We start from the raw sequence: 72089 nt of genomic DNA, 5'->3' as shown, positions 1-72089 counted from the left end.
GTTCTTTCTTCTTTTTTCTGAAAATAAGTTTCTCCTCTCTCCCTTTAAGTTTCTCCTCTCTCCCTTTAATATTAAAATAACAATATGAGTTAATGATTATTTACATATATTCGTATTTAAAATTACATTTTAATGTGTGAACTACACTAATTTATGTGTCTTTTGAACCTTAATTATTTAAAGTTAAGCAATAAAAATTATCACCCTGCTGAAAATAACTCTTCATGTATTTATTATTTTTCTTTCATCATCAGTCTACTGGTACTCACGGGTAAATATATAAATCGAAAAAGTTACAAAGTGTTACAATTGATCAAAAAGTTGTTGATATAAAGTTTTGAAAATTTTTTGGAATATCGATATTAGATATTTATAACAAGGACATAGACGACACAAATATCTTTGCAAGTAATCCGTTTTAGACAACTTTCTCTTGAAGGAAGTAATCAATTCAACCAAATTGGTTTAATTAATTATTTTCTAAACAAACATCAAGATCGAACAATACGACTTTCCTCGAACTAGCAGCTTCCCAAAAATGTCTAAATCATGTTTTTATAAGCATCCCCTCATCTGGCATTTCCTCAAAAAACTTTATGCCGATGTCATCGGCGTAGGCTAGTAACATGTGTTGTTTGGTGTACAAAGTACCATTTTTGTTCACTTTTGCCTCTCAGATGACCTTTTCCAGCAGGATGTTAAAAAGGTCACACGACAAACTATCACCTTGTCTGAATCCTCGTTCGGTATTAAAGGGCTCCGAGAGGTCCTTTCCGACATTAACTGCTGATCTTGTGCCAGTTGAAGTTATAGTCGGCGAATATGTGGAATGTGTCGATGTGTTTTTCGTGTGTTTTTTCCAGGATTTGGCGCAGAGTGAAAATCTGGTAAATGGTGGATTTGCCAGGTCTGAAGCCGCATTATCCATTGGCTTCAGTCGTTCATTGACCATTGGCTTCAGTCCTTCACACAGCGCGCTACTATTTGATACCAGAAGTTTTTCAAAATGCTCCTTCCAGATCCTCAGCACGCTGTCTGTATCTGTCACCAGGTTCGGTTTGGTGTTTTACCCGTTGGTAGAATTTTCGGACTTCATTGTGAATCCTTTACATCTCCTGTACACGCTCACGTTCTTTCTTCTTTTTTCTGAAAATAAGTTTCTCCTCTCTCCCTTTAGTTCTCCATCGCATTACGTGTTGCTACTGTCCGCAGGGTTGCCCTATACGCTGCGTTTTTCATATCAGTAGCATTACGACACTCCTGGTCGTATCATTGGTTTCTTGATGGTGGTATTTGGTACCCAAGTGTTGCTTTTGCTGCAGTTTGTAGGGAGTGGACAATTCTTTGACATTGTGCTTCTATATTATTATCTGGGTAAGTTGAGCGGAGTAGGCTTCTGTTATCTGTTGTTTGCAGCTTTTCGACGTCAAATTTCCGTGTTAGATCGCACCTTTGCTGCTACATTAAGACGGGTGCGTACCTTGGCTGCCACAAGGTGATGGTCCGAATCGATATTGCTCCCCGGATCGATCGGACGTCTAAAACACTGGATGAATTCCTTCCGTCTATCACAACATGATCGATTTGATTTCTCGTTGTTCGATCGGGAGAAATCCAAGTGGCCTTGTAAATATCGAGATGCTTGAATCTGGGGCCGCTAACTACAATATTTTTTTGCTGCCGCGAAATCAATCAACCTCATGCCGTTGTCTGATGTTTCTTCATGGAGGCTGAATTTTCCGACGGTGGAGCCAAAGATATTTTCCCTTCCGATTTTGCATTAAAATCTCCTAGCAGAATTTTAATGTCATGGCCAGCGCAACGGTCATATGTCATATAGGCGCTCGTAAAATATGTCTTTGGTCTGTTCATCTTTATCTTCGGTCGGAGCATCGGCGCAAATGAGACTGATGTAGAAGAACTTCGCTTTTATACGGATTATAACAATTCGCTCGTCTACTGGAGTGTATTTGGAGACGAGGTATTTTATTCTACTGTTTGGATTTCTTTTTCTTTGCTTTTTCATAGTAGGTTGGGTTTTCCGAGAGTGGGCAACTAACCCGAAGCCTCAACCTATTTTTTACAGTTCTTATGGGTGAACTCGCGGCACATATTAGCTCACTATTTCATCGGGTGATGAAAATAGCTACCACAGGTGGCACCGCGGGGAAGTCAGTGTCCACAATTGAGATAATAGCCTGGACTTCGCCATGTTAAAGCCAATCAGAGCCGTTGCTTGGTATCTATCATACCCTACGCCGCCCGACCGATTGATCAGTTTCCTTGCAAAACTTGCAAAAATAACGCCCACAATTCATTTCGTTTCGTTCATATGTTTATTTAATTTCATTTATTTCATATGAATTTAATACATTGGAAAACATAAACAAATACATTTGTTGAGTGTGCAATTCAAAAGTATAAACATTTGTAAGAACTAAAACTAAAATTCAGAGTTGCGAGGACATTTCGGTCGACTATGTCCTTCCTGCCGACATAACCCACATTTACGACCTTTTGTACTCGTTTCTGGTTTCATTACTTTCTTTTTAGCTTTAAATTAGAAGTAAATATTTTATTCGTATTACAATTTAATTGTATACCACTTACCTTTTGTTGATGTCGATGATCCACTACCCCATGCAAAATTATCTGAGAGAAATTTTTAAATCAGCATAATCAGTATGACATACTTTAATAAAGCATTACCTTGATGTGCGTCATCATCAATCCACTGAAAGAAACCACAAGAGCTGTCGCGATTCGAACAAGCATAGAAACCCCTCCCTTTATTTGGACCCTCCTTGCGAACTGTCAAGCTTTTGGCTGGCTGATTGCAATTGCAATTTACGTTTGTTTGTTCAGTATATGTCGAAGAATTATTATTTTCAGTTCCAGTTCCATAATCCCATTCAGATGTATTTGTCACCAAATCGTTTCGATTTACGTTGACCTCATCAGCCCATTGGAAAAACTTGCAGGGATTAGTCTTCGAACAGACGTAAAACATACGCCCCTTATTTGGGCCATCTTTTTTTACACATAATCTAATATGGATTGAGATTTATTTTGCTATTGTAAAATATTTATTAAAATATTATTATCACTTACTCTTTTGCGGCTAAATGACAACCACTGCATTTAATAGTATTTTCGTCTGCTTGGCTATATGTAGATCTGGTGGCATTAGATCCCCAGTCATCTGATTCTAGACTCTGAATTTTTGCTTTTTTTGTAATCTGTCCCGTAACATTTGTGGTTTTCGAAATGTTTGCATTCCTTGCCGAACTGCCCCAAACATAGTCATCACCAAAATCATTATCATCGTTAAAGACAGCCGATAAACTATCATCAAAAATATCATTCGATTGAACTAACGCACTTGTGCTTTGACGTCTGCTTAGAGAATTTTCATTTATTTTTGGATCGTCATCAACATCCATGGGAATGTTGGCCAACAACTCGTCATCATCATCGTTAAACATTTCTGCAATATCAGCAGGGAGCCGAGATTCTTGTACGGTTATTTGATTGGAATTTGTGGTTTCTGGGATGGCTGCTAATAGAAGTTCATCATCATCACCATCGTTGCTATCAAAAAATCCATTATAGTCAGAATCTGCGACAGTATTTGTAGGGGCTGGAATGAAAACCAATTAGCATTGCCATAATTAAAAAAAAAATAGCTCAATCCACCTGATGTAAAATATGATCTAATTGTGGTGGTCTCCGTTGCTACTTTTTTATCTTTTTTCGCTGCTTTCTCAGACGTTTTTCTAGGTTTTGATGCGGCAGTCGACGTTGCAGGTTTTTCTTTAGTTTTAGTAGAGGTTTTCTTTGATTTGGTGGCTGTCGTGGCGGCAGGCATGGGGCTGACGGAACCATAATTAATTGGTGTATCGCTAACTATCGGACCCGTGCGTTTCACACATTCAATATTTATATTGAAAGTATTTCGGAATTGAGCATCACATTGTAAACAAGTTTTATACCAACCACTTGGACTATTGAATAATGTCCTATGATAGGGAAGAGAAAATCGCATTTTTATTAGTTTGTACTCGGATCCACACCTTGGACAATATTCATCCAAAACTGAAGGATCTTTACATTCATCTGGCCACCAAATGCAATTTTTGCAATTCGGAAAATTGAGACAGCCAATAAAATGTCCTGGTTTGTTATTTTTTTGCTTCAATGCTAGAGGCGCAATAGAACACTTTGGACACGTAAACATCTCTTGTATTCGTTTCGGATTGTTTTGTGCGCTATCCATTCCTTGCGTACTATTGTCGTCTCTCTGTTTTGGAGCTTCATCGATTCTTTGCGCCATTTTCTCATCCATGGCTGTTATTTTATCCATTATCTGCTTATAGGCTTGCTTATACTTGGCAATTTGCTCTCTCAAAACAGTTTTTGGATCTTTTTCGCCCAAGCATATCTTTTTTAGGTCAGATTCAAATTCAGCCCTCAACATTGGCTTTGCTAGCGCCAATTCCATAGCATCATATCCTTCATATAGGCCCATCCCTATGACGCCAGGTACTAGTGATCCATTGTCTACAACACCTATATATCCTCTCTCTTTAATAGTGTTGATATGTTCGGCATGCGTCGCATCGGTGCCTATTCCATGTTTTTCCATTAAGGCAATAAGATCTGCTTCCGTTAAAAGAGGCGGTGCTGTGGTATGGCCCTCGGGCATTGTTATTTCTGTTGGTTCGAAAACTTGGCCTTCTTCGTATTTATGTATTTGCTTCGCATTCCACTTCTCATATATGTACACGTCCAGATAATTTCTCTCGAATATTACCAAGCCATTTGCCGAAAACTTTTCCCCTTCGATTGTTATATTTACAATAGTTTCGGAGCCAACAGCATCTTTACTGACGCAAGCCAAAAAATGGCGACATATTAATTCATAGACTCTGCCTTCATTTCCATTTAGATCTGCAAACGAATAAAATTTAAACTGCGAAGAACGTAGATTTAGGGGGCTTTTTAGTTGCTATTACCTACCATTTACCATTTTTGTTGGATGGATCGGTGGATGCGCTTGATCGGATTTTGAGCCATTTCGAGGATTTGGTCCCCATTCTAAAACACGTTCTGCAAATGAACCCCAAACTCCATGTTGGGTTTGTTGTTGTACGAGAGATCGTAAATCAATTTCTTTGGAAAACATATTGGTCTCAGTACGAGGATAACTGATTATACCTTTGGTATATAGTTTCTCTGCAATTGTCATAATTTCTTTCGCAGAAAGTTTTAATTTCCGTGATCCTAACTTTTCTAATTCCACTGTGTCCATAGGTGTTGGCCTCCACTTACTTTTCGGTTTTACCGTAACACTTTCGACAGTGGCCTTTGGATTCGCAATACAAAGCAAATAATAATCTTCACATGCTTGCTTGTCAAAAAGGCGATTTCGAGCCCAAACAAATTCCACCGTTAAATCATCGATCGTATGAGTTACTGGAAAAACAACAAATGTTAAGTCAACAAATCATTTTTTTAAAACATTTCAATGCATTATAATAACAATTATAGAAAATGTTCGCTTTTTGCGTGACGCTTACTTCGTCATTTTCGACGTTGCAGTACATTAATAAAAACTGTGGTAAATATCGAAATCGCTGAATGTCAGTAGTAGTGTTGGCGGGTTATTTGGGATACCATTTATATTTTGTTTTTGCAAAATAGTCAGGCTGAATACCAGTTTATTGTTTTTATAAAAAATGTTTCACGGTGTGTTATCAATTACCTTTTATTTTCCAAAATGGTTCGGACACAAATGCTTCTATTTCCTTGTACCGCTCGGCAACAAATCCTAAAGTTGGAATTTGACAGCTACCATAAGAAATTAATTTATCTGAAATTTTTTCAGGAAACAATCTCTGTAATCGCATCGTTTGAAATCGTGTTATTGCGGCTCCAGTTCTCAAATCTAACTCGGTTCGAACATCGACAGCATCACTTTGTCTCTTGTCAGGAATAGTAAGATTTTGTAGTGCCCTTTTTACAGCTGTTCCTGTGATCTCAGAAAAGATTGCTCGGTATACAACGATATTGGGTTTAACAGCGCGACAAACATCAATTATTTCAAAACCAATATTTTCACCCTCACGATCACAATCCGTCCATATTATTAATCCCTGACATCCTCGTACCTCTCTTTCTAATGTCCTCTTAATCGGCTGATATTGTTCATTGCAACCTTTTCGGATAGGAGCATCAAATAAACTTTCGGGATCAACATTTTGCCAGTTACGATATGAATTCAGAAATTCTAGCTGCAACAGATGACCGGATACAGATGTCATAACCTTGGAAAGGAGAAAAGTACAACATTTACAGAGTATGAAAATCGAATTATCGAGACAAGCATTTTAGTCACCTCCAACAAATGTTCAGAAGTCAAAAGGTAACTGTAATATATTTACATTTATATATTCATAATTTATACTACCATTGCCAACAGTAATATATATAATATATAAATTGCGGATGTTCTTCGAAAATTGCACTCGCAAAGGAATTCTCTTTAATTTTCATAATTACAGAAATGTTTAAATTTTTATAGTTATTAAGTAATGGCCCGTGTTTCATAGGCCTCTCTTATATTTGAGTAATGCAAACGTTGAACAAACCCTTTATAAATGAACCTATAAGTGGAAAAGTATGGAACAATTTTTCAGTTCTAAGTTTAAGTGTAATTAAATCCTTAAATTCCTTTAAATTCGATATGAAATGATATTATTACAAAAAAAAATAGTTCCTTGAACTTTTGAAAGGGGTAAATTTGTATCGTATATTATCCTTCTTGTGCAGATTATAGTGATGGAGGACGTCTATAATATAAGGATATAATTTTGTATTCTTTGGACTGCACATATTAAATACACATTGGCCCATTCATTGTTAATGCCACATATCCATTATGGACTTGTTATTTACTCTGGTACAAACTCTCAATATTTTGCCAAAAAATCCACATGTTTTCAGGATATTGAGATTTGTCTATTGCAATTCAAACGGCATTTACCTTAGGGGTTAACATACTTTATGAGGGCTTATATGATACACTAGCAAACTGCCCGCTACCTCGTATGCGGAAAGGGAATACAAAACATAATAATAATAATTTATAATTTGTTTTACTATAGTTTTGAATTCCACATCTAATATCATGTGAGTACTCTTCATACTCATAAGCACTTTCCGAAATATCTTTCATATTTCCATTACACTGATTACAAATAGACCAGAATTCCAATTTTCTATTTACGTACAGGTTCCACATTTAGTTCCACATTTCGAACACATAAGTACACATTTTCAAGACTACCTCCATACCACTACCACTAAATTTAGTACAAAAACCCCTTTGGCACTTCTTTCTAACTCTCCGTCAATGACCCACAATTCTAATATTAGGTTTCCAGCTCTCTCCGTTACCCAAATCCAAATTTAGTTCATTTTCTATTCTATTTACTATTCGTACACATAAATTCGAATTTCCAAAGTTGTCTCCATAGCTCAATACAACACTTCAAGAGTCATCTAAATTCCAAATCTCAGGATTCAACTAAATCGAAATTTTTCGAAATTTAGCACCATTTAGTAATTTTTATACTTATATATAATAATTTCTAAAACTACATCAATCCCACACTCTAACAAAAATCTTAATTCCACCAAAGTTCAAATTGTACCAAATTTAGTACTTTTTTACTCATAAGTACAAATTTCCAAAGTACTTCAATCCTGTTTTTAAATAGTAATCGTAAGTCAAAATTTAAAAATTCCATCTCTGTATGTTCATTAAAAAACCAAATTGTACAAGATTTGGTACCATTTTGCACATTTCGTACCCATATTCCAAACCTGCTTTTAAACAGTAATTGTAAGTCCAAATTTAAACTTTTCAGATCTGTCTGTTTACCTAAAGCCAAATTGTACCAGATTTGGTACCATTCTGTACCTTTTCGTATTTATATTCCAAACCTATATCAATCTTACCATAAGTACGAATTTCCAAAACTACATCAGTCCAGCTCTATCCGTTCACTAACTTTTCGTAGACGTAAGAACGAGTTTCTAAAACTTCCTCAATTCCACATATTTGGTGCCATTTAGTACTTTTCGCCAACTGGGAAAGTTTGAAACACTACATCAATTTTCATAAAATAGTTTCCTATTTCTAGCATTTTCATACAACTGGCAATGGCCCAATTACAGGAAATGAGGATATCTTTGGTTCCAGCACTTTTTTTCATAGTAAAACTAGTGAAAGAAAAAAATGTCAAAATCGCTATCAGAGTTCAAAATCATACGAAATGTTCTGGAATTGAAAACTTGTTAAAATGTCAAAATTAGATGGCAATACTTCAATATTTATTTATTTTTATTTTATTTATTAATATTGTATAACAAAGCCTTCAAAGCCAAACATAATATATTTCATTGCAAAACATAACCTGAATTTTAATTCTAAAATCTTAATTCTAAGTGAATTATAAGTGTTACTAAAATAAGTATATATATATAAGTCCCATTAGCAATAACATATCCCAAAGCATCAATTACTTCATATTATAATATGTACATAAGTATAAAAATGTTATACTTGTACTGTCGAACAACAGAAGAGAAACTTGAATTTAGTCGGTGTGGTTTGATAAATACATTCTAAGCTTCAAACGAAAAGCATTATTTGAATGAGAAAATATGAGTAAATCAACCAGCAAATAGTTTCAGACCCTGACTACTCCAACCACAAAATATTTTTCAAGACAAGAGTTACGTATTTAAAGTATATTAATTTAAGTATTCCTAGTAGAACCGGAAAAAGGTAAAAAGATTAAGCAAGAGCTTTGGGTATCCGCTTTTAACAGTTTTAAAAAAGTGCAACGTATTGCGCATATCAACAAACTCCCGAAAAGAACATCCAAGGAACTTGGTTACAAACACAGAAATATTTTCACGTATACGAACATCAAAGACGAACCTTACAATGGTATTAACAATACGTTGCAATTTTAAAAAGTTGTATTCAGAAGTCCCTGTTAAAACTTCCAGAGCATAGAAGATCCGTGGCATCAAAATTGCATTAGCTATTCTCATTTTAACCCAAGTAGGCAAAAAAATGCTAGTTGAATACAACTTACACAAAACAAAATAAATTTTAGAGTGAATAGTGTCTATGTGGAACCCAAAGTTAAGTTTATTATCTAGTACCAATCCTAGACATTTATGTATATTCAATATTTCAACACGAGTCTGTCCTATTGATATATTAGGGCTTAGAATCGGATATCCAAAAACAAGAGCTTTACATCTATGTTCTCAGTTAAATCGTTCATGTAAATAATAAAGAGCAATGGACCCAACACAAATTCTTGAGGTACTCCTGATGTTATTGGAATAATAGTAGCCAGAGCGTATGAAATGCTTTTCGCTCATTAATCAGCTTAGTTCTCACATTTGCAATAATTTGGCTTTTCATTAGATGCTCGCAAAGTTTGGATAATTTGGCATTTCATTAGATGCTCGCAAAGTTTGGATAAAACCGGAATATCAACACAAGAGGCAATCAGAAGTAAACATTACTCTTTACCATTTTTACTCGGTCAAATTTCTCGAGTGAAAAGTTTACAAAGAGAAAGCCATTTGGTTTTATTTTCTCTTATATTTGGTTGAACATTTTACTAGTTTTGTGGGTTCAGGAACGGTTTTCGGGTAAAAATTTGGAAAACTTGTAAAATTAGTAGAATCTTTTAGGTTCTGGAACGGAACTATAATTATATATTTCATAGATTTTAATTCATTATTTTCAATTTTATTCTGAGAATGTGAAAATTTTAGCATTTTGAAAATTAATATAATATATTTATTTTTCGTATGTTTTGTTTAGATTTTTCGACATAACAAATTGACACTAGTGTTACATACAATAACAATTTTCAATGTGGCTGTTGTTGAATTATATTTGTTGTAGTTTTGGAGTTACCTTGTAATAATATAAAAGACTTAAAATTATATATTTTCACAAGGATCTCTTCGTAATTGTAAAGAGCATTCAGAAGTACACTTTAGAATTCAAATCTACTAAAAAAATATTTGTAAATATCATATTTTTATCGATGCCGTCCTTAGGAACAACAATGCACCTTTTTGATCATTTTGGCTCAAAATTGGAAAAAATGTTAAATAAGTGCTCAAAATTCCGATAAATTTATAAAAAAAAAATATTTTAGAGTGGCTTTACATAATAGAAGACATAATTTTTATCTTAAATTCCTTTAACCTCTGAAATGCGTAAATTAGTCATGCCGAGAATTGAATAAAAAGTTCCAAAAATGTGCAATATTTTAAGAAATACAATTATTTTATATAACTTTTTTCAATACAACACTGATGGAAACGTGCGATAGCACTAATTTATTATTGCAAATAGCAGAAAAATCTATTAAATATATAATTTGTCATTAACTAAAATGCGACATGCTGGCTATTGGAACATGACATGCCGACAATTGGAAAAAAGTGCCGACTATTGGCAAAAAGGCACTATTTTACCTTATTATAAATTTACTCTACTTTAATACAAATTAATTTAACAATTTTTTATTGCATCGGGGAGTAAACAAATTTGGGAAACATATGAACCTACATACAATATAGGAAAAAAAAGCACTTGGAATGGTGAAATGCGAAAATCCTTAAAGTGCCGATTATTGGTGCACTTACCCTATACACATGTTTTCACGCAATCTTCGGAAATATCTTGATGGTTTATAACGCTAAGTAGTCTGGCAATATTTGCGATAGATTTAATTTATGAGGCTCCGACATTGCCAGTACATCGAGGATGTTTGGTATTACAAAAATGAGTCCACGTTTGGTATAACCCTCTCTAAAAATTTGGTAGATTTCAGACATATTATTCAACCGCCATGCGTCCTTTTCGGTTTATTCAGACTGAGTGATGGTATTTTGTATGTCCACGTGAAGTCGGGCCGAACTTAAGTAAAATATTCCCCGAAGTTCCAAGCTTCATATTCCGGAAGTATGAATTCCACCTACAAAATGTACATTACACTATTTTTCGTTTCATTGCACATCAAAATTTGCACAATTTTTTGTTCAATTAACCGAGGAACCAAATATCCGAAATTAATTTCTAATGTTATTGTCAAATACAAATACTTAAGCTTTCTCGCAGCTTTTCTTTCTTTGTTTTCAATTAGTAGAAATATACCATAGTGTTTTTTATAAATGATGTCAAATATGTATGTAAAGAAAGTAATGAAGTCCGACTGGGCTATCTATATTTATGTGAGCCGACTAACATCAATCCATACATTTGCCATTCGAAAGAAATTTAGTGTATTGCAATCATCACCAGGAGAATTACCTACAGTATAAATTGCAATCCGGGTAGAGCCATAAACTTGACATTTGGACTAATTCGAGTACAGCCCTCCCATTTAATACAAATTATTGTAAAAACTATATTGAATGCATTCTTTACCATTTTAGACTTCGTTCCTTTGACAATAGCCTCAAAATCATATATTTTGTTGTAGACAGAATATCCTTCGCGCTGAAAGCAACAAGTATTATTTCCATAAATGAAACCGAAGCGATGTTCACTTCTTACTCTTCGTGCTGTTCCATTTGACAATTGGCCTGCAATTGTTTTAGCAGCATCATTTTTTTCCGCAACGTTTAGATATTTCATTTCCAAAGAACCCGTTTTTACTTTTGAATAACAACGGTATATGTTTCGAAACGTATTACACGTTAAGAATTTCAACATTTAAAACTCCTCCAATTCAAACATACGAACAATGCTAAAAACATCAATGCCCGGCACTTACTATAAGTTATCAATGTTACAATGAATTAAAAACATATTTATAATTCAATTACATGGTGACACCGAACGTTCAAAACCATAATACAATAATAAGGTGATGTATCAAAACAAAAAACTTTGTTTTTGTCTCCACCATCGCACAATGAATAGGTAGTCCATTTAGCGCAGCTGATATCTCGATTAACTGTCAAAGTGGGTAATTTCTACTTGAATTCGAGGTGCAGTGTTGCCAACCATTTCAAATATTATAAGGAAAAATTTGGCAGATTGTTGGAAATTTGTTGTTGTAATTTATACTAGTGTCAACGTCATTTGACAGAAAAATGTAAACAAACATATTATATTTATTTCGAAAATGTAATATTTTCGAATGTTCAAAATAATTTATTTTTAAACATTTTTTGTCATATTCATATTGACATTAGTATTACGTTGGAATCAAATCAGCTGGGTTTTGCTGTTACCTTTTATAATTGTACCATTTTGCAAGTCGAAGAAAATTATGAAAAAGCAAAAATTATAAATTGTTATTATTCAATTGCAAGTCAAAGAAAATTATGAAAAGGCAACAATTACAAATTATTATTTCGTTTGTACGTGTTTAATAAAAAAATGATGTTGATTTAAGAAACAATAAAAGTGTTTTTTTTTATAGGTTATGTCATATGTAAAATACATATGCCGATTTGAACACAAAAATACAAGTTTTGTGTACGCTTCTAATTTTGACACAAATAAGGAATTACATATGGATGAAATAAGTGACAGCACATATGTAAAATACATATCGTGTAAAAACACCATAAGGAATTACATATGTGGTCTGTTCCCGTACTGCAAGAATCTACTATTTTTTACTACGATAACACTTTTTTCCTTTATGATATCGGAAAAAATAGTAAAAACTCGTAGATTCTTGCAGTACGGGAACAGACCAATGGATAAAAAGTGACAGCCAGCGTTACCATTGTGACTAAAGTAGCAATTTTGATATTTTTTTCGGACAAATGTGCCACTTTTTGAAATTATGTGCAACTTCTTCTTATGCTCGTACACGAAGATATTTACTAAGGAAATATTCACGTGGAGCGTTTTGAGTTGGTTTTATTGAAATTATTTCGAAATTGCCTATTAGATATTTTTACATCCCGTGGTACAGGGAATTGTAATTGTACATTTGATGACATACGGAAAGTATTTTTGTAACCCAAATGAAGGTAACATTAGTTATCCGAAAAATGCAATTACGACTCATCCAAATTGTCAAGAATCGGTTAAGATATAGGTATAACTCTCGTATACAAGATGGTGCGACTTTTTTCCCAATTGAGGCGAAATTTCCCTTTGTGTGTCGAATAGAGTCTACAATGACAATGGGATACAGGCTTGGGATGAGAATAATGTGGGCTTTGTTAAAATCGTCTCAAATATTGATATATTTGAATAAAAGACCTAAGGCATCGGTTTTATTGTTGATGCCTTGTCTGTTTACGAGCACAAAATTGTGTGTCGAATAGAGTCTACAATGACAATGGGATACAGGCTTGGGATGAGAATAATGTGGGCTTTGTTAAAATCGTCTCAAATATTGATATATTTGAATAAAAGACCTAAGGCATCGGTTTTATTGTTGATGCCTTGTCTGTTTACGAGCACAAAATCAAATATCCAAAGAAAAAAGTTAATGACAGATTCACAAAAGTAATTTTATTAAAAATATTAATATGTGTAACAAATAAATGCATTTTAAACGTTGTTCATTGACAAGATCTTTCCCTTTTTTGAAATTATTTGGGTAATTTAAAAAAAAAAACATTTTTCTTTTATTTAACTTTTATAAATACATCGAAGTTTGCCCGGATTTTTTTTTGACAATCTGATAAAATACAACAATATTGCCGAATATTTTTTTACTGCCGTGCTTTCCATACATATTTGTTTATATCGTTAAACAGCTGATTTGTTAGTGATGCATTGCATCACATTCATTTTATATTGTAAATGTTTGAAAAATTCCTAGTTGCGATGTTTAGTAACTTTGCATGTGTACGAAGTTTAAATACCATAGTACTATTGTATACAAACATTGCATTGATACATTTTGGAAGTCAGCCTTTATGAGTGTATACGCGCGTTCGTAGTCTAGCATCAACAAGAGTTGAGAAGCGACTGAGAGTCATACTTGAATTTGAAAGCCGTTCTCCTTTATTCTTGTACAATAAAATAAGCCAGCTTAACATGCCAATCTTAAAGTCCTCTTATATGTTTCCCCCTTGACTTTGGCATAACAAGCCACAATATAAAAAATAGTTAATAGTTTATAAGTTGCTATAGACTATCTTGAATAAAATGGCATATACATTATAACTTTTATAACCGGTTAACCTACTTTATTAGGATTTATTTGACATAGGTGTAATGGAATTGACTACTTAAACACATAAGGTTAATAAAGTCCAGTAATGTAAATGTACTATAATTGTACCATGTGTATACATATACATTTCATTACATACATAATATCTTAATTTTCTTAACAATTGTTCTCCATTGAAAATGTATTGGTTAAAATGTTATATATTGGTCTGTTCCCGTACTGCAATCTACTCGATTTTACTATTTTCTTCGATACCATAAAGAAAAACTCGTTATCGTAGTATAAAGTAGTAGATTCTTGCAGTTCGGGAACAGGTCATATATTTGCTATTGCCTACCCAAAAAAATCGTTTGTAAACACAAGATTAGTTTATGTAGGATTGTAATAGATTACTAACGCATCCACCTTATTAAATATATTCTAATCATACGCACACGTACGAGTTTAGGCAGGGACATCTGACCTTGTTTTGGTAATTGGGTAACTGGTATTCGATAAAAATAAAAAATGGCTCCACACCGCTTGAAAAAGCATTAAATTTATACAACTAAGTAGAAACGCGTGAAAAATAAATTTTGTGCATTGATAGTATTTTATATTAAAATCGAAGTATTTTGAAAGACGATTCGTCTTGTTTAAAAATGCGTAGAAGAAGTGAACGAAAAAAATCTACTGACGTATCCTCACCAGCTCCGGCGTCGCGTCGTACTAACCGCCGTAGAAAATCGCCATCCATATCTGAAGATGACAAAAATGAATTAAAAAGTAATGATACAAATGAAAAACAGGTATCAGAAACTGGGGAGCACAGTGCCGGTGAAAAAGAAAGGGATTCCAGCGAAGAGCGAGTTGGTATTAGGCGTAGACGAAGTTCACGCAGTACAAGAACTCCTGTCAAAGAACAACAAGAAACAACAAGCCCTGTGCGTCGTCGTCGCAATCGAAGAGAACAAACACCACTGGATAACAATATTGCATCTATTCAAGAAGAAGGAAATGCTGCTAATGACGAAGATGAATCTGAGAAAAACAAGAAAGAGCAAGAACCAAGTCAAGGTAAATTGGATGTTTTAAAGGAGGAACCAGAAAATTCAATACCTTCGGAGGAGAAGGTAGACACAAATGAAGGCGATGACAAAAAACAAGAAGAAAACCAAAAAGTGAACGACGAAAGTCCCGATAATCATGAAGAAGAAAATGCTGGGAAAGCTGAAGAAAGTAGCTCAAAGAATGAAAAAGTAATTGGAACGTTCGAGGAAGAGTCGCATTCGTCGGTTAGAAGTGACAAAGAGATAGTGTCACCGGTAGAAGATCAAGATGATAAAGATGAGGTAAAATTGCACACTCGTGATAATTCCCCCAGATCACGTAGTAATAGCAGCCCACATAAGCTATCCCCAGTAAGGAAGGACACCAAGGAAGACGAAGGGACTGAAGACGGAGAAGTTATCGAAAAGGAAGAAAAATGTATTGAGGAACACACAACGACGGATGACACACCCCAAAAGGATGAACCTAAGTTGGAGGAGGTAAACCATAAACAAGATGGTAAAACTAATGAAACCTCTAATACTACTGCAGCAGCTGATACAGGTCACACTAGCAACAAGAATACTACAGCAGTTTCCGCCACCAATACCACTACCCGCAAACGTCGTTGGATAACAAAGAAAACCACAGAAAGCAAAGAACATATTATGGCCATTTCCACAGATTCGTTGAAGACTCTTATTGCCGACGTTCACCCTGTGCCGTTGAGCGATGTGCAATTAGAGTCTTCTTCTGATATTGAGGATGTGACCTCCGAGCGTGAGGAAGGCGAACAGTCACCTTCACCAGAACCGGAAAGGCGCCGTATTTCCACAGACAAAGTTGAAATAACAGTGAAGCCGAGGCCACAACCGAAAGAGAATAATCGTCAAGATCAAATGGTTCCTGGTGTTGGAACTGTACCGGACCCCATACAACGTCAACCTAGTCCGGCCCGAAATCAATCCAGTTGTGTTTTATATATAACAAATTTAGTACGCCCGTTTACCGTACTACAATTAAAAGGACTCCTAGCAAGAACTGGAAAAATAGTCGAAGATGGCTTTTGGATTGATCGCATTAAATCTAAATGTTACGTCGAATATGAAACTGAAGAGTAAGTAAATGACATATGTACATAGTCATGATAACAACATTAACATTAATTTTCGTTTTCAATCGATTTAAATTTTGGTCCATTCACGTACTGCAAGAAGCTTTTAGTTTTTGCTACTCAATATCACAAAGGAAATTTTATTATCGTATTAAAAGTAGGTGATTCTTGCTGTACGGGAAGCGACCAGCATGAATCTTTTTGTGTGCAACGTTGGAATTTGGGTAACGTTGTTATTCTCCAAACGACCACCAAAATATTTCAGCATTTATTAGCGTTCTTTTAAATTTGAAAAATATTTGCCATTTGTTGTTTACAAATACCAGTGTATAAAAAATTAGGTTAAAAGGAGTTGTGCAACATTAGTACCATGTTCCTTAAGGTACATAAGTCTTCTCTTGCTGTCAACATTTTAATCGCGAAATACCATACGGAACAGGATGAAAACTCGTTAAAAAATGAAAACTCTTTTAAGAATTCAGCAGAGTTGCTAACAAAACCCAGACTAATAAAAATATGTTTTGATATGTATTTCTTTTCTTTTTTTGTTATTTTAATTTTGTAATTATATTTCTAGCAAAACATAATATATTGTTTCCTTTTGTTTCCATTTAGTGAAGCCATAGAGACACGTCATGCATTACATGGTGTACGGTGGCCTGCATCAAATCCTAAATGTTTAAATGTCGATTTCGGAAATAAGTCTGATATGCTTAAAGTAATAGAATCCACAAAGGAAGAGGCTCCCAAGTTTGGCCAAGAAACAAGCAAAGACAATGTATTAGTTGGTTCGGGCTGGAATAGAGATCGCATTGAAGAGGAGAAAAGGGTGAGTTCAACTCGGTCCAATTTTTTTTATATATACTTATACATTTTTTTGTCATAGGGGTCTCGGCCAGTGCGCGAGTGGGATGTTGGCAAAAAGGAGAACATGGATCGGGACAATAAAGGTATCAAGGACATGGAAAGACGCCGAGAACGTAGCAGGGATCGTGAACGTGATAACTCTAGAAACAGAGATTTTGATAGAAATGATCGCGAAAGGAATGACCGCGACAGAGAAAGGAGACTGCGCCGTGATAGAGAAAACCGGAGCAGTAGTCTATCACCTGGTAAAAAAAGACAATTCAGCAGTTCAATTACAATGTCATTATTTTTAATGTTTCACATTTTCAGCACGAAAACAAAAGAAAAAAGATGATCCTCCACTGAGATTATTGGATGACCTATTTCGTAAAACAAAGGCAACACCTTGTATATATTGGTTGCCTTTAACTCCAGAACAGGTACAGATAATTTTCTATTGGTATACTAACATTTTTTTGCTAATTAAAAAAAAAAGAATTGCTTGCATATGTTGTTACACAGTTACACTATGTAAAACAACATTCGCACAGGCAATACTATATGTCCTATACACATAATTAATAACATAGATTATTTTAATTTGAAATCCTGCTAAATTGATCGGCTTCACACAGCCCATCGATTTTTTTTTATGATCAATGCCTCATTTTGTACATCAGTTACGTGCATTTCCTTAAAAGTTTTAAAAATGGAATAAACATTTTCAATAAATCATTCATAGGCAAAATTTCATTCCCTCTATTTATTACATTAACCTTTCAACAAGTTTGTATAATGACTTGTGTATATTTTTAATAAAATATTTAATTTTGTTTTTATTCAAAACCGTACTTAACATTATTTATTTTAACGTTTATTTGCAGATTGCTGAAAAGGAAGCTTTACGTTTGAAGCGCTTAGAAGAACAAAAACAACGTCTAAAACAAAGAGAACTTGAACGTGAAAAAGAACGTGAAAGGGAACGTGAACGTGAAAGAGAACGCAATCGACAAAATCACGATCGAGACAGATCAAGAGATCGTGATCACCGACGACCAAGGTCGACTGATCGAAGGCGTTCACGCAGTCGTGAACGACGTCGTTATTAAGGTGGTCGATGGTGGTATATTTATCTAATTGCAGATCAATTAAAAAGGGGCATATTCTCGATGTCTAATTCCATATTTCCTTCTTTTAGGGAGACAATGATTTTTCACACACACATTTATTCAAAAAGAAACATAGCAAATTGTTTTTCTCGACCCTACTAAAATTTGAAATTTCGTTACAGTTTCAAATATTTTTGTACAATTACAAAAAAAGTGAGATGGTTTGCCAGATAAAAAAACAATCTTCCCTTGGAAAAAAATTGTTTATAATTTATTTCCAAATCATCTGGATTCTTTAATAAATCTATATCGTCTCATTGCGTATCTCAAATATTCTTAGGTATTCCTCTAAAAGCAAATGGATTTATTTCTCTCCTCCATTATACGTTGTGTATATTCTTTATTCTCCTTTATATACATTTATTTCCAATTTTTTTTTTTTGTTGTTTTTATTTCTATTTTGTTTTTCATTTATTAAAACATTTTTGATCTTAAGAACATTTTAGCGCATACTAGAAATTCGATATCTGATCTGCCATCCCTAAAAATAACGTTTACTGCTACTACTACATTCAGACCGTGTATGTTGCCATGTCCATATAACATCAAATGGCCCTGGTAATGATGGAAGGAAATCAACTCCAGCACTGAAGCTTATCACATAGCCGTTAGTTATATTGATTGCGACGAAGTCCTCACTAAGCCAAATACATGAGAAGCATCATCTGTAAAGTCTGCTGAATTTTAATTTTTCTGCTAGAAATAAAAGTAATACCAACAACGGTACGTTCATGTTTACGTACATTTCACAAGCGGTGGTGACAAGAAATACTCCAGAATAAAATTAATTGGAAGATATGTCACATATATGATATATCATGCAAAGAAGATTCTGTTATGACCTCTAAAAAAGTATAAACACTTACCCACATCTAAACACCAGATAAATATTACATATTTAAACTTTTAAATGTTTGTAAAATCCACATAAAATATTATAACAGTAAAAATAAATAAAGAATACAATACATTCCTTCTTGCCTATTTATGAAACGCTGCAATTGTACACGAAAACAGTTAATGAATAAACCCCCTAGGGTTATTTTAGTTTTTCTTTTGAATCCAATGTTGCTCACAGGCAACAAAATTTTTACAGGGGGGTTACTCTGTATTGCGTTGCGAAAGCAAGTGCGATGCGAAAGCCAAATGCGTTAAGAGTTCAATTTGGTACTCTGTATCGCTCACGCATTCGCAAACTAAATCGAAAATTGGGCAACACTGTCACCTCAAAGTAAACAATAACGAAGAATGACAAAAGGAAACGTCAAAAAATTGTAAATAAAAACATATTTTTGTGTGGTACGAGTGTTTTTTAAAAAGCAAAAATGATGAACGATATAAACGCCCATGTGCTGCATTTCGAGTTTGCTCGAATGTGAAATATTTTCCCAAATTTGGTGTGCTGCATTCCGAATTCCCAAAAAAATATTGGGAATATAATTCGAGCACATATAGCCTTGTGGATTGAAAACGAAATGAGATCGTACGCGTTTTTCTGAGCACGTACAAATTTAAAAAGAACGCTGAAGTAATATTTAACGTGTTTATACAATATTTATTTAATAAATACAGTATTTACATTAGTTTTTTAGTAAAATTAAAGAAAATAAAATAGAGCTCCTTTTATCAAAAACAGGGCGTAACATTTTTGAGATCAATCAGGCAACTCAACCACCATATGATCAGAATAAAAATAGAATCTATAAAAAATCTTTTAAGAATTCCATTAGTCCTTTTAATAATGTTTCTTGCAGATGTGTGCACTATATTATATGGATGTTGACAAGATCCATGCTCCACTTGTTTATAGGGCGTCATCAAAAATGTTTCTAAAGCGTAACCACTGTCTCCTAGAAGCCAACTATTTTGCATACCATTTCCTCTTTTGTTAATGCTGCCTAGCTGCACTCATATGCCAAATAAAAGCATCATGGCTGGATCCTGGTCTGGAGCTGTCCACAGCTTGCACACACTTTGTCTTCCATGACTTTCATTACCCTCCACAACATTTTACACATTGTTGCGATCAACACTTATATTTAAATCATTTGCCACTACCCTCTAAAACCCACCAACAGCCAGAAATCTTAAGGTAGTTGCTGACTGCAGGCTTTCGGGAATGGTACCCTTGTGTATGATAGGACCAACTTCTCTAAAAATATCCATAAATGCTTATTTTAACACGGTCCAGTATCATTAGACTTTTTCTGGTAGAAACCAGGGCAATTAATAAGTCAGCAGGCATATTTTTTCTTAATTTTGTTGTTAAACAAATTGCAAATTCCAATGAAACATATGTTTTTTATTGAACACAGCTATGCTTTCGAGCCGCAATTTCGCTCGAAATTTAGCACACCATTTTGCACAACATGGGAATTTAAAAAGTATGGGAATTCAAAAACTCTCGGAACATGTCACATGGGCGTATGTGACAAACGTTTTCAAATATTTAATTTGTATATATTTATATACACAATTTTCGTCTCAAATGAATCCATAGCAATTCCAACTCCAATAAAAGTGGCCGCTGCTTTGAAATTGCTTGGACAAGGTGGTTATCAATACTAACGTGTAATATGCACACATAAGCTGTGTTCCCAAACCTGCAATATAGTACTATATTGTACTAGTTTTGCAATTTTTGCTAGAAAAGCGTTTCCTTACACCGAAAAGTAGGAAAAATTGAAGTTAAATTTAAGAGTGTTAAAACCAAAATGGCGTTCTCTTCTCCTATTTTCTGCAAGACCAATTTGGCCTAGCACGAAATAGTAAATGTAGTAAATTATGAATTTGACATTTGATTGCCAGAGATATACAGTCCGAAATAAAGCATATGAAAGCTAGCGCTTCAACAAAAGGGACAGACGCACACACATTTGCTTGAAAAAAAAAAAAACAAATAAGAAATTTTAAAATTGACAAACAGATTTTTTTCTCTTTTGGAGGATAGCGAAGATGAATGGCTGGCAGAAGATTCAGATGAAGATACTATAGAATGACGACTTGGGTTGGGTTGGTTAATCGTACTAACCAATGTGTGTACATTGGTTCAAAATATCTTGGGCTTAAGTCAAGTTTAGGGGCTCCACTTGGATCGCTTTGACATTTTTACAGTAAATAGTCCTCTGTGAACTGATTACAGTGATATATATTTAATGGGGAGAAATGCATACTTCCCGAGATATGGGCCTTGAAAGTTCGGAGAGTATGTTGTTTTAATCAGCCGTATTATTTTATCATTTTAAAGGTTATGGTTTGTGCTATATAACTAGATGAAAAATATATTGCGTAACCATGTATGCGCCTGTCCATGTGTGAAAGTCTTACTCTTAAGTTCTCTTAAAATGTACCCGACTTGTTCCATATCTTGCTGTTCTAGTTCGCTAAAACATTCTAATCATTATGGGAGCGTCCAGCCATATAAGACTTTCCGGGCTTGGAGTCGTCGGAAACTCCACTTCCATATATTCCATAATGTTTTCCTCTAAATTATACAAATAAAAAAATAAACAATAAATATTAATATTATCAGAATCATGTAATGGACGCCGTTTAACTTTTTGTTATTGTTTTTTTGTGTGCATAAGGTTTCTGTAGTCTTTTTTTTTTGATTTTGACGTTTCTTCATGTTTTAACTATTTTTCGTTCCTTTACTTTTTGCGCTAATCTTGTATGTGAGAGTAATTTTTGATAGTTCGCTCTTTTACTAGCTTTACTATCAAAAAGTACGGGAACGAACCTATAGTTTCACATTTTATATAAAAATATAAGTAAAGTAAAATTTTATTGAGACTCTTCTTCTTTTCGATAACATATTTAAATGTACTGAGAATGATTAGCCTAGTTAGAACTATATACGTCTTATTCTAACACTTGGAATGTGATATGCATCTTTGCAAACAGTAATAATATTGTTACGAATATAACTTTAGATTTAAGTTAATTTAGATGAAATCCGTTAATTTAAGAATTTGAATTGTAACGTAAATTTCTACCATGCAGTTTATTCGAATAACTTCACAACAACAACTATCTGTCTTCTACTGGCAACAAGGCTGAACTACAAAAACGTCTGTTGGATGAGTTCGAGCGCCGTGGTATGAACATCGATACATATGAGTTTGACAGTAAGGATGAAGTGGATTTATCGGAAATGGGCGAATCCAACGGTGGGGAAGTCTCGTCAGTAGCTGCCAGGGGTGACGATTTCAGGGAAATGCTGGCTAAAATGTTTGAGGAAAATTCCAGAAGGAGCGAAGAGAGCACGAGACGAATGTTCGAAGAAAATTCGAGAATAATGAACGAGAAACTCGAGTACATTACAGAAGTTATTGGAAGGAGAGTGGAAACCGTGGAGGTCCAAATTAAAGAGTTGGATAAGAAAGTGCAGTCGGTTGACAAGAAATTTCTGTCCCACGACCACAGGGTTACGAATCTGGAGAAGAAAATTTCGGAACTGGAAATCAAAGGTGGTCCGGTGCGAGTTCCTGATAACACACTAAAAATCAAACCTCCTGTATTCGACGGCTCTACGTCATTCAATGTTTTCAAGTTACAGTTCGAGACAGTGGCTTCTAGAAATTCGTGGAACGACAGCGACAAAGCGGTTGCACTACTTCTGGCATTGAAGGGCAGTGCTGCTGATGTTATACAGAGTATTCCTGTCGCTTCTATAAACAACTATGAAGATGTTATTGCTGCACTGGAACGTAAGTACGGTGGCGAACATAAACGAAATATCTACCTTTTGGAATTAAGGGGAAGAGTACAGAGGGCAAACGAGACGTTACAAGACTTTGCAGCTGAGGTGGAACGTTTGGTGCTAATGACGTATCCAGGAGAGGATCACCCATTGCTGGACCGTATGAAAATCGAAACCATTGTGAATGGCATACGTGACCCTGAGATTAAGTGTGCAACATATGCGTCACCAAAAGCGTCATTTGCCGAAACTGTGTCGTTTGCCCTTGCCCAAGAGACGGCAAGAATAGTTGTCTGGGCTTGTCTGGGGCTTAGACCCACAAGATTCGCCAACTGGAGACCGAAGGTTGCGAACCCAGATCTCTCGTTAACTCGATCGAAGACGCCATGAGGCGGGTAATAGAAGAGACAAAGTTAGTTGGGATGACTAAGCCCAGGGTTAGATGCTACAACTGCGATAAAGCAGGTCATATTGCGCGCGAATGCAAAGCTAAGCGCAAACGATCCAGGTCATCGTCACCACCTCCAACGAAAGATGGTAGAAGAATGGCTCAACAGTACACTAATGAGTCACAGTTAAACTAAATCGAGCCAGTCCAGCGGGGCATGAACTGGCTCCCATCGACGATGGCCCCACAATCTCCATAGCAATAGTACAACAGAAAAGTCACAACCTAACAACAACTGGGTACATCAATGGTGATAAGCGAGTTCTGACGTTAGATACTGGCGCATCAAAGTCCATCATAAGATCAGATCTGGTAAAGGGAATAATAACGCAACTTAATGGAGTCAGACTGCGCACAGCAACGGGGGAGCCCGCGGCAGTACACGGCAAGATTACCCTGAGACTAACTATTGCCAATAAATCGGAGAATTACGAGTTTATAGTTGCCGATATCGTAGACGAAGTGATAATAGACGCAGATTTTATGATTGCCTTTGGTATCAATCTGGATATGAAAGAACGTGTGATGACCTGGTCTAATGTCGAAATTCCGTTAAACGTGGGCTACGATGAAAGTACACCCATTAGACGTCTGACTACGGACCATCCAGAGATAATACCGCCCTGTGCCGAAGCAATAATATGGCTACCAATGAATGGAGATTGTGGAGTCGAGAAGTTGTGGGTGGTGGAACCAGCAGAAAATATAAACAGTAACATCCTAATAGCGAATGCCCTGGTGAAAAGCAACAAGGACGGATTGATTCCTGTTAGAGTTTTGAACCTGTCAAACAAGCAAGAGCAAATTTGTCAATTTTCCGATGTTGGACAATGCACACCAGCTGAAGCTGTAATTAATTTGGAAACTAGCACCGAAAAGCCAGCCGCCATGGAGAAGAAGCACCTCGACGGCTACATAAAAGAGTGGACACACCAATTATCACCTTCCGAGAGGAACAAGGCTAAGCAGCTATTATGAAAATATGCCTCTACCTTTACGTTGACAAAAGAGCACCAAGGAAGAACTTCAGTGGTGAAGCATGAAATCCATACAGCAGACGCGAGACCCATTAAACAGCCTCCAAGAAGTGTTCCCCTGGCAAAAAGAGACGAGGTCCAGAAGCTGATAAGTGAAATGGAAAAGAGTGGTGTAATAGAACCATCGTCAAGTCCATGCTGCTCCCCAGTGGTCTTGGTCAAGAAGAAAGATGGAAGCACCCGATTTTGTGTGGACTACCGAAAGTTGAATGATGTCACCAAGAAAGACAGCTATCCGCTCCCAAGAATCGACGACACGTTGGACACATTAGACGGGACGTCATGGTTCTCCACCCTCGACCTGCAGAGTGGGTACTGGCAAGTAGAGATCGCCGAGAAAGATAAAGAGAAAACAGCGTTTGTCGTTAATGGGGGTCTCTGGCAGTTCAATGTCATGCCATTCGGACTCTGCAACGCCCCGGCTACATTTCAAAGGCTGATGGAGCGTGTGTTAAAAGGGCTGCAGTGGAAGTCGTGCCTCATATACCTGGATGACATCATAGTCATGGGACGCAACTTCGACGAACACATCAAGAACTTAAGGGATGTTCTACAGCAGCTTTCGTCTTCAGGCATCAAGTTAAACCCAAAGAAGTTCAGTCTCTTCCAACGAGAGGTGAAGTTCCTGGGGCACCACGTGACGCCGGAGGGCATATCGACGGATAAGGAGAAAATTCAAGCCGTCAGAGATTGGCCGCAGCCCCAACATCTCCATAAGCTGCGAAGCTTTCTGGGTCTCTGCACCTACTACCGTCGATTTGTCCCAAATTTTGCCAACATCGCCGCCTGTCTACACCACTTGACGCAAAAAGGCCAGAGGTTTCAGTGGGGCGACGACCAAGAAGAGGCATTCAGAAAGCTCAAAGACCTGCTATGCAGAGTCCCCATTTTGGCATACCCTATACCTGGCGGAAAGTTTGCTCTGGACACAGACGCAAGTGCGTGCGGCATCGGTGGCGTCCTTTCCCAGGAAATCGACGGACAGGAAAGAGTCATCGGGTACTACAGCCGGACATTGTCGAAGCCTGAGAGGAATTACTATGTGACGAGGAGAGAGCTGCTTGCTGTCCTTGAGAGCGTTAAACACTACCACAAATACCTATATGGCCAGCATTTCCTGCTGAGGACCGACCACGCTGCTCTCCAATGGTTGCTGCAGTTTAAGAAACCGGAAGGTCAATTAGCCCGTTGGATCGAGAGGCTCCAGAGTTATGACTTCAAAATCGAGCACAGATAAGGCGGAAAACACGGTAATGCTGATGCCCTGTCTCGTCGGCCATGCAAGGTAGAATGCAGGCATTGCTCAAAGACTGAGAATAAAGAGAATACCGTTGATGTCCGACTATTGCAGTTTGAGTCGGGTGAAGATTGGTCGACGGAACAACGAAGAAATCCCATTTTGGGCAAAATAATTTCGGCCATAGAAACGGGCAAGAGACCTAGTCGCAAAGAAATTACCTCCGAAAGCCCTCTTTTAAAATCCTATTGGGCCCAGTGGGACAGTCTACTTATAATAGATGGTTGCTTATATCGCAAATGGGAAAGTGAGGACGGTAAATCTCACCGGAACTTGATCGTCGTCCCAGACTCCAAAATAAGAGATGTCTTGTCGGAGTTTCACGATGGGCCAAGTGGAGGACATCTTGGCATAGCAAAAACCGCTGAAAAAACTGGGTCGGCTGTCAAAAATCCATTGCCGACTGGATCGCCAATTGTGAAAGGTGCATAAGAGCTAAGGGTCCAACACGGAAGAGTCGAAGCTACATGCAGCAGTATAATTCAGGAGCTCCTTTTGAAAGAATCGCAATGGATGTAGCTGGACCGTTCCCAACAAGCGACTCTGGGAACCGGTATGTCTTAGTGGTCATGGATTATTTCAGCAAATGGCCAGAGGTCTATGCTATCCCAAATCAAGAAGTCAGGACAATTGTGGATGTGTTCAGCAAAAATTGGATTTGTCGCTATGGTGTTCCATCCGAGGTTCATTCCGATCAAGGTAGGAATTTTGAATCAGCGATCTTCAAGGAAATGTGTGACTCCTACGGAATCAAGAAAATCAGAACGACGCCCCTACATCCACAATCAGATGGCATGGTGGAAAGATTCAATCGCACCCTGGAAGAACATCTACGGAAAGTGGTGGACAGTGGCCAACGAGACTGGGATGAGCATATTCCAAAGTTTTTACTGGCTTATAGATCGGCCATTCATGATTCCACATCTCGGACCCCAGCCAAAGTTCTGTTCGGAAATGAATTAAAGCTACCTGGGGATTTGATATATTATTTGAACCAAGATGAAGACAGTCAAAACTCTTTTAGTAAAGTCCACGATGCAGTTCGCCATCGAATAAAAATGGTTAGCAACCGTATGAAGGCAAGGTACGATCGAGCGGCAAATACAGATGGGTTTCTAGAAGGGCAACTGTACTATTGTTCAATCCACAACGAAAAAAAGGACTATGCCCCAATTTGCAAACGCACTGGGAAGGACCCTACAAGATTGTCACGAAAATAAATGACGTCGTTTATCGCATCCAGAGGAGCGACAGTCCCAGGTCGAAGATGAAAGTTGTACATTTGGAGCGGCTGACCCCCTACGGAACGGGAACTGTGACTATTCGGGACGAACAGGCTTAAGCGGGGGGCAATGTTACGAATATAACTTTAGATTTAAGTTAATTTAGATGAAATCCGTTAATTTAAGAATTTGAATTGTTTATATGTGTTTGTTGCATTGGTAGATTGTTCGTAATCTAGGCGTTACCAGATCGTCTAGAAACTTCTGTAGCGACAGGCAAGGCTCATATAAATAGGGGAAATGGAATGGCAGTTAGTCAGTTGTGAATCAGATCGCGAATTGAAACCGTCGAGTAAAGTAAAGTGCAAAGTAAAGTTGTGTGAATAAAATCATTGTAATAATCCTAATCCGAAAGAACCCGCGTTTTATTTGGTACGAACTGTATTGGGAAATAAAACAACGTCTACACGGGATTAAGTAAAATCCAAGAACGTAACAATATAATATATATGCGAAAACCTACAAGAGAGGGTGAAAAGGCTTGCTCCCGGCCTATACATTTGCTGGCAGAGCATTTTACGTCTGCCAAGTATAAATAAACTTAAAACGAAATAACAAAACAAAATAGAAACAAATAATCTGTCTGCATGGACAAAACAAACAGAGCGCTTACAAGGTAAACAAAGAAAATTTTGGATTAAATAAATGGTTAAATACTAATTAAATTCATAAATATCACAGTGAGAGCACTTATTAAACGATTGCTTATAAATTAGGCTAAATTGTAAATATCACAGGTAAGTTGATTATCCAGGTGTTGACCTTGTGTAAAATACGGGTGGAGTTCTGTCCGGATCAGTGTCGAAACTTTCGTTAAGAATGCCAACTGGCGATAGGTAAGTTGAGTTATTCCATGAAATGTGTTTTTCTCTTTCATAAATCTCTTTCATTAGGTCATTTACGTGAGTGGACAGTTTTTCGGCAAAGCGTTTTTGTAGCTGAAGAGCATAAAAGCAGAACGGTTGCACTCCCGAGACATCGTAAATATAATCGTTTGCATACATTTTCGTTGGGTTTTCATATTTTTTACCCACACATCTTCTTAGGATCTTTCGCTCGAAAATTTCTATCTCCTTTGCCACTGTTGGAGAGATAGAAAACCATATTGGAAAACCATACACAAGGACTGATCTTATTGCCACTTAATAAAGGGGGATTTTGGTCTTTTGAGGTAAGTGTTTGCTGTTAAACAAATACGTAAATAAGACAGCATACTGTTTCGCCTTCTGCAACGTAGTTCGTCAAATGTGATGACAAGATATTTTATACTGGATTTAAAAGGGATTTCAATTCCGTCCAGCATTATCCGAAGTTGCTTACTTTGAGGGACCACCATTCTTGGGAATTTCCCTGAAACATTTCTGAAACAAATGGCTTCGGATTTCGCAGCATTTATTTTTATTCCCCACTTCATGTGAAATTGATGTATGACCTCCAGATGTTCAGAGGCATACCTTAGATAAGACAATCATCTGCGTAAAGGATGGCTTTTGAATGATTTCTAAGATGCGGAAAATCATTGAGGAAAATGTTAAATAGAAATGGGGCCAATACACTCCCTTGGGTGACTCCACTGCTGATCAGTCCATATCTTGATGAATCATTGTTGATTTGAACACAGAATTTTTGCTCAGAAAGGTAATTATATATAATCTTGACCAGGTATGGATCAATACCTAAATCAATCATCTTATAAATAATTCATTTGTGCCAAACAGAATCAAACGCCTTCTCAATATCTAAGGATATGGCTACAGTACAAATTTGATTCCTCGAGTTTGTCGTGATGTCGCTATGAAACTTGAGAAGCGCGTGTTGTGTTGAATGGTGTTGTTGGAAGCCAAATTGGAAATCAGATATAGGATTGATGATGAATTATTTCTCTATTTTCTCTTTTAGGACATGTTCAAAAATTTTGCCCAAATTTGAGAGAAGTGAAATTGGACGAAAATCAATGACCGATTCGCTATTGGGTTTTTTCTTAATTGGGATTATTTTTGCTATCTTCCACACAGTAGGAAAATATCCATTGTTGATTGAATTATTAAAGATGTCTGTTAAAAAGTTTATTGCAGCATCCGGAAACTTGCGTAAAGTAAAATTAGAGACGTTATAAACGCCTGATGATTTTTTAGTGTTAATTTTCAGAATAATTGATTAATTTTTTCAGCATTTGTGAAATGATAGTCATCTGGATTACTATTGGACGTGAATTGGTTATTAAACGAGTAGATGCGAGGAGGCAATGATGAAGAGAATGATGCAATTCGCGAATCAACATCATCGACAGGAGATTTTGGGATCGATTCTCGGAAAACGGACGAATAATACTGATGGAAGTGATTAGCTATTTCGGACGAATTAGTAACTCTGTTATTATCAACGACAATATGTTGGCAAAATGGTGATTTTTTCCTGCCGCTGAAACGATAAATTTCCTTAAAAGCGGACGGACCAGGCTTGATGTTTTGCAGACGGGAATTGAACAGCTTTGCTTTTATAATGATTTTTAACAGACTTATTTGTTTAGAAAGGATTTTGTACTCACGACTGATCCGATTTCCAGTTCGATGAAAGATTTTTTTAAGTTCTTTTTGCCATTGATATTTAATTCTATATAATCTTTTTGATCTTTCAGAAAGGGGAAACTTTCCATCGCTGACCGCTATTTTCTGAGAGTGTACATCATGGACAGTATTGTAACATCTGTTAAAATCCTGTATAACAGCATCAATTTCCTGATTTGACAAATTTTTATCTGAAGGTGGCATGAAATCCGATAATGTAGTTTTAAAATCCGCCCGAAAATTATCCAAGTTCGTATCTTTATATGAGATGAAGGTTTTTGGTGTATTTAATAAAATCTCTGAACATTCCAGTTTCAGTTCTAATTTTAATGGAAAGTGATCCGAAAATGTTGGCAATGAGGAAATCCTGAAGTTTGTCGAATTACTGTCGACTAAACCTGTGCTTATTAAGAAGTGATCTAAAAATGATGGACCATTTGGGTAAGATGGAGATGCATCACAAATGCGTTTAACGTCCAGGATATTTGTTTGTAGCCAAGCATTCAAAGCTTTTCCATTTACATTTTCCACAGGATCACCCCAGGAAGGACATCTTGAATTTAAATCTCCACCGAGAATAAAGCCATCGAAGTTAGAGCATAGATGCAGAATTTTCTCCAAACCTGACTCCAATTGCGATGATGGATAGTTACATGGGATATATACTGAACCCAGAACGTACTTTTTCTGCATTCCGTTGCGTATTGTGTCCAGCCTTACGAGGCATGTATTAATGCCCACATCATTTAAAGTAATTGTACCCATCGATCCTTATCCTCCGATTTCTCCTCAGATGACATTCTTGTATGAATCCAACATCAATGCTATTGTAAATAAGAGTTTTATGTAGATCAATTTGCCTGCTTTTATCATTAAGAGATCTGACATTGAACGTTAATAAATTTATGACTCTATGGTCCATATTGATCACGTACTTTATTTAGAATTCTCAAGAATTCAGCTTTGGCTTTAGATTTTTCCATTTCTCTGAAGTTATTGAGAAACATACAATGTATGGCTTTTGTTGAGTGTTTTGCTTAAATAGGCTGGAAAATGATTTGTTTGGAGTTATTGTGGAAAAGTTTACGGCGTTACCAACGTTTTTTGATGCAATGTTTTTATCTTCACGGTTTATTTCAATATTTTTTGTTTAGCAGCATGATATTTCTTAAATGAAGGACATCCCTTCCAGTTTGCTGGGTGCCCAAACTTTTTGCAGTTTACGCAGTATGACTCTGTGGAATCCGAGCGCGGTCTTTGGCATTCTCCTGGTCCGTGAACTTTATCACATTTCATGCAATTGTATTTTGCATTACAGTTGCGTGCAATGTGGCCCCACATTCGACATCAGTGACATTGAATTTCACCAGATTTAATCTTTGGTTTTTCCCAGCAGATATCTTGGAGAAACAATGATTTTACATGGGAGACATCGCCAATATTTTTGCCAGGCATTAATGAGACTAAAAATAATCCAGTGTCTATGCCATTCTTAATAGAGTTTGGCGTTGAAAAATTGGTTACCGAAGCCACTGTATTGGGAACCACAATGTCTAATTCGGCCTTGACTTCAATGGGGTCGTTATACGAATATAGCCCTCATAAGACCATCCCAACCTGTTTCATTTCTTTTGGAGTGAAAGAGTAAGAGTGAATCTCCTTAGCTCTCAAGATCGCCATCATCGAAGAGTGGACTTCTGGATCAGCAAAATAAAGTTTGCTTTTATTTTTGTTTATGTTTTTGATTTTAAATTCAGAATCCTTGATAGTAGTTCTCAAGGATTCTACAAGGGCTTTGATGTTAACATTAAAAACAAAAATAGGTGGACACCATTTTGTTTTATTGATCGATGTATTCTTAATGTTATTACTAGCACCTTGAGTTTCTTTTGCCACTGGAGGACATTGAATGTCAACATCTGACAATACACTTAGTATTCCAAATTTGTTTTGGTCATTTGGATCGTGATTTACCAACTTCTCTCGAAGCTCTGAAATATCAATGTTCATCGATGAATTTGATTTTTCGATTCGCATTCTTTTACGATCGTTTGTTTGTGTAGTTCCTTTTGATGTTGAAGCAACAAGTACTTTGCTATTGGAAGTTGATGCCACCTCTTCTGCCACATCAAAATCCATATCCGGTAAGGTATCAGGCATCATTATTCACACAAATGCAAATATGACGCCTGAAAAAAAAATAATTCCAATACTATGGGTGATTTTTTTGATAAAATTTTTGCCGGTCAGAAAAATACGTCTAACTAATTTCAGAGTTACCGCCTTTTTTCTATATAAAAATATAATACATTATTTTTTTTCCAACCAGCGACATCTCTTACAGGAGGTCCATTTGAATTGAGGTCATCAGCCGGTTTTGTCCACAAATTGTTTGTGCGTTGTTTAGCATTTGAACTCTGCAACTGTCCATTTGTCAAATTGCTGTTATGCTCCATAAAATCAACTAACGCTGCTCAGTCTGCAATTATTTTTTTGTATTATCCGTAAAATAATTAATTTAGATAATGAATTCCCATGTTGTGCAAAATGGTGTGCTCAATTTCGAGCGAAAGTGCGGCTCGAAAGCATAGCTGTGTTCAATATGTTACGAAATGTGTTCAATAAAAAAAACATATGTTTCATTAGAATTTGCAATTTGTTTAACGACAAAATTAAGAAAAAAATATGCCTGCTGGCTTATAATTGTCCTGGTTTCTACCAGAAAAAGTCTAATGATACTGGAACGCGTTAAAATAAGCATGTATGGATATTTTGAGAGAAGTTGGCCCTTTCATACACAAGGGTACCATTCCCGAAAGCCTGCAGTTAGCAGCTACCTTAAGATTTCTGGCTGTTGGTGGGTTTCAGAGGGTAGTGACAAATGATTTAAAAATAAGTGTAAAATATTTCGGAGAGTAATGAAAGTCCGGGAAAACAAAGTGTGTGCAAGCTGTGGACAGCTGCAGACCAGGAGGAGCCCTTTTTTATTTTCTTTTATTTTACTATAAAAAATAATGTAAATACTGTATTTTTTAAATAAATATTGTAAAAAAACGTTCAGCCTTATTCTGGATGTCAATTCCACGTGAATTTACTCGCTCTTCCCCTACGTCTTATTCTGAACAACATTTTTGTGTGAATTTTTTCGCATTCTCGCTTTCGCCTTATTCTGAATGAAGTTCGAAAGCGAAAAAATCCGCTTTGGGGAAAAATTAGGTATTCTGGATTACAGGGAGTAGGATAATGAGATGAAATTTTGTGCGAAATTTTTCGCTAATAAATTCAAAGTGAGTTGACTACAAAAACATAAGTTATAAATATTTTTATGAAAAATATTACAACGTTACCTAAAATCCGACGGGGCGTACAACAATATTCAACTTCCCCACTATGGCAAAATGTTGTGTACGGCCGTATTACCCAAATACGTCGAATCCATATCTGCAAGCAAATAATACAAACCGCAAAACTAAATTGAAAATTTAATAAATTAAACCACATATTTTTAGTTTCCATTCGAAATTTCAAATTTCCTGAATGTTTTGTTTTTATTTTCAACAAAAGAAAAAAATGAAAAATACTTTCTGTCAAAGTTGAAAATTTTCAACTTGAAATATTGTACGTTCGACGTATTTCGGTAACATTCATATACGGGCATGTTCTGGCATTCACTTCAAGGGCAGAAGTGTATCGAACACACGCCGAGGTGTTCTGTAACACACTTTACACCCATTTGAGGTGTATTCTTTACACTTACATTTTCATAGTGAGAGTCGGGTGTATTCATGTTTTTCTATATAAAAGAAAATCTTTTTTGAAATAAAAAAGGCACATGATGATAGATTAATATATTATTATTGCGTATAATTTGTTTAAAATCACAAAATTAGGATAAAACGTCTTTAAAAACAAATTTTAAATAGATACTAAGGTTTGTGTTCCATTTTCTTCAACTGGATTGTTCGCTTGGCACAAACAGCTGATTTGAAGTAAGGCCAAAGAAGACAGTGTTACCAACTGATCTTCTTAAATCAATCAACAAATTTATGATATTACAGAGTATTTCATAAATATATTTTATGTTGCGAATAATAAAATATTTAAAAATAATAGCAAAATTGACGTTAGAACTAACGAAATTAGTAAAAATTAGAGAAACCATGTTAAAAACGAATACAGTTTATAATGTATGGCAACACTATTTCTGCAAAGTACTATGTTGGCGTTTATTTTTGTCGCAGTTGAAAATTTCAATTCACGTGAGAACCAGAACAGGAGGTAACTTCTGAGGTGAAGTGTATGTGTGAAGTGAAAAAAACACACCGTGAATTCCAGAACATACCCGATAAATACATGTGTTCTACTTTTGTGGTGAAAAACGTCGAACGGGCTAGTTGAATTTTAGGTAAGGCTGTTAACACAATACTTATTCTATGTCGATTTAGAATATTATAAATGATAGTAAGCAAATATTTATCTGGAAAACAGCAAATAAAATGCATTTGGAAATCCTATTGATAATGATGCATGCTGAACCAAATATTGCCAAGGAATGTATAAAGGTAATAATGAATATTTAAGTCGAGTTTTATGCATTTGGGAGGCGAAAAACAGACATTTTGCAAATTTGCCTAATGAGCCGCTTAACAGTGAAAACTTAAATAAAAATTATCGGGCATGTTCTGGCATTCACTTCAACGGCAGAAGTGTATCGAACACACGCCGAGGTGTTCTGTAACACACTTTACACCCATTTGAGGTGTATTCTTTACACTTACATTTTCATAGTGAGAGTCGGGTGTATTCATAAAATAAAATCTTTTTTGAAATAAAAAAGGAACATGATGATAGATTGATATGTTGTTATTGCGTATAAATTGTTCAAAATCACAAAATAAGCATGAAACGCCATTAAAACAAATTTTAAATAGATACTATGGTTTGTCTTGAATTTTCTTCAACTGAATTTCTTGCTTGACACAAACAGCTGATTTGAAGTAAGGCCGAAGAAGATAGTGTTACCAAAAATTCCCCGTTAAATCAATCAACAAATTAATTATATTACAGAGTTTTTCATACATATATTTTATGTTGCAAATAATAAAATATTAAAACATAACAATAAAATTATCGTTAGAATTAACGAAATTACTAAAAAATTACAGAAACAATGTTAAAAACGAATACAGTTTATATTGTATGGCAACACTACTTCTGCAAAGTACCATGTCGACTTTTATTTTTGTCGCAGTTCAAAATTTCAATTCACGTGTGAAGCAGAACAGGAGGTAGCTTCTGAGGTGAAGTGTATGTGTGAAGTGAAAAGAACACGCCGTGAGTTCCAGAATATACCCCTATGAAACAACACAAAAAAACTAAAAAACATATTTTTTTTTGAAAATTATCGTTTGCATTATTTGAAGGAAGAAATAAAGGAGTAGGCCAATTAAATAAAAAGGCACACAATTATGTGCCTGTGTTTTTGCCATCATAAAAAAATGTTATTTTATTTGAAATCTATTGTAGTTGTTGTACCAAATTGCATCAAAAAATGAACCGCTGTTTCACATGTCATATTGTAGGTTGCATTTATAAAGCAGATTCTTGATATTTCACATTTGTATTGTTATAAAGTTTAAACAACAATAACAAGTAACAGTTTTTAATGAAATAATCAGGAAATAAAATATTGAAAAATATTACACAATTAAAATACAATGGGGCAACACACATTACAACTTAAATTACAATATGGCAACACACATTACAACTTAAATTATAATATGGAAACACGAATCTTTTTTTCAACCACCATTTCCGAAAACTCGAATCCGCATCTTGCATTTTTTGCGTCTCCCTATTCATTCAGAATAAGGCGAGAATGTGAAAGCGAACATTTTTGTACATGCGAGATATCTCCCAGCGAATATCCAGAATAAGGCTGGTTAAATACTACTTCAGCGTTCTTTTTCAACTTATACGTGCTCAGAAAAACACGTACGATCTCATTTCGTTTTCAATCCACAAAGCTATATGTGCTCCAATTATATTCCCAATATTTTTTTTGGGAATTCGGAATGGAGCACACCAAATTTGGGAAAATGTTTCACATTCGAGCAAACTCGAAATGTTGCACATGGGCGAATAGGTTATTTCGACTAAGACTTGATAGGTTAATTAAAACACGTGTTAGTTAAGGGAAGGCTCTCAATGTTCGACCCATTATGTCGATGTCATCGGCATAGACGAGTAACTGGTGTTGTTTGGTGTAAGAGTACCATTCCTGTTCACCTTTGTCTCTCGTATGATCTTTTCCAGTAGGATGTTAAAAAGGTTACACGACAAACTGTCCCTTTGTCTGAATCCTCGTTCTGTATTAAAGGGCTTCGAGAGGTCCTCTCCGACTTTAACGGCTGATCTTGTGCCAGTTAATGTTATCCTGCATAGCCGAATTAATTTTGCAGGAATGCCAAACGCAGACATGCGGCTTTATAGTCGAATGCGGCTTTATAGTCGAATGCGGCTTTATAGTCGACGAATAGGTGGAATGTGTCGATGTGTTTTTCGTGGGTTTTTTCCAGGATTTGGCGCAGAGTGAACAACTGGTCAATGGTGGATTTGCCAGGTCTGAGCATCTGGCCACCAGTCTTGAATAGTTCGACTTGTAACCCATTGGCACCTGCTGCTTTATTATTCTTCAGCCGATTGATTCCTATTTTGACATCTTGGCTAGGTGGTATACACTCTATACCGTCATCTATTATTGGTTCTGGCGTATCCTCTTCACCGCTACTATTTGATACCAGAAGTTTTTCTAAATGTCTAGGTAGTATTGATTTACATATTGATGGATTAAGCATTAATTTTGTTTTCTCGAAATCTAACAGGAACACTCAGTTATTTTTCCCACGTTTTTCTACATCTTTATACGAAAGATCTTTTATTGTCCGTTCTGAACGTTTGTGGAATCAGCTTCCAGTTGAGCTGCTTAATTTTTCTTTTTCTCGCAGTGTATTTCGCAGGAAATTTGAAGACTTTGCTGTTAATGGGATTGACTGGTGTCGCAATCATATGATTTACCAACAATAGTCGCTAACTGCGATATTCTTTTTTACGAGGCTGGGGAGCCTTATTTTTGCATTGTTGTCTGTTATTTAAAATCCTTATATTCGCCCATGTACTGCATTTCGAGTTTGCTCGAATGTGAAACATTTTCCCAAATTTGGTGTGCTCCATTCCGAATTCCCAAAAAAATATTGGGAATATAATTCGAGCACATATAGCCTTGTGGATTGAAAACGAAATGAGATCGTACGTGTTTTTCTGAGCACGTACAAGTTGAAAAAGAACGCTGAAGTAATATTTAACGTGTTTTTACAATATTAATTTAAAAAATACAGTATTTAAATTAGTTTTTATAGTCTGGTCTGCAGCTGTCCACAGCTTGCACACACTTTGTCTTCCAGGACTTTCATTACCCTCCACAATATTTTACACATTGTTGTGCGATCAACACTTATTTTTAAATCATTTGCCACTACCCTCTGAAACCCACCAACAGCCAGAAATCTTAAGGTAGCTGCTAACTACAGGCTTTCGGGAATGGTACCCTTATGTATGAAAGGGCCAACTTCTCTCAAAATATCCATACATGCTTATTTTAACGCGTTCCAGTATCATTAGACTTTTTCTGGTAGAAACCAGGACAATTATAAGCCAGCAGGCATATTTTTTTCTTAATTTTGTTGTTAAACAAATTGCAAATTCTAATGAAACATATGTTTTTTTATTGAACACATTTCGTAACATATTGAACACAGCTATGCTTTCCAGCCGCACTTTCGCTCGAAATTGAGCACACCATTTTGCACAACATAGGAATTTAAAAAAGTATGGGAATTCAAAAACTCTCGGAACATGTCACATGGGCGATTAAGATTGAATTGTATAGCTTTAAGACGAATTTTATATTGCGATGTACATGTTTGTAGTTTTGAGCATATTGCTATATTTATTGGCCAAATGGCTTAGCCGCAATAAATGAACAATAAATAAATAAAAAATAAATGCTCCTTCCAGATCCTTAGCACGCTGTCTGTATCTGTCACCAGGTTTACTTCTTCATCTCTACAGGAGGTGGTGCCTGCACCAAAGCCTTCGGTTTGGTGTTTTACCCGTTGGTAGATTTGCTCACGCTCACGTTTTTCTTCTTCTTTCTTCTTTTTTCTGAAATACGTTTCTCCTCTCTCCTTTTCTCCCGATAGTTCTCCATCGCATTACGTGTTGCTACTGTCTGCAGGGTTGCCCTATACGCTGCGTTTTTTCATATCAGTAGCATTACGACACTCCTGATCGTACCACGGATTTCTTGATAGTGGTCTTTGGTACCCAAGTGTTGCTTTTGCTGCAGTTTGTAGGGAGTGGGCAATTCTCTGTCACTGTTCTTCTATATTATTATAGGGACAATGGGTGCTTTCGTCAAGCAGTTGAGTAAGTTGAGCGGAGTAGGTTTCTGCTATCTGTTGTGTTTGCAGCGACGACAAATTTCCATGTTACATTAGATCGCACCTTTGCTGCTACATTAAACTACATTGGTCCGAATCGATATTCGCTCCCCGGATCGATCGGAAAACTGTATGAATGCCTTCCGTCTATCACAATATGATCGATTTGATTTCTCGTTGTTCGATCGGGAGAAATCCAAGTGGCCTTGTGTATATCGAGATGCTTGAATCTGGTGCTGCTAACTACCATGTTTTTTGCTGCTGCGAAGTCAATCAACCTCATGCCGTTGTATGATGTTTCTTCATGGAGACTGAATTTTTCGACGGTGGGGCCAAAGATATTTTCCCTTCCGATTTTTGCATTAAAACCTCTTGGCAGAATGTTAATGTCATTGCCAGGGCAACAGTCATATGCTGTTTCTAGGCGCTCGTAAAATATGTCTTTGGTCTGTTCATCTTTATCTTCGGTCGGAGCATGGGCGCAAATGAGACTGATGTAGAAGAACTTCGCTTTTATACGGATTATAGCAATTCGCTCATCTACTGGAGTGAATCTGGAGACGAGGTCTTTCATTCTCCTGTTAACCATAAATCCGCAGCCAAATTCATGTCTCGTTTCATGGCAGCTATATTACAGGGCGTAATTGTCTGATTTACTAACGCCAGTCCCTTTCCATCGCATTTCCTGTAAGGTAATAATATCGGCTTTGTACTTCTTGAGTACATCCGCCAAAGCGAACACTGCGCCTGTTCTGTACAACGGGCGCACATTCCAAGTGCAGATTCGCAGATCGTGGTCCTTTATACGTTTGCGGGGTTCGTCAACATTAGGTGGGTTTGGTTTTCTTTTTCTTTGCTTTTTCATAGTAGGTTCAGTCTTCCGAGTGTGGGCAACTAAACCGACATCTCAATCCATTTTTTATAGTTCTTATGGGGTGAACTCGCGGCACATATTAGCTCCATTGAGTTGAAAGAGGGACCAAGATAAGCCTGGACTTCGCCATGTTAACGCCAAACAGAGCCGTTGCTTGATATCTATCATCCCCTACGCCACCCATATTTTTACAGGTTGCGCAAACATTCACTCGCGATTGATTCAAAATATGCTATTTTCGTGTTTGTTTTTTCCGAAATAGAAGGTATAGCACCATATATCGTGCGTAGAACTTCGCCTAATTTCGACTATCAAGTCTTAGTCGAAATAAGGCGAAGTTCTATGCACGATATATGGTCCTATACCTTCTATTTCGGAAAAAAACAAACACGAAAATAGCATATTTTGAATCAATCGTGAGTGAATTATTGCGCAACCTGTAAAAATATGGGTGGCGTAGGGTTAATTGAGGTGCTGCCGTTTTGACCATAGGTTTAAGCAGTGCAGGATGGCCACTAGGATCTGTTGGGACTGTTAGATCGTGCAAGGCTCGCCATTAGAATGGAGTACATGGAGTACAGCTCAAGTGTCAGTCGTCGAAGTCGGTGATGTATGAGTTAGGTCAGGTGCTTAATAGCTCGAGGGCGTCGGTTGCCCTCCTTCAGGAACCGTATACTAGGGGTGGCATAGTAAAAATTTGAAAGTCAAGTCAAAATTGCAAGTAATGTGTCAAATTTAAAATACAAAAGTAAAGTGTCGCAAGAAAATTTAAAAAGTAAAAGTCTACAATAACATTTTGAAAGTCTATACAATATTTGTGAGATGGCTCCAGAACACTCTTTGGCGGTTGCTTTGCAATCCAGTGTCCAACAAGTGCCAGTCACATCAGTGATAAACCAATTGATATTAGGAGCTCAAATATGTCTGTAACATCAGTCTTAGTGGTTTAACCAATTTAAAATTTATCGGATTTGGAAAGACTGAGTGACCAGAGAAAAGTAGCGTTACTTTTGCATTACATGGGTCCCGAGAGTTTAACAATATTCAATTCCTTTAACATTGATATTGACTCGATTTAATATGATGATCTTGTTAAAAAGTGGGAAAACTATTTTGTGCCTAAAAAGAATATTGCGATGGAGCGTCACATATTTTTACCAAAAACAGCAAGAAGACGAATCTTTCGACTCACATGTGACTGCCTTGAAAAACCTTAAGTGGCCCACACACGTCAAACATGTGCGTTCGATCGGTGTGAATCGAAGCAATGTTTGACGTGTGTGGTACGGTGTTCACACCGATTTGCCGGTGCGCACACCGATCGAAAGAAATTAAAAATTTTTAATTTTTCGTTGTGCGACGCGCACATGTTTGACGTCTGTGGCCTGGTGTGAGGATATTTTCTCATTTGTTGCGAAATTTCGTGGAGTGCGGATCAGCGGACAATGTCAAAAATATACAAAAAAACGTTTTGGAAAATGTTTTGATGTTTTTTTACACATATTCAACAGTGTGGCAAATAAAAATGTTTTCCCGGAAAAAAAATAAAGGTATTTAATACATTTATATTAAATAAAAATATTTGGTATTTTTTACGTCATCACTATCGCTGACCATCTTCACGCTTCAAAAATAAATACGAAATGAAGTTTTGTGGATCCGTTTGACGTGTGTGGGCTAGGAGCTTCACACCGATCGAACGCACATGTTTGACGTGTATGACCCACTTTAGTTTGACTTGTGAGTTTGGAACAATGAGAGATGAGCTGCTTAAAGACATTTTTGTTTGTGGACTTGCTGGAGAACATCAAAATATCAGAGAAAGGCTGTTAAGTGAAGGAGGTATCAAACTAGAAAAAACAATATGTATTGCAAATAATATGTTCATGGCTCGAGAGAATATAAGACAGAGGAAGGCGTCCATATAAATTCGGTGAACAAAAATACATATAAACACAGTCCTGGACAGCAAAGAAATCGTAAAAACATGTGGACAAAAGCACCGCTATAAATGCCCTGAAGAAAATATAATATGTCACGTATATAAAAATAGAGGCCATTTTGCTAAGAGGTGTTATAAAAAAAGACAACAACAAAATTTTCAACAAAGTCGTCAACACCAGTTGTATGAGATTTATTGGCTCCTCGAGCCATCGCAAAAAACACAACAAGTTTTCCTTAACAAATTTAAATTGTCTCTGGGGCAACTTTATTAAACAATAATTATATGTAATTTAATATAATTTGTAAATTTTATGCTCCCGACGGGACAATCAATAATTATTACTATTATAAAAAAATTTAACTTATATTAATGTAACAAATCGAGTTAGGTTATTTGGCAGCAAGGCAGTAAAATAATTTGTTTAAGAGATCGGTTTAATGCAGCACGGCAGAATATGTAAACAGAACTAAAAATTTTGTTTCTAAAAATAAACATAACACGGCTGCCTTGATCTTATTTACTGTCTCTGCTTTCGCTATTACCTTTGTTACGACGTCGCTGCATTATGTTTAGTAAATAAACAATGCAGCGACAACAACAACAATAACAAAGAATAACGTAACAGAGACAGTACACAAAGATCATTGTTCGTGCTACGTTGCCAAATTATGACCTTGAACTATTAGCAATAGAGAAAGGGAATAGGCAAATTAGAATAATAAGAAAAGTAGAGATGTCGGTTCGCGACATTTTAGGGAACACAGTAGGGATGTCCTATTAGAATAGTAAATATACTAGCAAAGTACCCGCTACTTCGTATGCGGAAAGGGAATAAAAAAATATTTCATATGGAAATGGTGAATACCGTATAATTAGTTGTACTATAGTTCTGTATTCCACCTCTTTTCCTACATTTAATATCAAGTTTATTACCATTAATTACTCTTCATACACATAAGCACTATTTTCCGAAATCCACACTTTAGCAAAAACGTACAGGTTCCACATGTAATTCCATTTAGAACTTTTCGAACACCGTCACCTCCACTAAATTTAGTACCAAAAACCCTTTGGTCCTTCTTTCTAACTCTCTGTCAATGACCAACATTCTAAATTTTAGGTTTCCAGCTCTCTCCGTTATCCAAGTTTAGTGAATTTTCTATTATATACTATTGGTACACATAAATTCGAGTTTCCAAAGTTGTCTCCATAGCTCAATACTACACTTCAACAGTAATCTAAGTTCCAAATCTCAAGATTCAACCAAATCCAAATTGTTTCAAATTTAGTACCATTTAGTAATTCTCATACTCATAGGTAAGAATTTCTAAAACTACATCAATCCATCAATCCTAATCTTACTTCCACCAAAGTCCAAATTGTTCCAAATTATTTTTAAGTCCAAATATTAGGATTCCCGCTCACACAAAACGAATTGTACCATATTTAGTACCAATTAGGTCTTCTCGTATCCATAAGTACGAAATTCCAATACTTCCTTAATCTTGCAATTTTAATTACAAATTTACGTTTACTATCTCTATCCGTTAACTCGAATCAAAATTGTACCAATTTTTTTACCATTTAGTACACATAATGACGAATTTTAAAAAATTACCGACATATCTCAATTCTGCACTCAAACTGTAATATTAATTCAAAATTTTAGAATACAGCCCTATCCGTTCACACATTTGTAAGATTTCCGGACCCATTTAGTACTTTTTGTTTCTATAATTAACAATTTCCCAAACTATGTCAATCTTACACTCCGACAGTAATTTTAATTAAAAAATTCGGGAGTCCAGCTCTATCCGTTCACACATAATCAAGTTGTACGAAATATAGTACTATTTAGTACACATAGGTACTATGCTTCCATATCTCAATTCTATATTCAAACATCAACCATTAGTCCAAATTATGGGTTTCCAGCTCTCTCCGTTCACCCAAATCCATCTAGTGCCGTTTATTACTTTTCGTACACATAAATACGAGTTTCCAAAGATGTCTCTATAGCTCAATCTTCAACAGAAATCTTAATTCCAAATTTCAGGTTTTCAGTTCTATCCTTTCAAGCAAAATCCAAATTGTACTAAATTTAGTACCATATAGTACCTTTCGTACCAATAAGTACGAATTTCAATTCGAAGACTTCAGCTCTGTCTGTTCACCTAAATCCAACTTCCACCAAATTTAGTACCATTTAGTACTTTTCGTACAAATAAGTACGATTTTTTAAAGCTAATTCCGATTATCAAGATTCCATCTCTACACATTCAAATGAATGTAAATAGTACGAAATTTAGTACCATTTTACACTTTTTATACACATAAGTACGAATGTACTTATTTCCGTACATCAACACTACTTCCCAACCAGTATTCCATTTCATATGTCAAGATTCATGCTATATATGTTCAATATATATACAACAGGAAGTAAATTCAGTAAAGTTTAGTACCTTTAGTACACTTATAGGTCGAATTTCCAAAAACCCTTTGCACATCATTCTAACTTTCCATCAGTGACCAACATTCCAAATTTCAGAATTCTAGCTCTTCCCGTTCGCTAATAAAAAGGGTACCATATTTGGTACATTTTAGTACTTTTCGTACCCTTCTACTTCCAACAAAACTTCCTGCATACCCCGATCCTACACCCCCATAATGACTGTACACTGTAGTATGAATTTCCAAAACTTCCTACTTAACCCAAACCTACACTTCACAGAGATCCTAATTCCATGTTTCAGAATTCCAACGCTATCGGTTCACTCACAATCCAAATTGTACCAAATTTAGCACACAGTAGTATGAATTTCCAAAACCTCCAACTTACCCTAACCCTACAACCCCACAGTGACCCTAAATCAAGTTTCAGGATTACAACTCTATCGGTTCACTCACAATTCAAATTGTACCAAATTTAGTACACAGTAGTACGAATTTCCAAAACCTCCTACTTACCCCAATCCTACACCACCACAGTGATCCTAACACCAAGTTTCAGGATTCCAACTCTATCTGTTCGCCCACAATTAAAATTGTACCACATTTAGTACACAGTAGTACCAATTTCCAAAACATCCTACATACCCCAATCCTACACCCCCACAATGATCCTAAATCCAAGTTTTAGGATTCCAACTCTATCGGTTCACCCTCAATTCAAATTGTACCAAATTAAGTACATAGTAGTACCAATTTCCAAAACTTCCTACATACCCCAATCCTACACCCCCACAGTGATCCTAAATCCAAGTTTCAGGATTCCAACTCCATCGGTTTATCCCCAATTCAATTTGTACCAAATTTAGTACACTGTAGTACGAATTTCGAAAACTTCCTACAGACCCCAATCCTACACCCTCACAGTGATCCTAAATCCAAGTTTCAGGATTCCAACTCTATCGGTTCACCCCCAATTCTAATTGTACCAAATTTAGTACACAGTACTATGAATTTCTAAAACTTCCTACAGACCCCAATCCTACACACCCACAGTGATACTATATCCAAGTTTCAGGATTCCAAATCTATCGGTTCATCCACAATTCAATTTGTACCAAATTTAGTACACTGTAGTACGAATTTCCAAAACTTCCTATATACCCCAATTCTACACCCCCACAGTGATCCTAAATCAAAGTTTCAAGATTCCAACTCTATCGATTCATCCACAATTCAATTTGTACCAAATTTAGTACACTGTAGTACGAATTTCCAAAACTTCCTACAGACCCCAATTCTACACCCTCACAGTGATCCTAAATCCAAATCTTTCGGTTCACTCACAATTCAAATTGTACCAAATTTAGTACACAGTAGTACGAATTTCCAAAACGTCCCACTTAACCCAAACTTTCACCCCCTGACTGATCCTAAATCCAAGATTTATGATTCCAACTCTATCGGTTCACCCACAATTCAAATTGTACCAAATTTAGTACACATTAGTAAAAATTTTTAAAACTTCCTACATATCTCGATCTTACACCCCAACAGTTATCCTGACTCCAAATTTCATGATTCTAGCTCTATTGGTTCGCATAAAATTCAAATTGTACCAAATTTAGTACCATTTAGTACCCATGAATATAAATTACTGAAACTGGGTAAAAAAATTCTAAAACTACGTACATTCTCAATCCTACACTCAGATGTCCAACTCCTAATGTTAATTTCAAATTTCAGGATTCCAGCTCGATTTGTATCTCCAAATTAAATTTGTACCAAATATAGTATCATATAGTACTTTTCGTACACATGAGTACACGCTTTCAAAACCATCTCCTTAAACAGACTCTACATCTCATCCCTAAGTCGCATTCCAAATTTCAAGTTTTTAGCTCTATCAATTCACATGCTACGAAATTGTACAAAATTAAGTACATTTTAGTACTTTTCGTACCCTTCTATTTCGAATTTCCAAAAACCCGTTGGTACATCTATCCTACACTCAGCGACCACCAATCCAAGTTTCAGAGTTCTAGCTCTACCGGTTCGCCAAATACAAATGGTATCACATTTAGTACTTTTCGTACCGTTCTAGAACGAATTTCCAAAAACGCTTTTGTACATCTTCCTAACTATACATCAGTGACCCACATTCCAAATTTCAGAATTCTAGCTCTTCCCGTTCGCCTAATACAAAGGGTACCATATTTGGTACATTTTAGTACTTTTCGTACCCTTCTAGTTCGAATTTCCAAAAACCCAGCCTTATCTCACGCCTACACACCAACACCAACCCACACTCAAAATTTCAAGCTTCTAGCTTTAGCCGTTTCGTTTGGGCGATGATCTGTCAGTCACTCACTCACTCAGTCACTTAACACTAAGCTCTTTTATATATATAGATAACATAAAGGGAAATTTATAATTTAAATGAATAAGAATAAATTATGAATAAATATCCATTTTGTGCTCCAACATTCCCCCCACAAAGAACAACTGTTTTTGACATAGGTTGAGGCAGATTTATGAGGTGTTTTATTTGGTTTCCGAGCTAACCACGCTGTGCCTCGGCTCACAGCAACTCTTATCGGGATCTTTTGCGGAATTAAAGTCTTCTTTTAGGGGCACTTAAATACTTCTGTGGGTTGAACTCGAACCCAGGGAAGTTTGCCCATTATTTGTTGAGATGATTTGGCCTTGTACTTAAAACAAGTAACGCAGTTGTGTTGTACTTTTTTAGCCAGATTGCGGGCAGAAAGGGTCCAAAACCTTCGAGTAATATACGCCTGCATTTGAATAAGGCCGCCATGTAGGGTCTTCAGATGTGCATCTGTAAAGAGTAAAGGAGATAGTGGGTTTTGTTTCGAAAAAATGATAGGATGTTTAAAATCATAATGAAACTTAGCCTTTTGTAGACGTCCTCCAACACGAAGTAGACCATCTTCGTCGAGAAATGAGTAAAGCTGGGCAATTCTGCTACTGGAATTAACGCCTTTTTTCTTCCGTAACTGTTGGATTCCGAGTCCAAAATCCACACCTTGAGACAGAGTAATTAATTTCTGCAGCGATTCCTTCAGTTCAGAAGATCTGAGATAGCCAGTCATCCGTTCCTTCGATCCTTGTTTATATTGTAGAAAACGTAGTATATAAACAGTGATCCGAATTAGTTTTGTTAGAGATGAATATTCCGTGAGCAATTCTGGATATTCCGAGACAGTAGACGAGTTTATTTTTAATGCAGACTTTCGCATTTCGAGACTGGTTTCGTAGGAGTTTTCTGGCTGTTTGGGCCAAGTAGATGGAGCTTGAGAGAACCATAGTGGACCTGTCCACCAAAGAGGATGAGCAACTAAGTCAGCAGATGATATACCACGGGAAGCACAGTCAGTCCAACGAAAACGCTCCATTTTGAAGATTCTCCTCTGAGCCAACATAAAACAGTTATACTATCAGTCCAATAAAATGTATTTTCAATGTTCAGCTCTAGCATTTGTTGAACTTTGTGCACCAGTTTAGCTAGCAGTGTTGTTCCACACAATTCTAATTTTGGGACAGATAAAACTTTTAGTGGGGCAACTTTTGTTTTTGACTGTAGTAGGTTAACTACACCTTCTCCGTTCTCCTTTAATAACTTGATATATACCGCAGCAGCGAAAGCTGAGGTAAATGCGTCGCAAAATCCGTGCAGTTCAATGAGGCATTGTTTGTAACTACCAACCCAACGAGGTATTGAGACATTTTCAATAGTTTTGAGTTCTTTTAGAGTTCCTTTTATTTTTCATGTTTGGGGAAACCTCATCTTTCCAATCGATGCCTTCGAGCCATAATTTCTGGAAAAAGATTTTCGCCTGGATTGTGACAGGTTGGATGGATGGGGAATAGGGAACAATTTTTTTCCATATGGCCGAGCGATTCATATTCATCCATAAACATTTTGTATTCAGAGGCAAAATTTGGGTCTTTAGAAAACTCGCTTTTTACCTGTTTCAGTCTTTTTAAGGCACTGAAGTCACTGTAACTGAATACAGGGGGAGATTTGCCAATTAGTGGAGACCGAAAGGGTTAAGCTACAGTGTACCGTCCATCTGAACCACAAGAGTAATTATTTTTGAAGAAATCTTTACAAGATATTTCTTCAGATGTCAGTTTTCTAGATTCGATCAGCACTTCTTGTTCCCAGAAAGCTTTTAGTTGAGTGTCTAAGGAACATAAATTAACATTAACTCCCTTGGAGTAAGAAATCTCTGCCGTTGGGCCAGAAACTATCCATCCGAAATGGGTAAGTTGAAGAAAAATGCCTTTTTCGAACTTCTTTTGTTGAGGAAGTAGAATGTCTCCATAAAGATCACCACCAATGAGCAAATCTATTTGATCGTTTTTGTCAAATTCTGGATCAGCTAATTTATACTCATTTAATTGAGACAGTTTATGTCTGTCCACAGGACCAGCACAATAATTATTCAAAGACGGCATTACGTAAGCTTGACTTTCCAGTTCAAAATCATTGCAAAAGTGCGAGTCAAGATTAAATTTCACAAATTTTGGAACAACAATAGTATCTCCTCCTACACCAGTAATTCGGGCAAAGGTATGGTATTTTTTAAGACGTAGCAGCTGAGAGGCACTTTCGGTAATTAATGTCGCTTGAGCACCTTGATCTAAAATCGCTCTTAACGTGAAATTTCCAAATTCGCTTTTCACAATTACCCGAACAGTTGCTAACAACACATGAGGCATTACAGTTGTGTTCAACATTGACAAATTTACATTAGAATTCTCATTTGAGGAAGATGTGATATTTTCAGATCGACTCTCAGAAACAGTCGAGTTATTTAATCTATTCTGAGTCGTGTACTCGTTGTGCATTATAGTATGATGAGCAAGGTTGCAAGATTTGCAACGACTTGTACTTCTACAGTCCTTAGAGCAATGACCAATATTTAAACAATTGCGACAAATTTTCTTTGAATTAATAAACTCTCGCTTCGAGGCAGAAGACATAGCAGCAAATTTGAAACATTTGTATAGAAAATGGCGCTTACCGCAACCGGGGCAATTTTCGACATTAACAGACGCCATACTTATTCGACGATTTTGAGTCAATTTTTGTTGTTGGTGCGATTTCGAGTAATTGGGTTTAAATTGAGATTTCGATGTGCACTCAGTATATTCAGAAATTGATTCCAATGTTCGAAAAGTCGTTTAGAGAAAATTGTATAACACTGATATATTGGGTATTTCAGTTGTGGCCTTCAATGACTGTCCCCTTTCCTTACAGGTTTGGAGATCTAATTTGCTGACAGTTATGTGGATAAGCAGAGGATCCTAATTGGAGCAGTCAATGCCTAAAGTGCTCAATAGAGCCCAGCTATTTCTTGTCGAGTCAAGAAGAGTTTTTATGCTTTCACATGAGCCATTAGATTTTGGGATACTAAGCAATTTCCGTAGAAATGTATCAGTTATTTTCCTTCTATTGTGATATCTTTTTTCCAAAGCAGTCCATGCTAAATCATAGCTTCTTTCAGAGGCAGGATATTCATTCACAATGGACAATGGCGTATCTTGACAAGAATTTTTCAAATAATAATATTTCTGCACATTGGACAAGCTTTGATTGTTGTGCACAAGTGAAAGAAACATGTCTCTATAAGATACCCAATTTAAATAATCACCAGAGAAAGTGGGAATGTCTATCTTTGGAAGACGAACTTCTGGAATGATAGTATCGTTCTGTTGAGAAGATGAGGCATGGAATGTAGAATGGAAATTCGGAGAACTCGGAGTACGATATTCAGAAATAAAATCGAGCAATTTTCCTTTAGCACTGAGATAAATTCTAAAAAAATGATAATGAACATCGTCGTGGAAGTATGGGACATCATCAGTATTAATCGATTTATCCCGAAAGATATCGAAAAGTTGGTCATGATTCGCTTCAAAAGATTTTTTTTATTTCATCTATCTCATCGAGACAGCTTTGGCACAAACATCGGGTCTTTTCACCAATGGGCAATTGTTCGAAATCCGAAATGATTCGTTGAACACGGGTCATTAAAATCTTTTGATCTTCAATCGATCTTGAGTAATCCTCCATTTTGTATCTATGAAAAATTTCACTTTCGAGGAAATATTATTTGAAATGTCCCAGTAGAGGAATAGAAATAAAAAGTTCATAAAATTTTCCAATTAAAATTTCTCACCGATAAGAGGCTGAGTAAGTTTAGCACACATAAATGTAGTTTTTATTATTCCCAGAAAAGGGACAGATTTGATTTTCACAATTTCTTTAATTGTTTTTATTTTCACCGTTCAGTTTAAATTTCTTTCTCAAATTTTCAGATGTTTTTGTAAATTTAGTTTTTCGTTGCAAATATTTTCTTAATTTCCAGACAAAGTTCGATTTTCAATAATTTTTTACCAGTATGCACTGTTTTTATTTTTAATAATTTATATTGGGATAAGTCACTTTATTTTTTATATAGGGAAAGTTAACTTTCCCGGGTTTTGGCACCATAAAAATGTATGAGATTTATTGGCTCCTCGAGCCAGCGCAAAAAAACACAACAAGTTTTCCTTAACAAATTCAAATTGTCTCTGGGGCAACTTTATTAATTTAATATAATTTGTAAATTTTATGCTCCCGACGGGACAATCAATAATTATAACTATTATAAAAAAAAATGTAACTCATATTAATGTAACAAATCGAGTTAGGTTATTTGGCAGCAAGGCAGTAAAATAATTTGTTTAAGAGATCGGTTTAATGCAGCACGGCAGAATATGTAAACAGAACTAAAAACTTTGATCTTATTTACTGTCCCTGCTTTCGCTATTACCTTTGTTACGACGTCGCTGCATTATGTTTAGTAAATAAACAATGCAGCGACAACAACAACAATAACAAAGAATAACGTAACAGAGACAGTAAACAAAGATCATTGTCCGTGCTACGTTGCCAAATTATGACCTTGAACTATTAGCAATAGAGAAAGAAAATAGGCAAATTAGAATAATAAGAAAAGTAGAGATGTCGGTTCGCGACATTTTAGGGAACACTGTAGGGATGTCCTATTAGAATAGTAAATATATAACATAAAGGGAAATTTATAATTTAAATGAATAAGAATAAATTATAAATAAATAAAATATAAATATATATCCATTTTGTGCTCCAACACCAGTACAAATCAAATGGAGTAACGGCAAAATTCGTGAAGCAGATAACCGGAGATGAAGAAGAAACTGAGGAACTTTTTGTTGGTAGCCTATCTAGTACAGAAGGAAACAAAAGGGAATGGAACATATCGGTACGTATTGAGAAGAAATTTGTGATGCTACAAGTAGACACGGGAGCGCAAGCCAACATTCTCTCTTTTGCGGATTTAAAACTAATGGATTACATCAAAACTACAAGAGCGCATATTGTAGCTTTCAATGGAGATAAAATGCCAGTAGTTGGTAAATTAGAAATTTATTATATGTATAACGAAAAGGAGTACAGTGCTATGTTTTTTGTATTAAATATACCATGTAAGAATATTATAGGTCTACAGTTAGCTAAACAAATGTCTTTAATTAAAAAAGTGAATGCTGTATTTTGTACTGACATTAAAAAAAAAATATATAATAATCGGGCATGTTCTGGCATTCACTTCAACACTTACATTTTCATAGTGGGAGTCGGGTGTATTCATGTTTTTCCATATAAAATAAAATTTTTTTTGAAATAAAAAAGGAAAATAATGATAGATTGATATGTTGTTATTGCGTATAAATTGTTTATAATCACAAAATAAATATGAAACGCCATTAAAAACAAATTTTAAATAGATACTAAGGTTTGTCATGAATTTTCTTCAACTGAATTTCTTGCTTGACACAAACAGCTGATTTGAAGTAAGGCCGAAGAAGATAGGGTTACCAAATGTTCCCCTTAAATCAATCAACAAATTAATGATATTACAGAGTTTTTCATACATATATTTTATGTTGCGAATAATAAAATATTTAAAAAAAATAATAAAATTATAGTTAGAATTAACGAAATTACTAAAAAATTACAGAAATAATGTTAAAAACGAATACAGTTTATATTGAATGGCAACACTACTTCTGCAAAGTACCATGTCGACGTTTATTTTTGTCGCAGTTCAAATTTTCAATTCACGTGAGAAGCAGAACAGGAGGTAGCTTCTGAGGTGAAGTGAAAAGAACACGCCGTGAGTTCCAGAACATACCCGAATATTTTTGACGGTTTGGGAAAAGTCAATATTAAATGTAAAATTGTGAATAGGCCCGACGTTGATCCAGTCATAGATTCACCAAGGAAAGTGCCATTTAGTTTACACTCTGATTTAAAAAATGAATTAAAGAGAATGGTAAATTTAGAAGTAATAAAATATGTCGAAGAACCAACTGAATGGGTCAACTCGATCGTTCTTGTAAGAAAATCAAATGGAAAATTAAGATTGTGTCTAGACCCAAGAAGTCTAAATAAGGCAATTTTACGACCACATTTTCCGTTTCCAAATATAGAGTATTGTAAAGGACAACTTAATGGTTGTAAATATTTTAGCGTTTTAGATGCAAATAGATCATATGTTGTTAGGGATGAAGAAGGAAGATTGTATCGTAGAAATGAAAAACATATCAGAGTGAGAAATGAAAGGTCAACATCGACCAGTAATAACATCGAAAATGAATCAGACAACATTCAGCAGTCACCTAATTTAAGATATTCCACCTGTGGTGGAGATTACTGAACCGCATCCTCTGGATAGTTCGGAAGTGGACGTGAGTATTGGATTAAGTGTGGAAAGTCGTCCGGTATAGGCGGAATGACTGGAAGAATGCTTAAGGCCATCTGGAAAGCCATTCCGGCCCATATCATCACTCAAATTTTGAGAGTTAAAGAAAATATTTGAAGTATTGAAAATATTTTCCTTTCGTGTGGAAAGTGGCACGCGTTGTGGTTCTCCTTAAGGCCCCAGATAGGGATGGGATCAATCCCCGCTCCTATCGTGGCATAAGTCTCCTTACAGATCTTGCGAAAGCTTTGGGGAGGGTAATGGTGGCACGACTTTTGGAGAGTTATAGCAACGGTTTAGGCAAGGCAGAGGTGTGGAGGATGCTTGGCTGCATTTTAGTAACGTAGTTAGTCTGTCGAATGGCTTCGTTCCCAAGGTCAAGTATCTTGGGATTATGGTTGCTGAACCCATGCATTTCACTGCTTACTTTGAATATGTTAGAGAGATGTTAGCATTGGCAGGGAAAGTTATGCGTATCCTTCGGAGCGATTGGGGCTTGGGTAGGCTGTCCGTACCATTTACAGTTGACTTTTTGTTGGAACAAGAAACTAGTAAATGAGCGCCTTGTGTCGTGACCCTTGTACAGGATCGACCGGACTTTAGCTTTGATCTGAGTCTGGGGTATTAACTGACAGGACACGGTTCGCTAAATGCATTTTTGCTTAAGCGAGCTCTTCCTAGTAGTTAGAGCTCCTCCTTATCCTAGTAGTTATTTCTAATGGACTAACTTGCCTTGTTTAAGACTAGATCCCTGATACAATTAATATATATATATATATATATATATCGCTAAACTCAAAAACTACTGCACGGATCTTGACCAAATTTTATGTGCAAGCTCTATGGGGCGTGAGGAGTGTTTCTGTGTAGTTTGAAGTTCATCCGACAGATGGCGCAATATTTAGCTTTTTTTGTGGTTTTTCACCGTAACTCAAGAACTACTGCACCGATTTTTGACCAAACTTTTTGTATATGCTCTATCGGAGGTGAGGAGTGTTTCTGTTTAATTTTAATATCGTTGAAGTATTCCGACACCAATTCCTACAAAACCTGTTTCCGTGAATAGCGCGTGGGAGTGAAACGAAAAAATAATAACTTATTAATTCGAAGTAAAATTGATTTACGTATAGTAGCTCATCAATTTGAGAACGGCGGGACCGATTTGACTAAAATTTTCTTTCGGTTATATGTAATTGAAGTGGGAAGGTTTTTATGAAAGAAAATTTTGGGAAGAATACTCAAAAATTTTTAAAAACACAATTTACAGAGAAGTTTCTAACCCTACATGAAATACCGAATTAAAGGCAATTTATAGGGTACTGGCAGACCCCGCAAACGTTGTTTTGCCGTATCAAAATTGCATCAATGTAGGTTTTTCCACCAAACATTTTTCAGCAGAAGGTCAAGTTTTGATCTAACTACTCTCACATCAAAAGATAATTTAGTATGGATGGCGTAATTACTATTCCTATTTTGATCACATACGATTCAAAAGTGCTCTGAATCATTAAAATTGGTGCAGACGTTCTCGAGTAAGTAACACAACATTCGATTACTTCAATCTCCGATTTTTTTATGTTTTTTTTTTTAATATTTTCTCTGGCAAAACTCTTCCCACAGCAATTAAAAACAGCCGTAGGAAAATGTGAGTCAAATTGGTGCAGTCGTTCTCAATGGAAACATTTTTCACATCATGAAAAATATATTTGAGAAACGATAAAGGCACATATAACTTAGACACATAGAGCATCTAATGCGCAATTGTCTCCATGTAGGATTCGAATTTAGATATATATACTTCCCAAATCTCTATCACTATATATATATATATATGGTCTGTTCCCGTAATGCAAGAATTTACTACTTTTTACTACGATAACGAATTTTCCTTTATTCGTGCAGTACGGGAACAGACCAACAAATTACGTGTATGTTCGTGATAGCTAAACCTATTTTGATCAAATTGTATGTACAGCCTCTATGAGGAGTGTTTTTGTGTAGTTCGAAGTTTATCCGACAGATAGCGCAATACTTATTTTTTTTTGTGTTTTTGCACCGTAAATCAAGAAATACTGCATCGATTTTGACGAAACTTTATGTATATGCTCTATAGGGCGTGAGGGGTGTTTCTGTTTAATTTTAAGTTCGTCAGACATATGGCGCGCTATATAGTTTATTTGCGTTTTGCTCGATTAGAGATTGGGTGCTTAATCGAGGTTAAGTATTCCGACACCAATTCATACATAAACAGTTTTCGTGAAAAGCGCGTGGGAGTCAATCGAAAAAAGATTATAAAGTTATGTAAACAATGCATAGCAACTCATCAATTGTGAATGGCGGGACCGATTTGACTAAAAATTTCTTTCTGTTATATGTAACTGAAGTGAGAAGGTTTTTATGAAAGAAAATTTTGAGAAAAATACGGGAAAATCTTGAAAAACATATTTTGAAAGAACGGCTGCACCGATATGCATACCATTATGTGGGACATATACCATAAAGTACCGACATTAATAGTGAATTAAAGGCAATTTATAGGGTATTTGTTACTACTTTCAAAGTACCAAAAACCAGACTATGCAAAATATGGATCAAAGATCAGGAGGCTTAAAAACGCACAATAATGGCGAGCCAATTTGTCTATGTTATAAAACCAACACATGGCATATAATCACACCATATCTGAATCATTGGCTGAAACTTGAACGTATACGTTATTATGTTTTGGATATACAAAAATGTCCATTAAAAATGTTCAATAATCGCTACAAATGATTACAAATACCTCAACAGTTTAGCTAGCTATGGAATTTTGCATTGTCTGATTTCAGATACATTGAAAGTAGTAACAAATACCCTATAAATTGCCTTTAATTCGGTATTTCATGTAGGGTTAGAAACTTCTCTGTAAATTGTGTTTTTAAAAATTTTTGAGTATTCTTCCCAAAATTTTCTTTCATAAAAACCTTCCCACTTCAATTACATATAACCGAAAGAAAATTTTAGTCAAATCGGTCCCGCCGTTCTCAAATTGATGAGCTACTATACGTTTCTTACATAATTTTTATAAGTAGATTTAAATCAATTTTACTTCAATTTAATAAGTTATTATTTTTTTCGTTTCACTCCCACGCGCTATTCACGGAAACAGGTTTTTTAGGAATTGGTGTCGGAATACTTCATCGATATTAAAATTAAACAGAAACACTCCTCACCTCCGATAGAGCATATACAAAAAGTTTGGTCAAAAATCGGTGCAGTAGTTCTTGAGTTACGGTGAAAAACCACAAAAAACTAAATATTACGCCATCTGTCGGATGAACTTCAAACTACACAGAAACACTCCTCACGCCCCATAGAGCCTGCACAAAAAATTTCAAGATCAAGATCCGTGTAGTAGTTTTTGAGTTTAGCGATCACGAACATACATGTAATTTTTATATATATAGAGATAAAGAAGAGATAGAGTTATTGTAACGCCGATGTTTTGAAAAGGTTTATATTTTATGTTCGTTGATTGGCTTTGCCGGTATGCTGGCGTTTTGCGCGGCTAAAGCTCGCCGGATGAGGGGTGGTTCTTGCCAACCAAAGAACGGTACGGCTGTACAAAAAAAAAATAAGTAATAAAAAATAAATACCGGGCTTTTAATTGAAATAAATTTATGAAATTTTGGGAATCCCGAAATATGCCGGAAAAAGAAAAAAAGAATAACTAGAAAATAATGCTTGTAGTTTAACTACACAAACCTATAAGTATAGAAACAGTTGTTCTCCCGACCGTTAACCTGCCAAGGAAACTCCCACCCACCGAGATTCCTTCTCGCCATGACACATTTTTGTGTCCCTAATCTGACCTACCCCTTCCTCTCCTTTACCACATCCCTACCACCTTTCTAGAATATTCTTCACACCAAATACATTGCAATCTATTTACCGAAAATGATCGGGTATGTTCTGGAACTCACGGCATGTTCTTTTCACTTCACACATACACTTCATCTCAGAAGCTACCTCCTGTTCTGCTTCTCACGTGAATTGAAATTTTGAACTGCGACAAAAAGAAACGTAGACATGGTACTTTGCAGAAGTAGTGTTGCCATTCAATATAAACTGTATTCGTTTTTAACGTTGTTTCTGTAATTTTTTAGTAATTTCGTTAATTCTAACAATAATTTTATTGTTATGTTTTAATATTTTATTATTTGCAACATAAAATATATGTATGAAAAACTCTGTAATATCATTAATTTGTTGTTTGATTTAACGGGGAATTTTTGGTAACCCTATCTTCTTCGGCCTTACTTCAAATCAGCTGTTTGTGTCAAGCAAGAAATTCAGTTGAAGAAAATTCAAGACAAACCTTAGTATTTATTTAAAATTTGTTTTAATGGCGTTTCATGTTTATTTTGTGATTTTAAACAATTTATACGCAATAACAACATGTCAATCTATCATCATGTTCCTTTTTTATTTCAAAAAGATTTTATTTTATGAATAAACCCGACTCTCACTATGAAAATGTAAGTGTAAAGAATACACCTCAAATGGGTGTAAAGTGTGTTACAGAACACCTCGGCGTGTGTTCGATACACTTCTGCCGTTGAAGTGAATGCCAGAACATGCCCGTATATCATTAATTACCATATTTTTTCTCCACTCTTTTCAGGGTAATCTTCCCCAAAGCTCGCGTATGGTATATTCGTAAGTATATAGTAGCCTTTTTTTAATACATTCCAGTATTTTATATTTTTTATGTTTCAAATATACAGAAAGAGGCAACCAAGGCGCGTCTGTCTTTACACGTTAAAGGCTGTCTATGTTGGTGGTCCCTAATCCTGGCCTGAGCTCAACCCCGAATTAGAACAAAAAACAACAGGTGACCACAATTGATATATATAAAGTAAATGCACTTGTTCACCCTGTTTTGTTTGACATTATTAACAAACATATGGTTTGACTATTGTGAATGATCGTAAATATGCATACTTCTTCTTATTCCCAATAGCAAACAGAGGCGCACCCCACATTATACTTCCCGAATATTATAAAGTTTTCAATAATACCTATAATAATTCCATAGATAGTTAATCCAATGTATATGTATTGACATTTGTCACAAATAAAGTTGCTTTTATTTCTTTTTTAAAATACGTTCAAGTTTCAGCCAATCATTCAGATATCGTGTGGTATACATGCCATGGTTGGTTTTATAATGTAAAAACTTGGCTCACCATTATTGTGCGTTTTTAAGCCACCTTACATTTGATCCATATTTTGGCATAGTACGATTTTATGTACTTTGAAAGTAGTAACAAATACCGTATACATTGCACTTAATTAGGTATTTCATGTAGGATAAGGAACTTATCTGTAAATTGTCGGTATAGTATCACTTTATGGTATATGTCCCACATAATGGTAGGCAAATCGGTCCAGCCGTTCCTTCAAAATATGTTTTCCAAGATTTTCGCGAATTTTTCTCAAAATGTTCTTTCATAAAAGCCTTCCCACTTCAATTACAGAAAACTGAAAGAAATTTTGAGTCAAATCGGTGCCGCCGTTCTCAATTGATGAGTTACTATACATCATTTTTATCAACAGATTAAATTAATTTTGCTTCAATATGATAAGTTATTCTTTTTTCGTTTGACTCCCACACGCTTTTCACAAATACAGGTTATGTATGAGTCGGTGTCGGAATAATTAACGTCGGCACACACTGATTAAGCACCAAATCTTTAATCGGACAAAACACAAAGAAGCTATATATCGCGCCATCTGTCGGATGGATTTCAAACTTCACTGAAATCCTCACGCCCCATATATCATGTACTTACAATTCGGTCCAAATCGGTGCAGTAGTTTTTAAGTTACGGTTAAAACCCCCAAAAAATCTAAATATTGCGCCATCTGTCGGATGAACTTCAAACTACACAGAAACACTCCTCACGCCCCATATAGCATGTACATACATGGTCCAAATCGGTGCAGTAGTTTTTAGTTTAGCGATCACGAACATACATGTAATTTGTATGTATATAGAGAAGAGATAGAGTTATAGAATAAAAAAAAAGATACAAAACTTAGAAGTAACAGAAATCTAACTAAGACACACACAGACGCACAACAAAATATAAAATCGAGCAACTCGTTAAAATATGGTATCACTTAGCTGTTTATTTTATTGGATCCACTCCACCACAACTCTCAGCTAGTGGACGCCAAGTGGGACTTAGTATGTATTTATAAATGACACTCTTCGAGTTCAACCTTATCCACACTGTGAGCTACGGATACAAAGGTGTGCACCAAAATCCAGCGTACTACGTATGAAAACACTTTATTCTTTTAATTAAAATTTTATGGCTTCGTTAGATTTGACCAAAACAATTCTCTATTCCAGATATATTATGCACACTTCAAGTTAAAACTTATTTTTCAATCTTATAATTTAGCCAAAAGTTATATATATGGGAAATTACAAAAATCTTTTAAATTCCTTGAAGCTGAGGTTTGCAAGGTTATAACTCGCGAAATATGAACATATTGCATATAATTTAAATTCAATTCTATAAAATGAAGTGTTCTTGTCGAAATCTTGAAATATTGGTAAGAAATAATAAGTTGCGTGGAAGCTGTGATGGTGGTAATGTAAAAAAATGGGTGAAAATGTGTTGAAGCCAACGAGTTTTTTTGTGTTCGTTCCCGATTTGTGGCTAAACTACACAACGCACGCACATGTGGTCAGTGACTAAGTTGCAGAATACCCCATGGACAATATGGTTCTAATGTATGCTTTTTCGATATAATCACTGCATCCACCCAAAATGGATGCTGACATTTTGAAGCCGGATTTTCGGTGTTTTTTGAATTTTTCTTATAATTAGGATGCGCATCCAGATAATAGAATAAACTAATTATAGGATCGTAGAACTCGTGATTCTGCTTCGTTTAGTGTATATCTCATGAATGTGCTCACTGTAGCTTCTTTGCAATTGGGTTTCAAAGACGAAAATTTAGTGCGTAAATTTTTATAAAAAACATATTTTTTGAGTCTAAAATTAAGAAAGTCCATTCAAATTCCGTGGAACCCCGCGTGATTTTAGTTTTTTTACGTGCCGGATCTAATGAGCCCATCCATGTTCAATTCCGCCAAATAAAACGGCGGATACAGGTACCTTGATTGTGGGAAAAACTGCAAAAACTTATTTTGAGAAATTCGCGTAAATAATCGCGGTTTTCTTCGAATTAATTTTACATGCATTTATGCTTGTATTGTCAAATTCGCGAATCTGCGTGGAAATAGGTCAATAATACATCGATACGCGAATAATATGCGTATTTTATCCAAAATTGATTGTGGAGGCACATCCGCGGTTCTTAACCGATCCTTTTAAAATAGGTGTCCTTTTGCGTATTTTCATAGGAGATTACTAAAATCGGATGCGCATAAAAATTGTATGCACGTTGCGTGATTTTTAGCCATTTTTAGGGTTTTTCCATAGTAAAGTGCATCGAGTGGCACACTTTGACCGCTAAATTAAACATCGAAAAATTAATAATTATTGAAAGACATTGATTCGGTTTATACGAAAACCGCATGCGCATCAACTGATTACAACTAATTCGCGAATTGCAAGCTTTTCAATATTGATCATTTTTATGTATTGTAAGTGCAATATATTTAGCCATTAATGACGTCGAAACTCTTATCAGATGAATCTGCCGATATTTAACAATCATCTAAAAGAATTTGCAGAAAAAAGCGTCGTATATTTTAGAAGATTAAGGCAAAACCGTATCTTCTTAACCAAATTAAAAAAATCGAAAATTAAAAAAAAATTTTGTTTTAATTCAAAAATTAATTTATTTTATTTTCCGATATCTTCATGCTTCCATTTGTTTTTCGCGACTATTAAACCGTATTTCAATGTGATTTGACTAGTATGCAATGAAAACAATGGTGTTTAAGCATTTTTGAAAAAATTCGCGAATTACAACGAATAGGAATCCATTTAATTTATATTTGAAATACAAGATTTAAAACCGCTATAACTTTTGTGCGCAGCATCCGAATTTGTGAACGCGAACAGATTTCGAATCAGCATATTTTTCTTAACCTATGTACCAAAAATCATAAATGTGCTCGCAAAAAAATTTTTCAAAATTTTTTTAATGGAATTTTAAAAGAATTTTGTAATTTCCCATATATATATATATGTTCGTTAGTCTCGCTAAAACTCGAGAACGGCTGAACGGATTTTTCTTATCTTAGTCTTGAAATGTTCGTGCAGGCCAGGGAAGATTTAAAAGGTGAGAAAAACTCGAAAACCGCGAAAATTTTGCAAAATTTATTATGCAGTCTATTTGCATTTCCACGAATTTAGTGTCGAGCTATATTGATAGCACCACGTCTTAGTTGTTATTTTGAGGTATTTTGGGCGAAAATTAGTAGCGTATCATTCCTTTAAGCCTTCATTTGACAACTATAGAAATATTTTTTTTCAATTGGATTGACATTGTATTAAAACTTTTGTTATGTGAGAATACAAAGGATGATTGAGAAGTATATCATCGAATGTACGCGCGAATATTGTATGTACACGTTTTCCATAGATTTCACGAACATGTTGGGACAGATGCAAGGATGGAAAATCAGAAGATATTATTTGGTTAGTATCTTCTAACTTATAAACACGACACCTCGCATATAGCCACGGGATAATATCAAGTAAAACGTAGTTTTAAGATCGACCAGTTTGTAGTGTCTATATCAAAACATGGACATAAAATGATAAATTTCCAAAAAATGTGTTTTAACCTGTATTATTATTTTCTTTTCGAAAATTTCATATCGTATATTCATAATTATTGGTAGGAAAATTGAAAAACTCAAATTTAGAGCCACTTCGGCAAAAACAAGCGAAATACCGAACAATGAAACTTGGAGCAAATGTGATATTTTTGATTCACTGATCATCGAAACATAAAATTGAAACACTTGACCAAACTCCCCAATATTGCTAATATTGGTGGTACATCTATAGCTTGGTCGAATATTGTTAGGAACATTTTCTACTCAATGATCATCCAGAATATAAAAATGCAGCAAAATACCTTACTTGGACAATTTTTTTTTGATAATAGTAAGTAGGAAGATTTTCTGCTCAAAAAGTATTTCTAATATTAAATTAGAAGCAATTTTGTTACAATATATTGGCAGGTACCGTTATACATTAAAATACTGGCTATTGAGGGGTAATCCCATAGTACCTTTAAAAGTGGACCTATATATCCCATTCTCATAGCCAAACTTCCTGGGAGTATTATCAATATATGTGCAAAATAACAATATTTGGCTACCTTATTAATATATTGGGAAAAAAATTTATTAAATCGGAATCCTTAATGAGGGCAATTCGGTTTCTTTATGTATGTATCTATATTTAAATGTATATTCCTTGCATTCAATTAGTACTAAAATAATATCCATGGACATTTTAGAATGTAAGACAACGTTTTACAGATCGTTATAACACAGAAAAAATCCATATATATAAAAGAGCTTAGTGTTAAGTGAGTGAGTGACTGACTGACAGATCATGGCCCAAACGAAACGGCTAAAGCTAGAAGCTTGAAATTTTGAGTGTGGGTTGTTGTTGGGGTGTAGGCGTGAGATAAGGCAGGGTTTTTGGAGATTCGTACTAGAAGGGTACGAAAAGTACTAAAATGTACCAAATATGGTACCCTTTGTATTAGGCGAACGGGAAGAGCTAGAATTCTGAAATTTGGAATGTGGTTTAAGATTTTCGTACTTATGTTTTTTAAAAAGTACTAAATGGTACTAAATTTGGTACTATTTGCATTTAGTTGAGTGTATATAGATGGAATCCTGAAAATCGGAATTAGGACTACTGTTGGAATACAGGATTGAGGTAGCTTTAAAAAATCTTACCTTTGTGTACGAAAAGTACTTAATGGTACTAAATTTGGTGCAAGTTGGATTTCGGTTCACATATAGAGCTGGAGTCTTGAAATTGGGAATTAAAATTACAGTTGCAGTGTAGAATTGAGGTAGTTTTGGAAATTCGCACTTATTGGTACGAAAAGTACTAAATCGTACTAAATATTGTACAATTTGGATTTTGCTTAAACGGATGAGCTTAAAACCTGAAATTTGGAATTCTGATTACTGTTGAAGATTGAGCTATAGAGACATCTGTGGAAATTCGTATTTGTGTGTACGAAAAGTACTAAACGGTACTAGATATGGTACAATTTGGATTTGGGTGAACGGAGAGAGCTGGAAACCTAAATTTGGTTGCTTTTAGAATAAAGAATTAAGGTATGGAAGCATAGTACGTATGTGTACTAAATGGTACTATATTTGGTACAACTTGATTAAGTGGATAGTGTTGGACTCAGAATTACTTTTGAAGTGTAGGATTGACGTAGTTTAATTATAGAAACAAAAAGTACTAAATGGTACCAATGGATAGGGTTGAGATCCTGAAATTTTGATTAAAATAATATTACTGTTGGAGTGCAGGATTGAAATATGTCTGTAGTTTTGAAAATTTGTCATTTCGTGTACTAAATGGTACAAAATTTGGTACAGTTTAGATCAGAGTGAATGGATAGAGACGGAAACTTAAATTTAGAATGCAAATCACAGAATTAAGGTAGTATATGAATTTCGTATTCTTGGATACGAGAAGCACTAATTGGTACTAAATAGGATACAATTCGTTTTGTGTGAGCGGGAACCCTAAAATTTGGAATCAAAATTAAGGGTGGAGTGTAGGATTGAGATATGGAGGTAGTTTTGAAAATGCATGATTATGTGTACTAAATGGTACTAAGTTTATTTAGATTGAGATAAAAAACTTATATTTGAAAATAAAATTACTATTAGAGTACAGGATTGAGACAGTGTTGAAAATTCAAACTTAAAGTACGAAATTTATGATTAAAATTACTGTTGAGTGTGATGAACGGATAGAGCTGGAATCCTTAAATGTGGTCTAAATGTTATTATTGGAGAACATGACTGGAGTAGTTTTGGAAATTCGTACTTATGGCTACGAAAAGCACAAAATTTGGTACAAATTGGTGAACGGATAGAATTCGAATCCCGAAAGTTGCAACTTAGCTTACTGTGGGAGTGTAGATTTGATAAAGTTAGGAATATCGGTACGAAAAGTACAGAATGGTACCAAATCTGGTACAATTTGGTTTTTGATGAACAGACAGAGCTGGAATTCTTACATTTTGACTTACGATTACTATTTGAAATAAGGATTGAGGTACTTATGAGTACGAAAAGTACTAAATTTGGACTTTGGTGGAATTAAGATTACTGTTGGAGAGTAAGATTGATGTAGTTTTAGAAATTCTTACTTATAAGTATGATGGTACTATATTTGGAACCATTTGGATTTGGTTGGATCCTGCGATTTAGAATTTAGATTACTGTTGAAGTGTAGTATTTAGCTATAGAGATAACTATGGAAACTCGAATTGATTTCTACGAATAGTAAATAGAATAGCAAATGCACTAAATTTCGATTTCGGCAACGGAATCACATTATATGCATAGAACCACATTCTATGTCGATTTATGCTTGTCCGTCAGTCTGTCCATGTTAAATTGTAAACAAAGTACAGGTCGCATTTATGATCCGAATTGGATGAAATTTGGCATACGTCACATATTTGGCCCAAGGACGAACCATATTGAAATTGGGAAAATCTGTTCAAATTTAGATATAGTTCCCATATATATATTTTATACATATTTTTAATACTTACTTAGCTGACTTGTTACAGAACGGTTGTTCCATAAGCCGAGCTTAAAAAAGATTTCCAAGCGCGTCGGTCTTGTGCGCAAGTCCACCAATTTGGAAGACCACGTTCCAAGATGTTGTTTTCTACTTGGTCTTTCCATCTAATTCGTGGCCTTCCCCTTCTACGGGAACCATCAGTAGGCTCATTTTTATATGCCTTTTGAGCTGGGGCATCTTCATTCATCCGCACAACATGGTCTTTCTCTCAAACACCCCAATCGCTGCCTCATCTGCTTGCGCAAGTACCCATGCTTCTGATCCATATAATAGAACAGGTAGTATCAGTCTTGTAAAGCGTGAGTTTGGTCTGGCGAGAGGTGGCCTTGTTTCTAAACTGCTTACTTAGACCATAGTAGCATCTGTTGGCCATCACAATCCTTCTCCGAATTTCAAAACGGATATCATTCGTTTTATTTATGCCGGTACCAAGGTATATAAAGTCTTTAACTACCTCGAAACTGTAGTTCTCAAGTTCCACAGTTGGTCCGAGTCTACTGGACGTCTTGCGCGTTGATACCATCAGCTTGGTCTTCTCGCCGTTTACTGCCAGACCCACTTTGGCAGACTCCTTTTCAATTTGTTCAAAGGTGGCTGTTACCGCTCGCAATGTTCGACCCATTATATCGATGTCATCGGCGTAGGCGAGTAACTGGTGTTTTTTGGTGTACAGAGTGCCATTTCTGTTCACCTTTGCGTCTCGTATGACCTTTTCCAGTAGGATGTTAAAAAGATCACACGACAAACTGTCACCTTGTCTGAATCCTCGTTCGGTATTGAAGGGCTCCGATAGGTCCTTTCCTACTTTAACGGCTGACCTTGTGCCACTTAAAGTTATCCTGCATAGCCGTATTAATTTTGCAGGAATGCCGAACGCAGACATGGCTTTAAACACCTCTGAACGGATAGGGCTGTCGAATGCGGCTTTATAGTCGACAAATAGGTGGTAAGTGTCGATGTGTTTTTCGTGGGTCTTTTCCAGGATTTGGCGCAGAGTGAAAATCTGGTCAATGGTGGATTTGCCAGGTCTGAAGCCGCATTGGTATGGTCCGATGATGTCATTGACCATTGGCTTCAATCGTTCACACAGCACACTGTATAGCACTTTATATGCGATGGGGAGGAGACTTATTCCTCTATAGTTGGAACATATCGTCTTGTCTCCTTTTTTGTGTACGGGACACAGAATGCTGAGGTTCCAATCATTGGGCATGCATTCATCTAGCCAAATTGTGTTAATCAGCTGGTGCATGCTCCTGACCAGCATCTGGCCACCAGTCTTGAATAGTTCGGCTGGTAACCCATCGGCTCCTGCTGCTTTGTTGTTCTTGAGCCGATTAATTGCTTTTATGACCTCATCTTGGCTAGGTGGTATACACTCTATACCATCATCTCTTATTGGTTCTGGGGTATCTTCTTCATCGCCACTATTCTCATCTCTACAGGAGGATGTGCCTGCACCAAAACCTTCGGTTTGGTGTTTTACTCGTTGGTAAAATTTCCGGACTTCATTCTGACTCCTGTACATCTCGATTTGCTCACGCTCACGTTTTTCTTGTTCTTTCTTCTTTTTTCTGAAAACACGTTTCTCCTCTCTCCTTTTCTCCCGATAATTCTCCATCACGTTACGTGTTGCTACTGTCTGCAGGGTTGCCCTATACGCTGCGTTTTTCACATCAGTAGCATTACGACACTACTGATCGTACCATGGGTTTCTTGGTGGTGGTTTTTGGTACCCAATTGTTCTTTTTGCTGCAGTTTGTAGGGAGTGGGCAATTCTTTGCCATTGTTCTTCTATACTATTATTGGGACAAGAAGTGCTTTCTTCAAGCAGATGGGTAAGTTGAGCGGAGTAGGCCTCGGCTACCTGTTGTGTTTGCAGCTTTTCGACGTCGAGTTTCCGTGTTGTATTAGATCGCACCTTTGCTGCAATATTAAGACGGGTGCGTACCTTGGCTGCCACAAGGTAATGGTCCGAATCGATATTCGCTCCTCGGATCGAACGGACGTCTAAAACACTGGATGAATGCCTTCCGTCTATCACAACATGATCAATTTGATTTCTCGTTACTTGATCAGGAGAAATCCAGGTGGCCTTGTGTATATCGAGATGCTTGAATCTGGTGCTGCTAACTACCATTTTACGATCAAATTGGCTGTAATTTGGCACCAAATATCCATGCAAAAATGTATGGAAATAGGTCCACGTTTTCTGGTAGCCTCCATACAATGGTAGCCCTATTTTGAGTATTTACTCAAAAATTGGGCGAACCACTTGATATAGGCGGCCAAAATTTGTCTCACATGTTTTTAATGTCAAAGCGAATATTCCTATGGGAAATAAGGTCCATAGGTTCAAGTTTTTATATAGCCCTCATATAACCGTACCTCCCGATTTAAGGTATTTTTTGTATAATTTGGCACATAGAGTTCTCTTTAGGGAACTAAATACCCATGAAAAAATGTATAGATGTAGGTCCCCGTTTTCTAGTAGCCCCCATAGAGAGGTACCCCTATTTTGGGCATTTACCCAAAAATTGGGTATAAACCATGGTACAATAATACAAGGTAGGGCAGCTTGAGGTGAATAACAAAAAATCAACTATTCATGTGTGGCTTCTTCTGCCAAAAATAAAATAAATATACATTTTTTCAACACAAAACTAAAAATGCGAAAAATTAATGAAAGATTATCAGCCTTATTCTGGATATTTGCTAGGGAGATATCTCGCATGTAAAAAATTTTCGCTTTCACATTCTCGCCTTATTCTGAATGAATAGGGAGATGCAAAAAATGCGAGATGCGGATTCGAGTTTTCGAAAATGGTGGTTGAAAAGAAGATTCGTGTTGCCATATCGTAAATTAAGTTGCAATGTATGTGGCCATATTGTAATTTAAGTTGCAATGTGTGTTGCCCCATTGTAATTTAATTGTGTAACATTTTTCAATATATTATTTATTGATTTTTGTTATTAAAAATTGTTACTTTTTATTGTCATTTAAACTATATAGCAATACAAATGTGAAATATCAAGAATCCGCTGTATAAATGCTTCGCAATTAAAAGGAAATAAATTAAAGTTTGAAAATATGGCAACCTACAATATGGCATGTGAAACAGCTGTTCATTGTTTTGATGCAATTTGTTACAATAGATTACAAATAAAAGAACTTTTTTTATGATGACAAAAACACAACGAATAATAGGAAGAAATCTGCGATTTAATTAATTCACAGTTTATTATTTCACTACATAATTGTGTGCCTTTTTATTTAATTCCGATATTTTATCTCCCCAAATTCTTAAAGTGGCCTGTTACGTTATGATAAAAAATTTTGTTCTTTCATAATTTTATTTAAGTTTTTCACTGTTAAGCGGCTCATCAGGCAAATTTGGGTTTTCCATAATTTTTAAAATTTTTTCTTGAGAGACAGATCCTCAGCCAAAATGTCTGTATTTTGCCTCTAAAAATCAAACTCGACTTAAATATGCCTTATTACCTTCATACATTTCTTGGCAATACTTGGTTCAGCATGCATCGTTATCAATGGAATTTCCTCTATGAGTACCAAATATCCATGAAAAAAATGTGTTGAAATAGGTTCCTTATACAAATAATGGATGTATTTTACGGTGCTTTTGCTTCCGAATAAAAAACAGGGGTGTAATGTGACACCCTATTTCTTCCTAATATAAAAAACTACTTCATAATTTTTGGCCCTACAAATTACACATGAACATGTTTTACTCCGTGAATCCCCTGCCTCTTTGTCGCTCCCCAATCATTATAACCTCGTTAATAGGAAATGATCTTGAGCCTCTCGCATTGTTCATATGAGAGTTGTTGTTTGTGTTTAACACGAGCTAGTTTTGCCCCAAAATGTTTTTGTTTATTGTTGTTGTATTCCCTTTTTCCCTTAACAATAAATGATTGCCAGAGTATTAGGCAGTGATACCCCTACCCAGCTACAGCTTATGGTAGTGAAATAAAATTAACTTCGTTGTCTAAATGATGTGTTTAATTAAAGGAGAATAGATATTCTTACATCAGGGTTCGTTTCCTATCTGTTCTAAAGATGTATTCTTATAGAAGAGTTCGGTAGGCCTATTCTGTAAATTGTGTATTTTACAAAAATTTCATTTGTTTTGTTGTTTTTACAATTACAAAAGAAAATTAAACAATATCGAATGTTTTAAAGGTTCATATGGAAGAGCTGTTATGTCTTCATACTGGAGCTATAGATCTTCTTATAGAATAGATATATATATATATATATATATATATCCTTATAGAAGAGCTAAAGGCCCACTTATAGAAGAGCTATAGGTCCTCTTATAGAAGAGCTATAGGTCTTCTTATAGAAGATCGGAAAGAGTTTGTACGGGATAAAGAAGTTCTGGGTGTATTTTTTAAGAAACACTGGTCTTCCTAAATTGATAATTGAATATTTTTATTTCATTTTTTTTATTTTTATTTCATTTTTATTTCCCTTGAATTTACATTCCTTGGAGAGACATTGGGCGGGCTTTCGGTTCATAATTGCCTTACATAAATATATGCTACAAGAAACAAAGGTTATTACCTCACCATCAATCTTCAAAATACGTTCGCAAGCAGTCATTTTCGGTACTTTGGACAGCCTTAAAGAAACGTTAGATTAAAATGCGGTACAAATTGACCAACAGAAGCATCCTTTGTTTACGTGCGTGTAAGCTAAATTTAAACCGAAGTGTTGAATGCTTTCCTATGGAATAGCTGAAAGCCTATTTAATTCAAACTGCTTATTTTGGTTTTCCTTCCTGTTCCCATCGCCCCTTTTCTCTGTTCGGTGAAAAATATGCTGTGCTTCATTGAATATTTTTTCTTTTTCGAATGAACGAAATAAAACAGAAAACGTGTAAACAAACAAAATATTTTTTTATTTTAATGACATTCAACAACAACAAAATGTTTTTTTGTATTTGACGTGCTCAGGTGCAAAGAGCACCCTGTTGTATTTCAAATTTCGAAATGAGACTACCTTTATTATTTTGCCATGTATAATGCAATATTATTAATGTAATATTGTTAATTTTATTTTTCAACAAAATAAATATTCGGAAGTTGCTTAAGTGTATAAAAATTATTAAGAGAAACGTGTAAATCAAATTCGCTATTCATTTCACATTTTATGAGATCTATGAATTGATTTGGATCAATTGATAATTGGCATAATAGTTTCCACGTAAAAGTATTGCTTATACGTCACACCAGCAATAATAATAAAAACAACGATTTTAACAAAAAAATGTCTAAGTGTTTTCTAAGTATTTCAAAAAATCCCCTTCGATAAGTATGACGATTGAGAAGTAGACACTATTGTCGTGTAACAATAGTGTCTACTTCTCAAGCGCCATAATTATCTAAGATTTTGTTGAAAAGTTTTAGGGGAGACTTTTCAATTGCAGACAGAGTTTGATAACTAAATTTTGTGGAAATAAATGCAGCTGACCACAAATTAAAATATTTATTGGCTGCCAGTAACAACTAAATATATATTTTCTATGTTATCGTGTTTGCTGTAAAATTCAAAGTAGAAAAATGTTTTTTATCGGTTCACGTTTTGTTTTTATCGATTCAAAAATGTACGTTTCTAGATTATAGAAATATCTGTATGTATAAACCTTGAACTTAACCTACTTCCGTGAAGATAATGATAGCGATCATTCTTGATGATAAGAACACAAACAATATGAAATATATCAACAAAAATTAAAAAGTACTTTCAGCTGAGAAAAATATGGACGCATGGCATAATAATAAAATATTCTAAAATAGGAACGTTTTCGTTTTTCAGAAATTTTTAAAAAAAAATTTAAAAATTATCGGTTGTTTTTACTCGAAATTCGGAAATTTATTAGATGTTTGATCCGAAATTCAGAAAATGATTGGATGTTTTATTCGAAAAAAATAATCCATTTTATGTTTAAAATAAAGATACAAACATTTATTTCCAATGATATAAAATGTATATCAGTACAGGCAGCATCTATTTGCCTTCCCCCCTTAATCTTCCCCTTGATTAATCATTATCTAGTCCATGATGCAATAATAAGGTGATGAATCAAAACAAAAGCCTTTGTTTTTGTCTCGATCATCTGTCAAATTTTTCTTTAGAATATTCCACATGGATGGCAACTTTGCACATCGAATTCAAGTAAAATTAACCACTTTGACAGTTAATCGATACATCAGAATAAGCGGGGTTTTACACTGTTGGTGATTGGTGTTGGTCATGAGAGTTTTTTTTCTCTCATTGGTAAATTGAGAGTAATTAGAGTTGAGCTATTTTTAATTTTGTAACAAGCGTACTTTTTGTTCACAAAAGGTACGAATTTACATAAACGTACCAAAACAATTTATTATTTATACAAATAACAGCTATAAATATTGGCCAATATTTCTCGATAATTATCATTTGAAGTAGAATTTTAGGTACCTATTCGTACTTTTTTGTTCCTACTTGTGGCAATGTTTTCCAACTCCATTCCCAATTTACCAATTAGGGAGAGAAAAAACTCACGACCAATACCAATCAACAACAGTGTAAAACCCCGCTAAGATACGAACGTATAAAAGAAGACGTAACGTAGAAAGTAATGCCAGTTATAGAAAGTAATGCCGGTTCATAAAGTATAGTCTGCCATTTCGTAATAAGTATTCGCCAAGTTTATAAAGTGCATTCGCCGATGTTGTACGTGTAAAGTCAGAGTAATTAATAAAGTCAGGCAACACCCTGTATCGTCTGTCAACAGGTTAAGGGCCCAGGCGATCTCTGACGGATCAGAAAGATAAAGTGTTGCCCAGGAAGCTCTGGGTAAGGTATTGCCCCGGAGATCTCTGGAAGATAAAGCGTATCCCAGAAGAAAAACAAATAAAATCTAGTTGTGCAGTATTACTGTGTGTCGGTAACAAAAAACAGAGAGCTGTTTGAAGCTGTGTGCGCAGGCCATTTATTGTGTGTCAATAACAAAGTATAGAAAACGCATTGGAAAAGGAGATGAATTCTTCGATGTTTAATATTGAGAAGTTGGATGAGTCCAACTACGACTCCTGGAGTGTTTCGATGAGAGCCATGCTAATTCACCAGGAATGCTGGGACATTCTGAGTGGACAATATAAGAAACCCCAAAAAGATGATAAAATCTGGCGAAGGAAGGACGAAAAGGCACTGGCCACATTAATTTTGGGTGTCACCCCGAGGCTGATACCCTACATCAAAAATTGTAAAACATCGGCAGAAGCATGGGAAATTCTGAAAGAAGTGCACAGGCCAAAAAGGCCAGTCAGAAAAGTCACCATGTTCAAAAAATTACTGGACATGCGTATGGGCGAGAAGGAAGACATTCAGAGATATGTACGTGAGTTTACGTCGTTAGTCGAAAAGTTGGCAGAAATGGACGTTGAGTCGCAAGAGGAGCTGTACGTTATCATGCTTCTGGCAAGTTTGCCGAGATCTTTCGATAAATTTGTGATGGAATTAGAAGCAATAGATAAGTTGCCTACATTGGATAGGCTAAAAATCAGGTTGGCAGAGTTAGGTGAAAAGCCAAAAACCGGCAACAACGAGATGGGAAGTGCAGAAATTCCGTCTACGTCGCACTACAACACCAGTAGAGAAATGCCCAGACAGTCCTTCAGTAGCAACAACAAAGAAAAGGACAGAAAATACGAGGGTAGCAACAACAATAATAGTGATAGGGGGCGACCACACAGTCGGAATTTCGGTCATAAAAGAATAAAATCTGAGGAACATGATTTAGAAGGCTTATAATAAGATGTACAGAATTATTATGAATTACGCAGGGTTTAACATGCAGAATAAAAAATATTAGCATTAGCTTTAAGCACATGTATTTTA

At 35.7% G+C, this 72089-nt stretch overlaps 2 protein-coding genes across 2 annotated transcripts; one reads left to right on the top strand and one right to left on the bottom strand.

The window, feature by feature from the left end:
* Positions 1-3208: 3208 nt before the first annotated feature.
* LOC133337805 (DNA topoisomerase 3-alpha-like) lies at positions 3209-11776 on the bottom strand. The gene is made up of 7 exons (XM_061546009.1): positions 11666-11776; positions 11537-11608; positions 5765-6326; positions 5020-5475; positions 3697-4950; positions 3285-3640; positions 3209-3226 (listed from the first exon to the last, which is right to left on the bottom strand). The coding sequence occupies exons 1-7, from the start codon at positions 11744-11746 to the stop codon at positions 3209-3211; spliced, it is 2799 nt and encodes a 932-aa protein (XP_061401993.1). The 5' UTR covers positions 11747-11776.
* Positions 11777-14902: 3126 nt separating this feature from the next.
* Positions 14903-18359, top strand: LOC133337804 (apoptotic chromatin condensation inducer in the nucleus-like). The gene is made up of 5 exons (XM_061546008.1): positions 14903-16407; positions 17020-17233; positions 17291-17516; positions 17581-17690; positions 18135-18359. The coding sequence occupies exons 1-5, from the start codon at positions 14903-14905 to the stop codon at positions 18357-18359; spliced, it is 2280 nt and encodes a 759-aa protein (XP_061401992.1).
* Positions 18360-72089: the final 53730 nt, after the last annotated feature.

Source organism: Musca vetustissima, unplaced genomic scaffold (genome assembly GCF_032173495.1).
Source record: "Musca vetustissima isolate MV318-11 ecotype Yass unplaced genomic scaffold, APGP_CSIRO_Mvet_v1 utg37931, whole genome shotgun sequence".
NCBI classification, from domain to species: domain Eukaryota; kingdom Metazoa; phylum Arthropoda; class Insecta; order Diptera; family Muscidae; genus Musca; species Musca vetustissima.
This window is presented reverse-complemented; position numbering and strand designations above follow the sequence as displayed.

Excerpts from the sequence above, each read along its gene's own strand:
- LOC133337804 (XM_061546008.1), top strand. The coding sequence starts at position 14,903 with ATGCGTAGAAGAAGTGAACGAAAAAAATCTACTGACGTATCCTCACCA. Across the intron at positions 16,408-17,019 it reads GTCGAATATGAAACTGAAGA|TGAAGCCATAGAGACACGTC; the intron begins GTAAGTAAATGA and ends GTTTCCATTTAG. Across the intron at positions 17,691-18,134 it reads TGCCTTTAACTCCAGAACAG|ATTGCTGAAAAGGAAGCTTT; the intron begins GTACAGATAATT and ends GTTTATTTGCAG.
- LOC133337805 (XM_061546009.1), bottom strand. The coding sequence starts at position 11,746 with ATGAAATATCTAAACGTTGCGGAAAAAAATGATGCTGCTAAAACAATT. Across the intron at positions 5,476-5,764 it reads ACCATTTTGGAAAATAAAAG|TAACTCATACGATCGATGAT; the intron begins GTAATTGATAAC and ends TTGTTTTTCCAG. Across the intron at positions 4,951-5,019 it reads TCCAACAAAAATGGTAAATG|ATCTAAATGGAAATGAAGGC; the intron begins GTAGGTAATAGC and ends ATTCGTTTGCAG.